This window comes from Cynocephalus volans, chromosome 9, assembly GCF_027409185.1.
Source record: "Cynocephalus volans isolate mCynVol1 chromosome 9, mCynVol1.pri, whole genome shotgun sequence".
Classification (NCBI taxonomy): Eukaryota; Metazoa; Chordata; class Mammalia; order Dermoptera; family Cynocephalidae; genus Cynocephalus; species Cynocephalus volans.
Window position 1 is genome coordinate 47,114,181 of NC_084468.1, and position 72,089 is coordinate 47,186,269.

The 72,089-nt window shown below is 35.8% G+C and overlaps 1 protein-coding gene across 1 annotated transcript; it reads left to right on the forward strand.

Moving 5' to 3' along the window:
- The first annotated feature begins 1,341 nt into the window (after positions 1–1,341).
- Positions 1,342–58,526, forward strand: CEP135 (centrosomal protein 135). The gene is made up of 24 exons (XM_063108738.1): positions 1,342–1,454; positions 2,905–3,095; positions 3,862–4,029; positions 6,435–6,576; positions 6,843–6,927; positions 9,218–9,346; positions 11,480–11,695; positions 14,451–14,516; positions 17,708–17,846; positions 21,474–21,697; positions 26,359–26,511; positions 27,382–27,534; positions 31,302–31,379; positions 35,415–35,566; positions 41,650–41,765; positions 41,839–41,993; positions 42,421–42,476; positions 44,479–44,647; positions 45,595–45,705; positions 45,983–46,168; positions 51,291–51,500; positions 52,539–52,741; positions 53,568–53,672; positions 58,424–58,526. Exons 1-24 carry the CDS (start codon positions 1,342–1,344, stop codon positions 58,524–58,526), a joined length of 3,423 nt encoding a protein of 1,140 aa, XP_062964808.1.
- Positions 58,527–72,089: the final 13,563 nt, after the last annotated feature.

Consider the following 72,089-nt stretch of genomic DNA (forward strand, 5'->3'; position numbering starts at 1 on the left):
GGTGTTTGGAAAGCTTCCATAAATGTATATACCTGTGTAACCACTACCCCAACCTACATAATATTTTTGTCACCTTAGAAAGTTCTCTCTTAATCCTTCCAGGCATTCTCCAACCCCCTTTACCTCCCTAGGTGACTGCTGCTCTAATTTCTGTCCCAGTAGTTTATAAGATTTTGCCTGTTCTTGAACTTCATGTAAATAAAATGATACAGTGGATGTGTCTGGCTGCTTTTGCTCAAATAATGTTTTTCACATTCATCTATGTTGTTCATGTGTATCACTAATTCTTTCTCTTTTATACCTGGGTAGTATTACATTGTATAAATGTATCAGTTTATTTATTCCTTCTGCTGTGATGGGCGTTTGGATTGTTTTGGATTTGGGTTTGTTATGACTAAAGCTGCTATGAACATTCTTGTAGAGTATTTTTGTGGATTTTGTTTTCATTTCCCATCATAAATACCTAGGAATAGAATTACAGGGTTGTAGGATAGAAGTATGTTTAACTTTATAAGGAACTGCCATACTTTTTCCAAAGTGATTTTACTCCTGTCAGCAATATGTGAAGATTTCAGTTGCCTCAGATATTTGCTGACATTTGTTATCATAGGTCCTTTTAATTTTAGCTGTTCTAGTGTAGGCCAAATTGCACCTCACTGTAGTTTTAATTTGTATTTCCCTGATGATTAATGTTGAGCACCTTTTCATGTGATTATTCCCATTCAGATATCATTACAAGGTGGCTATTAAAGTCTTTAGCACAACTAAATTTTAATTTTTAGCCCAAATTAATTTTCATATTGGGTTGTTTGCCTTATTGTTGAGTTGTAAGAGTTCCTTTTATATTCCATATACAAATCTTTTCTCAGATATTGTGAATATTTTCTCACACTATTTGGTCTGCCTTTTCATTTTCTTAATGGAATATTTTGATTAGCTGACATTTTTAATTTTGATGAAGTCCAGTTTATCAAGTTTATCTTTTATGATTAGTGCTTATAAAAAGAGGCCTCTTGCACAGCCTTATGACAGAGGTAACGGGTTTGGATCCCCATACCAGCCACCCACCAAAAAAACAAAAAGAAGCCTTTCTGAGAATTCTCTGCCTATCTCGGGCTCAGGAAAATCATCTTTGTTTTCTTTTAGAAGCTTTATTGTTTTAACTTACATTTAGGTTTATGAAGGGATACTCTAGCTGAAGAGAAACAAAAAAAATAATTGCTTCATTTAAAAATTTTATTGTGAAACAACAATAATGTTACAATAATATAATGATTTTTAATTTTTTTCTTTTAGGATTTTAATTTTTGGAAGTGAATGAAACTGGTTTTAGAAGACAAGATGACTACGGCTGCAGAAAGGAAATATATTAATATTAGAAAAAGATTGGATCAGTTGGGCTACCGCCAGACTCTGACAGTAGAGTGTTTACCTTTGGTAGAAAAACTTTTCAGGTAAAGATAAAAATACAGTTCTAAAACTATATGATCCATAATCTACTTACCTAGTTCATGATTGAACTTCATGCTTCATTAAAGAAATGGGTAGATTTTTGAAAGGTCCTTAAATTATCTGAAGCTCATCTATTCTTCCTTAGATCCTACTCCACTGTCGTCAGTTCAAGGCCTCCACACTGCAGAACTCTAGGGATCACCACTCCCACTGTACTGTTCAGAGTAAATGTTTCCGAGGGTTTTCTCTGTGAATAGAATTATAATTTTGGTGGGTTTCTGATATAGTTGGGAAACACTTTTCCCTTTCTTAAGTTCTATGTTTGCTTCACAGGTCTTTGATTACTACTGTATTAATAATGGTTTTTTAATATGTTGGTCATTACTTTAGCTGTTACCTGTTACCTAAACTGAAAGGTTCTTTGTGATTTTTTTTTTCTTCCTTTTCCGTAAGAGCTATATTGGAGTGGATTGAGCTTGGAGCAGGGAATTTGTTTAGGAGGATTTGTAGAAGTCCTACAAGAGATGCTGATGGAGAGAATGGATAAAGATATTTTGTGATCTTTTATATGGCCTTCAGAACCCTCATGATCTAGTCTCTGCTCCTCCTGCAGCTTCATCTCCAATGTGTTGAACCACTTTAAGCTCCCTAAATATTTATTTACACAGAGAGACTTACGGTCTCTGTATGCTTTTGTGTCTGCCTGCCTGTGGAGTCTCTTTTTCTTTTCCCTCTTCCCTTGCCCTTGAGCTTGGTTAGCTTGTAAGTTTATGTGTCCTGCAGGACTCTTTCACATTTGTTACATGTTACCTTAACTATGTATATGTATCATCATTGGAAACTTGTTTTTATCTTCCTTTAGAATGCAAACTCAATAGGACCAGAGACTCTGACTTTATCACTGCTATACCTAGAACAAGTTTAACATATTATAGACACTGATATATTTGTTGAGTTTATCACATAGTGCTATAACTTTTTGACACACTGTCAGTAGAATATAAGCTCCACAATGGTGAAGACTTTACTGTGTTCCCTGCTCAACAAATATTTATTAAGTGAATGTTCCACTGGTCTATGTTCTTAGAGGTAAGGGACTGGTTCTTATTTGTTACATCCTTGGTGCTTAGCATATAGCAGACACTCAAATATTTGTTCAATGAACAAATGAATTTCACAGATTCCACAGGATCAGGTGACTAATCAGACATGGGAGATGAGCAAGAGGGAGATTCAAAGATGATTCTAATGTGTATATATTTCATAACTTAAAATTAATCTTGTTTTGAGGACCTCCTGATACCTTGAAAGAACCCTGGTGTTTATTCTTTTTTTTTACTAATTTGATCTCTTTTACCAGTTTGATTAAACCTTCTTAGAAATGTATTTTTAGTTATTAGAAAGTTAATGAAATAATTCCTTGTATTTACATTTTCTGTTCTTTAATTGTAGTGACCTAGTTCATACAACAGAAAGCCTTCGGCAATCGAAATTATCTGCTGTGAAAGCTGAAAAAGAAAGTGCCAATTTTGATTTTGTTTTGGAACCCTATAAACTTGAAAATGCAAGGTTGAGTAAGGAAAATAATGAGTTATACCTGGAGTTAATGAAACTGAGAGAACACTCAGACCAACACATGAAAGGTAAATGAAAATTTGGTAATTTTTCAAATGCAGTATCTTTGCCTTTTTTGTTTATATGAAGGAAAGGCTAAAGTCTAATTTAAAAACTTGATTAGAAAATACGGTAATCCTTCTACTAACAGCTGCCGAAATACTGTAGGGTGTGTTGAAGAGTTCCTGAGAAGGAAAATAAATATGTATTTTATAACTATATCAGTCCTCACTCTAAGTACATTAAATTTTTAGAATTAAAATTGCTATCAAGAGTATTAAATGCTGGAACTGAAGAAATATTCTTGAAACAACTTTTGTTTTTCCCTTGTTGAAAATAAAAGTAGTAAAGTAAGTTGAAAGCCATGTATCACTCTGATTATGTCATAGTTGGTCTTTGAGCTAGAAGGTAGAGTAGGATGATTTCAAAGGTACTAGGCAAAAAGTAATTGTATGGTTATCTTATCATAAATTCTTATGTTCGGTAGAGAGCCCTATCTAATACGTGCATTAATTCATAATTCTTTAGCTTCATCCCCGGTTTACCATATGAAAAGCCATGATGTACATTAGGCTTACACAGCAGCAGAAAAATATAATTCCCTTTTGTTCTTGGTAAGTTATTTGCAGTTTTGTTAATAATGGTAGAAAGGGTAAAGGCTTCAAACAAATAAAGCATGAATAAGAATCAGGTGGAGCTTTTCAAATTGATATGACTTTTGTATTTTATGAAATGGAAGAACTTTATAGATTTCTTGATCTTTAAACTAGTCTTTGAATCTTTTTTTATTTTAAGAGTTGAAAACTACATTGAAGAAATGTACACGTGAAACAGCTGACCTGAAATTTCTAAATAACCAATATGTTCATAAACTCAAACTTTTGGAGAAAGAGAGCAAAGCTAAGAATGAAAAAATTCAGCAACTTCAAGAAAAGAATTTGCATGCTATAGTACAAACTCCAGGTAAGTCTATTCCTTCTCAAAACAAATTATACACATTTAGTCTTTTAAAGATACTAAAACTATTGACTGAAATAGGACTTTAGAAGTTCATGCTTAGACTTTTGTGTTTGAAAAGATATACTGGATAGTCACATAAATATCTTCATTTATTTCTAAAGATTTAGATAGTATTTTCTACATGTGCTTAGAAACTTATATAATAATAACTTCTTAGATACAAATAGCTTACATCAATGCCTAGAGTTTTATTTTCTTAATCATTACTTTTAAATCTTTTTTGTGTTATCATTATCATTATTATTTTAGTTATGAGGGCTGGCCAGTTAGCTCAGTTGGTTAGAGCACAGCCTTATCATACCAAGATCATGGGTTTGGATCTCCATACCAGCCAGCCACCAAAAGAAACCATGCTGCATTATTATTTTAGTTATGAAAGTAATCCATACTCATTAAAAAAACTTGGAAATTACGTACTTTCTTAGTTTATTTTGCTATTTTTAGTATTATGCTTAGTAGTTCAAGCAAGAAAAAAGAAATGATGGGGCATGGAAAAATCTTCAGTACCAGTGACAGGATCATTGAGATGTCTGAACCATATCATAGGGTGAAGATTATGGAAGTAAGGAGGCTGCTAGATTATGAGACTAGGTAGAAGCTGAAGGAGTAAAGGCCACAATAAGGACCAAAAGTAATTTGGTTGGAATGAAGATTGCAGTTAGAAGGGAATTTCGGAGTTGAAGGTCTGGAAGCTGGTACAGTTCTGAGTGATGACAAAGTCTAAAGCATAGTCATGTTATTATATGCCTGAAGCTGAATGGAGAGGAGACTCATGAGAGTGGAGGGCTTAGAACAGTGAGGCTGGGTGACGGCGGAATCAGTGGAGCCTGAGATGGAGAAGGGGACTGTGAGCCAAAGGGAGAAAAGATGGAGGAAAGAAAGGGGGAGTAGATCTCAGAAGTAACGAGAAGATTAAAGCAAAAAAGAGGATAATCAGTTTTCCTGAAGAAAGAATGGAAGAGATTCAAGATGTGTAATCATTAGAATTTAGTGACTGAATGTGGTAGATTTGGGAAGTAGAGGAATTCCCAGGTTTCCGTTTCAAGTGAATGAGTGAGTGGATGATGGTACATTTCTTAAGATAGAAAATGTGGGAAGTGGAGCAGGAATCCACTTTTGGATGTGGACTCCATACCCACAGGACATTCACGTTGAAATTTTTAGTAAGCAGTGGGATATGCAGATCTGTTCTTTGGAGTATGGGCTCAGATGGAGATTCAAGTTTGGGAGTCATGGAGTATTGTGGTAATTGAAACTATGAATGTGGTAGGAATTATCTAGTGAGATTATGTAGACTGAGAAAAGAGAACCAAAGATAGACCCTAGAGAAACTGGCATTTAAGGGACTGGTGGAAGAAGAGGGTTTTTAAAAGTAACTGAGAAGGAGCAAACATGGAGGAAAAACAGGAGGTAAAAGAAGAAAGGAAATGGGTAGCCTTGTTTAGAGTGTGACTACAAGCAGGTCATTTAAATACTTTTGGCTCAGTTCTTTCATCCTTTAAACTAGAGATAGAAGTATACAACATTTGTTAGAATTCTAATGAAGACAAGATGGTGGGTTATATTTGTTATTCATAAGAATCTATTAGTTTCTCAAGTACACTTCTAGTCTTGGCCATATGCTGAAAAAGGTAAGTTATTCATGTGTTTTAGAACAAGATAAGATGTATCTTTCCATAAAGAAATTTACTCCTGTTACTTGTAAAGATAATTAAGAAAACATTCCCTATTAATTCAGATTATAGCATGATTTTATATTACAGATGACATTCCATTATATTATAATTTGGCTACTTAAAATTTTAGTTATCTGCTCTTTTGACATTGCTTAACAAGCATGTGTATTTTAGTTTTCACTGCTTTAAGCTCGTTGTTTGACAGTTTTCTGCTGGTGGTGATTTCTTGCGCTCATAATGGCAAACACCACAAGGCACACTCAGCTTTTAATCTTGCCAAAGTCTGATCCCCATCTAGTGGAGGAACAGATTAAATCTGGGCGTGTATGCCAGACATGCTGGCTTATAAAACTTGTTTTGTAACCATGTCTTGTTGAGGTTTTCAGGAATATATTGTTTTGTTAAAGATCAGGGTGGGTATTTAACATATGAGAGAGAAAATATTTTATCTGTATGTAATATGAACTAGAGACATAATTTTAAAAAGCTAATATGTAATTTTTTTTTTTTTTTTTTCTTCGTGACCGGCACTCAGCCAGTGAGTGCACCGGTCAGTCCTATATAGGATCCGAACCCGCGGCGGGAGTGTCGCCGCACGCTAATATGTAATTTTAAAACAGTGCTTTACTTTGTTTCTTCTTAATTTTTGAAGACACTCACTTGTTTTTTTAGGTGGCAAGAAAAGAAGTATTGCTTTCAGGCGCCAGCGTATGCAGATTGATGAGCCAGTTCCTCCTTCTGAAGTCAGTTCTTATCCAGTTCCACAACCAGATGACCCTTACATTGCAGATCTACTGCAAGTAGCTGATAACAGGTGCATTCAATGAAGTAGTTAGGTGTTTTACTGCATAATGTATCTGAGTTTCAAATTATTTACCACTCAATTTTTTATCTAATCTTAACAAAATTAATTCTCCTAGATGATGTATTATATTTATGTTGAGGACCCTTTTGCATAGCCCCTCATAACTAATTGAGAAATAGAAAGTATAGAATTTATTAAAAAATCTATCTAGTTTCGTTTTCTGTTATTTTGAATTTGTTAACAGAAGTATATTGGCATGGTTATAAATGTTTCAGGATTCAAGAACTTCAGCAGGAAGTCCACCAGTTACAAGAAAAGTTAGCAATGATGGAAAGTGGAGTGAGAGATTATAGCAGACAGGTAGGATTTTTATTTACTTACATAGTAGGGATTGAGATAGGTATGCTGTGATCATAAATAGAATGGGGTTATATTTGATATTACTGATACTGAGTTTTACAGCTTTTATCTTTTTCATCAGTTTGTTAATAGACTTAGTGTCTGGAATGACTTAGATGGCTTTAGAGCACTTAGTCCATTCCCTTCATCATTCATTGAGGTGTAATTAGTAGTTTTTCATTTTGTTTTGTTTTTGTGTTTTTCTTTTAGGTGAATCATCTATCTCTCCAAATATAATTTTATAACTATATTACTTTCTACCTCAGGAGGTATTTTATTGAAGTGTGCTTTGTTTTATAATTTTATTTTTTATGATTTTTTAATTCTTATTATATATTTTGTCATTTTGAAGATAAATCTCTTTGAAAGTTACCTTCTGTGTTGCCATATTTTTTGTGTTTTCTCTATAAGCACTAGTACCCCATAAAACAGTTTGCTGAAGAAGTAGGAGAATTAATAGGTGCAGAATTAGATCATAACCATAGCAAGCTTTGTCCTTTCATACTTTCTGTTGGTGTCTTCATTAAATTCTGATTTGGTTAATTACAGGCTTTCTTTTTAATATGCTTAGTGAAGTTTATATTGGGTAACACATTTTTCATTTTCTGCACAAGACTGCATTTTTCTGGAGTGAAGTGTTCTGCACATACAAATATAGATATAATTTATGTGTTGGTATAACTGTTAAGTTTTAAAGTTCTTTGAAAATTATATGGATAAAAATGGAGTTAAAAGAAAGGAAATTACAATAATGTCAACCAGAGATGTTGAAGAGATGTTGAAAATATCAAATATGCTTGAGTTGAATATTATTGGTATTTTTCATTTTATAATCACACTTTCATTACATTTTTTTCCCCAATACTTTATAAACATAAATTGGCCAGTCTTACCATCTCTGTGAGATGGCTGAGGTGTTTGGAGAAAATAGCTTGACCATTCTGATTGAAACCACCAATTTATTGTGGTTATCAATCTTAGTTGACCCTACTCTGTTGTCTGTCACTCTGCTATATTGTTCAAGGAATAATGACAAGAAAAAAAGTCTGTATATGTTTAGTGCAGATGCAAGCATCCATTTTTTTCCCCCAAATATTTTCTGTCTGTGGTTTATTGAATCCATGGATACAGAACCCATGGATATGGAGGGTTTTATTCCTATCAAATTCATCCTTTAGTCCAAAGTAATCATAATTAGTTGCTACTTAATTCTTCAGACTCATCTCCAATCACAAGTTCCCTTGCACATTCATAATCCAGCCATACTGAACCATTTCTAGTCCCTCAAATATACCGTGTTGTTTTATACTTTTGTGTCACTGCCTGGAACACCTCTTTGTAACTTTTTTTTTATCGCATCATTTTAAAACTCTTTGGACATGTTTATATAAGGCCTTCACTAATTTCCACAGGCACAAACATAACATGCAGAGGAAATCACTTGATTCCCTTAACTACTTTGGTACCATATACCTATTTCCTTTATTGTATTATTGAATACCATATTATACAGCGATTATTGGTTTACTTGCTAGTTTTTCCTGTAAAGCTGTATGTTTCTGAAAGTCAGGTACCATGTTTCATTCATCTTTGTATACCTAGTTCTATGTTCAATAATTGTTGAATTGAGTGTTTTGTTTTTGTTTTTATTTTATTTTATTTTTTTTTTGGATAAGAAAAGCAAAGCTCAAGAGTGTATTGAGTTTTTCCAAATTCTTACATGTGAATTAGAGTCCATTCATGATTGGTAGTGATCTTTTTGATTATACATCTATTTTTTCTAAATAATAGATAATTAATTATACTTACTCCAGTTTTCTATTCTTTTTAATATTGAGGTTCAGTAGCAATTCATTTTTCTTAGTGTGTTAACATTCATTCATTTATTCTACTTTACCAGGCACTGAAGTAGTAGACTCAGTTCCAGTACTTGGGCATGTATGTAATCTGCTAGCAAGTTTCTTTTTATTTAAACATTCCCTAATCTTAGAGGAGGGAGGAAACCCAAAATTTAAATTAGGAAGAATCTGTTCAATAAGAATACTTATGAAAGCTGTGTTGACATTATGTTGACATTTTCTGTATTTGTTGTTGCCCTGCGTATATGTGTGGGCATAGATATGAATGTTAATCTCTTATATACGTTGTGAGACGTAAGAAAAAAGGATATCTACATAAATATTTGTTCACTGTTAATCACTTGGTTCAAAACCAAATTTTTAAAAATGATAGCACAACCTTATATCTTCAGATTGAGCTAAGAGAACGAGAGATAGAACGACTGTCACTTGCTTTGGATGGTGGTCGCTCCCCTGATGTCCTGTCTCTGGAGACTAGAAATAAAACCAATGAAAAGCTTATTGCTCAATTAAACGTTCAGGTAATGGCTTTTATAATTATTTCTGAGTGTATAACTTTTATGGCTTTTATAATTATAACTGAGTGTATAAGATCCTAAGTGTTTATAACGGTCTGTGGGTTTGTGAAAGTATTATTTACGGTGGGAAAGATTTGATAGAGCCAAAGTATTCAGAAATAGGGTGCAGCTATTGAAAAATCATGTTTTTAAAGAATATTTAATGAGGCAGGATTGAAGACACACCATAATTTTAAAAATTTAAAAGAAGAAAATAAACTGTGGGCACAGTATGACCTTCAATTTGCTTTTTAAAAAATGTAAATGTGCAGTTGGAAAGAGAAAACACTGAAAGAGAATATACCAAAATATACTAACAAAGTTTATCTTTGTGTGAGGGGATATTCTTCTTTGCGGTTTCCTTTATTTTCAAAAATTTTATGATTATGTATTTCTTTTACAATGTAAAAAAGGTAGCTTAATATATATAGTCATGTGCCATATAATGATGTTTTGGTCAGCGATGGAGACTGCATGTACTACAATGGTTCCATAAGATTACAATGGAGCCGAAAAATTCCTGTTGACTAGTGACCTCATAGCCTATGTTATATTAACACATTACTCACGTGTTTGTGGTAATGCTGCTGTAAACAAACATACCACCGAATATGTTGAGGAGGAGTGCCTAGCTTACTCACTGGGCGACCATCCCAAAGGTAGCTCATACTTTTAAGATAGAAAGCCAAGCATTTGACACATTAGGTCTGACCCCAAGTGAAAGGATTGTTGTGTATTTCGAATTCTTGCATTTTAAAATGATTCCCACCCATCACTATAGCAAAATCATAGTTAATGATAACAGTTAGCTAACTTTGTGGGTTTGGTATTATTCTAATCCCCATTTAACAGATGAGGAAAATGAGGCACAGAGAGACTTGGTAACATAATTGGAGGGCCCACAGTCATGCAACTAGTGGCCAGTGTAGATAATAGGAAAACTTATTGTTGTTCCCTTTCATAATACACTTCTGCAGAATGATGAAATCACCAAACAATGCGTTTCTCAGAATATATCCCCATAGTTAAGGGACACATATAAAAGTTAAACATGTAACTTTTGTCTACTTATGTAATGGATTCCCTTGCCATGCATTTGACCTTATTATAGGTGAAAGAACAGGAGAGTTCCATTAAAGCCTGACATATGAACTTTAGAAACGTAGATATGTCAGAGCTGCCTGAGCTGCACCTAGAATAGAGTAAATAAAAAATATAGCAGTAGCTCTGGGACAGTGCTGTTCAGTAGAAATATATGAGCCAAGTGAAACAAGTCAGGCACAGAAAGAGAAATACCACATGTTCTCACTTATTGGTGGGAGCTAAAAATTAATATATAAATTCACACACACACAGACACCCCCCCCCCACCCCCCCACCCCCCCCGGGGGGGAGGGAAGAAGATATAACAACTGCAATTATTTGAAGTTGATACGACAAGCAAACAGAAAGGACATTGTTGGGGGGGAGGGGGGAGGAGGGAGGGAGGTTTTGGTGATGGGGAGCAATAATCAGCCACAATGTATATCGACAAAATAAAATTAAAAAAATATATATATATATATATGAGCCAAATAAGTAATTTAAACTTTCTGGTAGCCAAATTTTAAAAAATAAAGAGGAAACAGGTAAAATTAATTATAATAGTGATTTAATTTACCCCATATACCCAAAATATTATCATTTAAATTAAAATTTTTTTACCTTGTTTTTTTTCCTTGTACTAGGTCTTTGAAATCTTGTGTATTTTACACTGATAGCACATCTCAATTTAGACTAGCCACATTTCAGATGCTCAGCAGCCACATGTAGGTGCTAGTGGCTACTGTATTGGGCAGCACTGTCTACAGTAATAATCTCATCATTATGATAAAAAAACAAACAAAAAAAGAAAACCAGAGCAAATGGGTATATATTTTCATTAAACCATGCATTGTCAGTTTTGAAAATAAAAGCAATGTGTTTGCAAATGTAGAATAGCTGTGGTTTTAATCTTCAGTATCTTTTAAAATGTATTTTTTTGAAATATTATTTTGAAAGTTCAGTGCTTAGGATAATTTTCCAATTCATATATAATGAATTACAAATTCAATGTAGGTTGACTTTCTTCAACAAGCTAATAAAGACCTGGAAAAGCATATCCAAGAGCTTATGGAAACCAAGGAAACAGTGACGACTGAAGTTGTTAATTTAAGTAACAAAAATGAAAAACTCTGCCAAGAATTAACTGAAATAGACCAGTTAGCACAGCAGTTGGAAAGGCATAAAGAAGAAGTGCTTGAGACTGCTGATAAGGAACTTGAGGAAGCGAAGGTACTGATATGTCTAGGTTGTGGGAGTGTTCATTAATTCTCCTAGAACAAAGCGAGTTTAAGCCTTTTTCATACCTATATTCAAGTTTTTGGTTTGGTTTTTATGTGGTTTTTTTGTTTTGGTAATTCAAGGTTTTCTAGAGTTTTGTTTACACCCTGTAAATGATTGCATTTGTTCTAGTTGTTTGTGTGTCTTTCTAAAGCACATCTTTTGTTAAGGTCTCCAGACTCTCTTGTTTTTCTTGAAAATTTTTGTCTCTATCCTTTTATCTCTGCATTGTGAAAGAGCTTCTGAAGTTTGTCCTCTATGTCATTTTTTGCTTCAGTATCCTTTAAAGGTGTTTTAAAAACTACACATGTCCCACACATTCTTAAGTTAGTAGCTAACATTTTTCATTTTTAAGTTTAAATAGATGCAAAGGATGAAATTTCTAGTCTGTTGTAGATATTGATCTCTTAAAACTGTCTCATCATTCTTTTAAAATAGCCGATGAAATCTAAATGGCCCTTTCTCCTTGATATTCCCACAAAATTTTATTCTAACATGTTTTATGCTTGAATTTTTTTATTATGATTACTCTATCATATGTCTCTGTGATTAAAAGAAGTATACGAGTTGAAATTTTTTATTTTTAAAAATTTCCTATGACTGTAAGATTCAAAGTGTAAACATTTTCCTCCGAATTGTGTTATCATTACAGTTATTAATCAGTGAGTCAAAGTGACAAATATACCACAAATGTTGATAAATACTTATTAAGTAAAAAAGTAAAATTTTACTGGAAATACATTGCTTAATGAAATATAATGGGAGAAAATAACATCTTATGTTAAATAATAATGTCTTATTTAACATCTTGGTAGGCCCTAACATTTTACATTATCTTTTTATGTGATGCTCCAAAAGTTTTCTATATCTTGACAGTGTGTGCCATCATGACACGAATGAGATGTATGCCTTTCTTCTGAACAGTGAGAGAAAGGCAGTTGTGAAAGAGAGGTTGGGAATGGAGAACTCACATGATATTTAGACCACAAGATATTTCTCAGGAAGATCATTTTTAAGAAGCACTGTGTATGCAAATTAAGGATCCAGATATTGATTCCTTAAACTATACGAATATACCATAGTTTTACATAATATTTGGAAAACCTTCGTATTATCTCAGGAGTAGGTATAATAACATAGTTTGAAGACTACTGCTCTACATCACTGAAAGGATTTTACATAGTGTAAAATTCCACTGATTAGTGGAATAGAAGGAAACTACCTCAATATAGTAAAAACCATATTTGAAAAGCCCACAGTATGGGCTGAGCCCGTGGCGCACTCGGGAGAGTGCGGCGCTGGGAGCGTGGCAACGCCCCCGCCGCGGGTTCGGATCCTATATAGGAATAGCCGGTGCACTCACTGGCTGAGTACCGGTCACGAAAAAGACAAAAAAAAAAAAAAAAAAAAAAAAAAGCCCACAGTAAACATCATACTCAATGGTGAAAGACTGAAAGCTTTTTCTCTAAGATCAGGAACAAGTTAAGGATGCCCACTCTTATCACTTCTATTCAACATAACGTTAGAAGTCCTAGTCAGAGCAGTTAGGCCAGAAAAAGAAATAAAAGTCATGCAAATTACAAAGAAAGTAAAATTATCTTGGATCTTATTGTAAAAAACCCTAAAAATTCTACAAAAACTAGAACTAATAAAAGAATTCAGCAAAGTTGCAGAATACAAAATCAACCCACAAGAATCAGGTACATTTCTCTATACTAACAATGAACAATCTGAAAAGCAAATTAAGAAAATAATCCCATTTACTCTAATAACACCAAGAAGAATAAAATACTTAGGAATAAACTTAACCAATGAGGTGAAAAACTCACACACTTGAAAACTACAAAACATTGCTCAAAGAAGTTAAAGACGACACAAGTAAACGAGAAGTCATCTTGTATTCATGGATTTGAAGACTTAATAATATTAAAATGTCCATACCACCTAAAGGAGTCTACAGATTCAGTGTCATCCTTATCAAAATCCCAATGGCATTTTTTTGCAGAAATAGAAAAAAAAATTCTACAATTCATATGAAAACTCAAGGGACCCTGGATAGCCAAAACAATCTTGAAGGACATAATTAGTGCAGTTTTAATTCCACTTTTGTGGTTTTTGTCTCATTGCACCACTTCTGTATCTTATCCTTCTACTTTCCATCTCCTTTTACATCTTTTACGCTTGTGTACAGAACATATTGAACACAACTTCCTATGTCCCATTGGTAGTGCTCAGAAATGACAGCTTAGCTCAATGAAAGATTCCTGTTGGGTCATAATATTTTAATGTTGACATTGTGCTCTCTCAATTGCAGTACAAGGATTCAAGTTGGGAAAAGCAGGTGGGGCAGAAGTAAATAGGATAGGAAAATCAGGGAACAGTGCCATAAGATGTATCCTAAAAATAAGACTAAGGAAAGTCCTATAAGTGTATAGGTTAAAAATAAAAAAAGATTTTCAGGTGGCTCTCTTCTTTCAGATGTTACAAGTAAGGTCCCTATAAGCATTCAGGATACCAAAAGATTAAAGAGAAACCTTAATTTTACCTCCATTGAAATAGAGTATTAGGGCTAAAGCTGCATATCTCACTGGTGAGAGGGAACATGGAGTACTCAAAATTTTACTTGGTCTTATTTGTATTGTGACTTAGAGATAAGTATTCTTAAACTTTTAATTAGGTGTTTACCTAATAGGCTTTTTATTCCTAGAAAGAGATTAAAAGAAAGCTCTCTGAAATGCGGAATCTTGAAGATACAATGGCAAAACTTCAACTGGTAAGTTAATGTCTTTTTGAATTGCCAGCATTTTCAGTAAGAAAATTTTTATGCTTTACTTTACATATATATTTTGTATTGTGATACAATTTGCATATCATAATGTGTTGCTTTGCCTCCCATGGATTTGTCACCCCTTTTCCCCTGGGTGATGGAGCCGCCAAAGATTACTCAAAGCCCATCTCTTCTGAGCAGTGAGAAGCCTCAAAAAGGAGTTAATCTCCCAGAACCCTCAAGATAGAGGCATTCCTTCCATTTGGGAAATTAACCACAAATTGGGGTTCTTTTCCCACATTTATTCTCCAGACCAGGAAGTTACAGCAGGAAGAGAGCATAGGTGGGGTTTTTGCTAAGTATAGTTCAACAAGTTTAACAATAGAAGCTGGTAACATTCAGTAAGTCAAGCAAGGTGACCTTCTATAATGCAATTTTCAAGAAGTTAAGTTGATCCACCAACAAAAGCTTGATCTTAGCAAGCATTCTCTTCTTACAGCAGTTTCCCAGTATCTTTACATATTAATCAGTAACCTGTCTGTCCTTTGAGCCAGCAGCCTTGCTGTGTTACAGTTCTTTATCTTACAACAGAGACTATATCCTGGGGAAAATTTCCTGTCCTTTGCAAGGTCAATATTTGAAACTGCAAGGCTTTGGAAAACCAGGCCCTGTGAAGTACATTTGCTTTATGCATACTCCACAATAATATTCACTCTTTTAAATGTACAATTCAGTAGTATTAGTATAGTCACAGAGTTGTCCAACTATCACTACTATCTAATTGCAGAAGATTTTCATCACTCCAGAAAGAAACCTTGTACCCATTAGCTGTCACTTCCCATTCCTCTCTGTTCATCTCCTGACAACCACTAATTTTTCTGTTTCTATAGATTTGTCTGTTCTGGTCATTCCATATAAATATAATATGTTGCCTTTTGTGTCTGGCTTCTTTCACTTGGCATAATGTTTTCAAGGTTCATGTATGTTGTAGCACATATTCTTACTTTGTTCTTTTTCATGGCTGAATAACATTCCACTGAATGGATATACTATTTTATATTTTTATAATTATTTAATGTCATATGTAGTAGGTGGCAAGTGAAATTTGCTTTTTTTGTTTGTTTATTTTTTTAAAGATGACCTGTAAGGGGGTCTTAACCCTTGACTTGGTGTTGTCAGTACCATACTCTCCCAAGAGAGCCACGGGCCAGCCCTTGGCAAGTGAAATTTGAATTTGGAAATCCAGTTAGGAATTTAAATACCTTATGATTTACCACTTTTCTAATATTAAAACCAGAAATTGATAATTACTTGATATATTTGTTGACTTGTTAAAAGCACATCAGTCCTCATTTAATAGCTTTGGTAATAAAAAAAAAAAAAAAGCTACATCTCTTGGGTAGCCACCCAGTTTCTAACTGTAAGAAAGACATTCTTTCTGCTGTTTCCAGACTGTAGGAGTATATGCTATATCTAGACTTCTGCTGAGATGATTACTATTTTTCTCATTTGCAAACTACCAGAACAAGCAATATGACTAGAAAAATGCATTAGCCTGTTAAATTGGAAGAGTTTTCTCTAAGATTGGAAACCACTAATAATACTAATTTCCAAGTTTTTTCAATATGTGTACTCTTTATCCAGTCTAGCTGCAATGTTCTGGTGGCATAAGTCAATTAAAAGGAAGCCATTATGATACACTGGTTGAAAGAAAGTGAGCATAGATGCTCGGTACCGTTCAAGCTTTATTAAAGGAAGAAAATCTGCTGGGCTGTGCTCAAAGTAGCAGGCAGCCCAGGGCTGCCCTGAAAAGGGGACAGCACCAGGTGTGGGGGTGGCAGAGCTAATATAGTGCACCAAGGGCTGGCTGGTATCATCAAGGAGGGTCATTATGCTAATGTGGATTGGGGTGGAGAACCGGGTCCTTGCAGAAGCAAAAGGATTTCTGTTTAAGTCAAGAGGATTCCTGTAAAGGTGGGGGAGGGCGGGGAGGGGAGGAGGTGAACAGCGCCATTTTGTACTTGGGCTTGTCTAAAGTGACGCTGGTTATTTTGCAGATCTCTTACTGGTACATAGCAGGTGCTCAAATATTTGTTGAGTTTTGTATTCACACTATGAACAGCTTCTCACCATGGCTTCCTTTTTTATACATTTTAGCAGGTATTCAGTTCAACATTGAATAATTGAATTAGCTAAATTAGCTAAACCTGCTAAATGTCCACTCTTGAGTCTTACAGATATTTTAAAATTCTCCCATGGGGTCAACATATATAAAATAGTTGTTTTGATGTTTTCATTAGAATGTAAGCTCCACAAGGGCAAGGGATTTTTGCTGTTTGTGCACTGCTGTTTTTATGCATACTATAAATATTGAATGTGATTCCTAATGCCTGTCTCAGAACTGTGACCAAGTTTGAGTAGTTTTGGCTGACAATAAGGTGTTTCTGTTGTTCCTTCCTGATCTTTCTTATTTTTTCCATTAGTGCTGTATTTTATGTATTTTTTTACACGATAATTATGATATTGATAGCTAACATTTATTAAGCCCTTACCATGGTAGACATGTTGGACACTGTGTGTGTGCTTCACATCCATAGATTCATCCTTACCAGCAAATCCTTAGTGTTCTGGTATTATTATCCCTATAGTGCAGATGAGGCTGAGAGAATGATCAATGTAGTTGCGGATATATGCAGCAGTATTAGAACACTATCTCTTACTACTGCCCTCTTTTAAAAAAAAATTTTTTTTTTCTTTTTTCTTGATGGCTGGCCAGTATGGGGATCCATACCCTTGACCTTGGTATTATAACACCATGCTCTAACCAGTTGAGCTAACCAGCCAGACCCCTAAATATAAAAATGCTTTAACATTTTTTATTACAGAAGTACATATTTATTTAGAAAAAAAAAATAGGACAATATGCTAAACAAATCAGGAGAAAAAATTTAATAATTCTACCCTGACAAAGGAGTATTGTTAATATTTTGGTTTTATTATGCTTTTAGCCACAATTAATGATTAACTTTAGTTGAAACCATATATTGACTAGTTAAAAATTTGTATACACATACACACATATATATATGAATTGCTGTTATATAAATGTGTTTACAAAAATAATTTCTATTACTTTTAAGTGCTATAATATTTTATTAAGTTGTTAGGAATTTTAGTTATAGTATTAATATTTGCAGGAATTAAGCTTATGTCATAAAGAAAAGGAGCGACTGAGTGATGAACTCCTTATAAAATCAGACCTGGAAACTGTTGTTTATCAGCTTGAACAAGAAAAGCAAAGACTTAACAAAAAAATTGAAAGTTTTGCAGTTACAGGTAAGATATAAAATGTTGATAACTGAAAAAGTGATTGTGATTTCCTCTTGACATATTTATCTTAGTAGATGATCTTTCATTCATTCATTCAATAAATATTTACTGAGTGTCTACTATAAACCAGAAATCATACTAGCCACTATAGAAACAATAGAAATCTCTCTCCCTCAAAGGCTTTAAGAATTTTTTTGTTTTGACTAGTTGATATAGGGAACCCTGCTTGAATATTTTGCAATAGAAATATATCCTTCTTTGAGACAGACTGTTAGTAGAATTAAGACTAAAAAGAAGACCATTCTGAAATAGTAGAAAATTAAAATACAGATGCTCCTTGACTTACATCATAAAGTTGAAAAATCATTAAGTGAAACCATTGTAAGTCAGGGACCATCTGTATAGAATCTTTGAATGGAAATGCAGTTGTGTCACTTTAAAATACACAGACACACAATTGAAACAGGCTAACTTTCTGCCAAGTACTAGTCCTAAATGACTTGGTTTAAGGAACATGTAAGAATGTATTTATCAATTCATTCATTCATTTGACCAGTGTTTATGAATTACCTGTTCTGTGGGTTTGTGCCAGGCTCTGTGTTATATAATGGTAAATAAGGTGCACAAGGTCCCTGCTCTTGCAGAGTCTTTTTTCTAGTTAGTTAGGGAGACAAACTAGTGGCACATAAGTAAAGATTTTTATTTTAGGTGATAAGCAGTATTAAAATAGAATGAGAGGATGTGCTAGAGATTGTATGATTTAAGAGCTCAGTGACAAGACACCAGCTATATGAAGATCTAGGGGTAGTGTTTTCCAGGAAGAGGGAATGGCAAGTGTAGAAGCTTGGTGCCATCAAACTCTGTGTGTCTTGGGAAGTGAAAGAAAGCCAGTGTGCTGTGTTAAGAAAAGACTTCATCCTAAGGCCTTCAGCATCCTTATTGATAATCTATTTGACCCCGTTCTCAACTTATTAGGTGTATAACTTGAGCTTGTTACTTCACCTGTCTGTGGGGGTAATGATGGCACCTACCCGAAAAGGTTGCTGTCAGGATTAAATGGGTTAATATATCAAAATGCTTAGAACCGTGTGTAAGAGTTTGCAATTAAGAAATCCTCAAGGGAGTCCTACATCTGGAAGCAGAGGTGATAACTACCATTATGAAAACATGGGAAGAAGGAAAACTCATTGGCAGAGCAGACACACAAATAAGAAAGAGAAATTTTATCTTATCAGTACAGAAAATCACCAAACTGCAAAGACAAACAATAGAAGAGGAAGAAAGAAGCAAAGGATGTACAAAAGAACCATAAAATAATTAACAAAATGTCAGGAGTAAGGCCATACCTTTCAGTAATAAACGTGAATGTAAATAGATTAAATTCCCCATTGAAAGATATACACTGCCTGAATGGATTAAAAAACAAGACCCAAACTGTGTGCTGCCTACAGGAAACTTACTTCACCTGTAAAGACACACAGACTAAAAGCAAAAGAATGGAAAAACATATTCCATGCAGATGGAAACCAAAAATGAGCAGGAATATATTTATATTAGATAAAGTAGACTTTAAATCAGAAACTATAAAAGAGACAAAGAAGGCCGTTATATAATGATAAAGGGATCAATTCAGCAAGAGGATATAATAATTATACATGCACCCAACATTGGAGCACCCAAATATATAAAGCAAATATTGAGTCTATAGGGAGAGATAAACCCCAATACAAAATAGTTAGGGACTTCACACCTGTTGTCAGCATTGAACAGATCATCTAGACAGAAAATTGACAAAGAAACATTGGAATTAAACTGCACTGTAGAACAAATGGACCCAGTAGACATTTATAGAACATTTCGTCCAACAACTGCAGAATACACATTTTTCTCATCAGCACATGGAATGTTCTCCAGGATAGACTACATGTTAGGCCACAAATCATGTCTCAACAAATTTAAAAATATTTAAATTATGTCAAGTATCTTTTCAGACCACAATGGAATAAAATTAGAAATCAATAACAGGAGAAACTTTGGAATCTGTACTATACATTGAAATTGAACAATATGCTCCTGAACAACCAGTGGGTCAAAGAAGAAATTGAGGGTCCTCAGCAGGACCCTCAGTGTTGCTTGGAAATCTTATACTATTTCTCTCAGCATTTGATTTTCCACTCTCTACACAGAACATTTCAGGTGTTTTTTGTTCTCAATAAACAAGTGACTCCTATTCCACCCCTCATTTTTAGTGGATGATCTTACTTCCAGTTTTCCTAAGAGAATGGAAGCCATTCCCTCAGGAAGGCATTCCCTCAGTTTTATGGCCCAGATTTTAAACTTGTGCATCTTTTCCATCCTTCTGTTCAAAGCAGGAGTGTCCCTCTTGTGAAAGATTGGTGTCTCCATCTGTTCTCTGGGTCCTGTCCTCTTTCATTTTAAAAACCTTGCATGTTAATGATCTCTTCCCCATAATTTTAGTCTATGTACTGTTTTTTCCCATTGGCATTCAAATGTGCTTACTCTTCTCCCATTCTAAAATAGAAACTTTAACCCATTCCTATCCAGCCACTTTTTTCCTCTTCATCAACATCTTGAAAGGTCATCTACACTTGATGTTTTTGCTTGATCACCCACGATTAGCTTCCCCTCAGTCCACTCCAATTGGTTTCTGTCCCCACCTTGCCAGCAAAACTGCTTTTCTTAAGGTCATTATTCACCTCCATTATGCTAAATGCAATGGACACTTCATTCATTCGCTTATTTGGCTACTTAGCATTTAACACCACTGCCTCTTAGCATTTAACACCACTGCCTATTCCTTCCTACTCTCTCTTCTTACCTCGCCGACCACTTCTCAGAATGAATTTGCCAGTTCATCCTCCAGTTTGCATTGCACACTGTCCTTTTATAGCTTTTACCCTACTATAATTAGAATAATTGTTTAAACTAGGCTGCATTTTTCATACTTGAATCTTTAGCCAGTGCTGGGCATGTAGTGATGCTTAATACATATCTGATGAATGAATGAAAGAAGAGATGGGAATGAATCAGAATATATCATGAAAATTATTCCATGCTTCAGAGTTGTAATTAATTAATTAATTTAATTAGGCTTTAATTAAATTAGGTTGAACCATATAAAACTGCCAGTATTTGGTTACTTTTGACTTATGAGAAGGCAATTTATATGGTAAAAGCTAGTAATTGTGCTAATTTGGAGAAAGACTTGAGTTGTTTTGATCTCTTTGTATATGTGTATACCATATTCAATTGAAGCGTAATGTTAAATTTGTGTATATTATGATGATTTGTAGGTATATTTTCTTTTAGTGTATTTTCAGGTCCCTGGAAAGTACCATATGGTAATTTATTGCTTCATTTTGTAGTACTAAATAGTACCCATCCTGTGATAAGACAAAAGCAAGATAACTTTGACTTTGTGGACTTTAAAGTTTTCATTTTTGCTTTTGTTTTTTTTCCTCTTTCCCTCTCAATATTCACCTCTTTAATATATCTAGTACTTAAAGACAATATACAAAGCAGTTCATGATTTCTAGTAGCTTTCATTCTAAAAGTTATTGATTTATTTGGCCAATCTACATTGTTTTGAGATTTAACCACTTTAATCTACAGAAAGAGAACTTACTCTGGAAGTTGAGAGGATGAGGCTAGAACATGGAATAAAACGTCGAGACAAGTCACCTTCTCGTTTAGATACATTTCTGAAAGGCATAGAAGAAGAACGAGATTATTACAAGAAAGAGCTAGAAAGACTGCAACATATAATACAGCGAAGATCTTGCTCTACAAATTATTGTGCACGTGAAAAAAGTTCAATGTTTAAAGCATCAGAAAAGGTAATATCCCTTTATAAAAGTAATTAATAAGGCAAGAGAATTTCTTTATGAATAACTTTTTTGTTTTATTATTGTATTAAATGTAACTTTATTCATACTTGCTTTTAAAAAGTCCTAATTTTGATTTTTGTTTTCTTCCATGACCTGTACTGTAGGAACACTCCATTAATTAGGAAAACTAACTAAGAACAAAGTGTAACTTACTGATTACTGGTAATTAAGGAAAGGTTGAATAGCTGAGTTGTGGGAGAAGTGCACAGGCATCTTGGCTTCCAGAAACTGGAACCCAGAGACTTATGCTGCTGGATATTTCCTCTTTTTCTTAAGTTTATTTTCTGTCTCAGCTGCCTTTTCTCTCGTAGCGGAGTGTCCATATGGCAGGCAACATGGCTTCATGTCATTCCCAGCCTTGGACCGGTCAGGACATTCTCCTGATCAGGCATTGTCCGTATTAGCCATGCTGAGGGAGATGATAGAAATTGCAAATGGGTGCTGAGCAGAATATTCTGTTTGTCCACTTCAACCACATTTGCAATTTGATAGTCTAAAGATATTCACTTTGTATATTATTTTCTAATTGCATCTCCCATTGTGTGTATTATTTAAGAGAGATTAAAATCATGTGTCTCTATTTTAGGTCTTAATTGTTTTTAATGTTTTATGATTATCATTTGAGTTATTTAGATTTTCTTTATTTAAAGCTTTGAAGTTGTAAGAGTCTTAAAGGCTTATATGGCTATCTAACATTATCTACACCCTAGATAAAATTCGGGGAAGGTGGAGGGGAAGTCATTAAAACTCAAAATGTTTGATTTCAGACTTAGCTGAATTCACCAGTTTTGTCATCTTTTCCCTGAAGATCTTTTGTCTGTTGTCAAGCAATTTTGCATCTTCTGATTAGACTTTGTTTTTTAACCTCGTTGGCTAATGGCTGGATTTTGACTTACAGTTGTCATTGTAAACACTATACTGTATTATCTCTTATAAGCAGAATGAATTGGTAGGAAAATGCAATGCAAGTTAGTTTACATTTTACTTAATTGTTTAAGTTCCATAAATACTTGGGACTCAGGTTAAAAATAAGTCACCAAATTGATCATTTTCATTGTATAGAAGAATCTCCCATAAAATGGTAGATCAATTTAATCAAGTATTTATTAAATAGCACTAAGTAGATAAATATCTCAAAGTTTTTAATATAAATATTTGATTCAGTTGCTTGGTGTAGATTCACATTTAAAAGATGAGTGAGAGATATTGGTAAGGTATTGGTAAAATTAGGAGAGACCTTTTCCCCTGTTCAACTTATTTGCTTTCTTAAAATGTTGTAATGTTATTTGGAATAAAGAACTCATTTTCTAGAGTGCAAAAAGTGAGAGTGTTCAGAGCATTTTAAAGTCCCAATAATAAATTGCAGGCATGGTAGGAAGTGGTAGGTAAGTACATGAGTGAAAAGGGGGGGTATAAGGCAATTGTGAGAGCTGGGAACTAGGGAGTACATTTCCCAACTAAAATTGGGTATTTTAAACATGTTCAGAAACACTTTGTTGGCAAACAACAAAGACTTCACTAAAGCTGGATTTGATACCAGCTGTGAGTTTTCAACTGCTGCTATTCTTAGGCACAATTTCTTGGGATTATAATAACTAAAAAAAACCTGACATTTTAAACATCAATTCTGTGTTGCTTGTGTAGGAAGGGTACTGTCCTCTTTCATCTTGTACTTAACCATGGTTCCCACTGTGAGTTTTTACAATAGTGTAATGGAGAGTGCTTTGGGGTTGGAGGCCTGATACAAGTTGCAACTTCACAAACCGGCTTTATGACATTGGAGAAGTTACCTAATTTCTGTAACCCTGGTTTTCTCATTTGCAAAGTGGGGAAAGTAACTACAACCTCTTGTGAAGATTAAAAGAGAATTTTTTTTTAAATTGGCAAATAATTGTGTATACTTATGGAGTACAATGTTATATTTTGATCTATGTATGCATTATAGAAAGATTCAATGAAGCTAATTAATATAGTATATTCAGGAGCTCACCAACTAATTTTTTTGTGGTGAAAACATTAAAAATTTGTTTTTTTAAATCCTATAGTTTATCTGAAACTTTATAGTCTTTGATCAGTGAGATAATTTGTATAAGGTCCAGCATATTACCTAGTTGCCAGTAAATGGTTTATTTCCTTATTATTTGCTGGCTCAGAGCAAATCAGGTCTAGGTAGAAAGTTAGGTTCAGTTCAGTAGATATATACTGAATGCCTGCTGTGAATAAGGGCACAGAATACAAAGATAAGACCGTTCCTGCCTATTTAGCTGTCAGCGTTGTGCATGTATGCACATGTGCTCCTTTGTGTGTTGGGAACAATGGAGTGGTGAAAGGGAGTTATTAACAATTATTACACATTAACACTAATGTAAATATCTACCTACACGTATACTTAAAGAAGAGTTAGAGTTTCTACTTAAGAAGATCAGTTAATAAATGTTGAAGGAATTCATGTGTTTTTACCAGGTACCACGCTAGGCATTGAAGATGTAGTGAACAAGACCAGTGTATTAGTCAATTTTGTGTTGCTATAGCAGAATACCTGAAACTGGGTGATTTATAAAGAAAAACAAAATTTATTGCTTACAGTTTCTCAGGCTGGGGAGTCCAAAATCCATCTGGTTGTGGCTACAGTGACCCAGGGGTCTCACACTGCAATATGGGAGGAGGGAGAGAGAGAAAGACAGACCCTCCTCTTCTTTCAAAGCCCTCGGAACCACGCCCCTGACCACCATTTTTAATCCATTCACTACTGCATGGTCCTACAATCCAATCACCTCTTCAAGGCCCCACCTTTCAATTACCATAATAGGATTTCCCACCCTCTTTGCAGTCACAATGGGGGCTAAGTTCCTAATAAATTAAACTTGGGGGACACAACTCAAGCTTCAGTGAGTTTGGGGGGGACATAATTCAATCCACTACAACCAGATGCCTACCGTGTCCTTCATAGAGCTGTAACTTTAGTGGTACAGGCATACATTAAACACAGAATCATGTGAACAACTTTATAATCTCATTTATAATAAGTGTTAGTGAAGAAAGTATAGAAGGATTCAGAATGCTATGAGAGTATATAGGAGACCTAAATTAGATTGGAGAATCTGGAAGGATTCCTTGGAGAAAATGATATTTAGGTTGAGACAATAATGAAAATAGACTGTCAAATCTTTATTTATTGAGCTCTCATTTTCTAGAATCTGTACAGACCACTTCTTTTCTGTAAGATTTTTTTATTTAGCTATGGTTAGGTTAAAGATCTTATTTTATAGTTACTTAAGCCTTGAGTAAGTCTCAAAATCCTAAGCTGCTTTTGTTCTGTAAGACATCTTGTCCTTTAAGGTATTCAGACAGTTAATCTCTTCCATTATGCCTTGATTTTGCTTAACTAAGAGGATAACTTGAGGGAACTTCAAAAAGTTCATGGAAAAATAGAATTAAAAGATAATATGAACCCTTCCATGAACTTTTTGAAGTACTGTTATATTTCTGAGTGGCAGATAAGGGGTACCTCACAGACATCTACCATTTACGCAGTCTACATTGGACATGGTACGTGCAGATAGATATTGAATAATATAGACCAGGACTCTTTCCAGTGTACCAGACTATCAGATTATTCTACTTGGGGCTTCTGCATTTAAAACTTTAACATTAAGATACTGTAGATCCCACATGGATGTTTGCCATCTTTATGTTCCACAATAGTGATGAAGATAGTGGATTTTTTTTTTTTTTTTTTTTTGCAGCAGGCCATTATGGGGATCAGTACCCATGACCTTGGTATTATAACATTGCTCTTAATCAACTGAGCTAACATGCCAGCCCCTGGATCTTTTGAATTGTACTGCAATAATAGGCATATTCTTGTTTTAGAAATGTTGGAAATAGTTGCTTATTCAGTGAATATCCTTAATTTACACTGCCGGTAGAAATATTTAAACTTATCTGATTGCAAAAATAGACCTCATGTAGTTCTGAAGCTGGGACAGTTGGAGGTTGATATGCCTGGGAAGTTGATGTTAGATTCAGTCACAAAAAATACTGAGGAATGTGCTAGGCTATTATGGTTACTTGGACTGAGTGAGCATTCACACACATACCTTCCTGGTCCCTTCCCTGGAGAGGGTTATAAACTAGTGGATCCAGAATCACTTGGAGGGCTTGATAAAACAAGCTACTGGCCTACCTCCAAAGTTCCTGATTGAGTAGATCTGGGGTGAGCCCCAAAATTGGCATGTCTAAAAAGTTCCTAGATGCTGCTGATGCTTCTGGTGTGGTGGTTACACATTAAGTGTCACTAGTATGAATAACTCCAGAAGAATGACAGTTGAAGCATTTGATGGGATTTGATCAAGTAGTATCATTGGTAGCTAGGTCCTTCCTGGGAACTTGAAGGCCAGGAAATTTGCCACAGTACTGCCAGTACTCTCATCTGCTCCCATAGACTACAAAAAAAAAAAAAAAATTGTGTTCCTTAATTACATTAAAAGAACTTGTGTTCTTTTTGTCTGTTAGCATCTTTCAGTCATTGTCTTTACCAGCATCCTTGTGACAACCATGTGGTGATAATTGTAACAAATGATAACTTCTGTTTTTTAATTATGTTTCAGGGTGATTACAATTCAGAGATTTACCTGATCACAAGAGAAAGAGATGAACTTCAGTGTATGCTTGAAAAATTTGAAAAATATATGGAGGATATACAGTCCAATGTTAAATTATTGACAGCAGAAAGAGATAAACTAAGTGTCTTATATAATGAAGTAAGAAATTTATTATAATTAAGCCAGTTAACTATAACGGAACCAGTATATATCCTTTAAATTACTGTACTATATGGACCTTGTGATGTTCCTTTATAATTAAAATTGTAAGTAGTAGTTTCTACTATCATCCTGTTCCCAGAACAGAGATTTATCTTATTTTTTTGTATTTATTCTTCCTCTTTTCTAGCCTATCTGTCAGGTCACTTAGAGATAGTCTCCTAAAACTACCTGGAACAGGTCTCAGGCTGACTCTGAGCCAAGTTTATCCTTGGGATTCAGACGTGATGGGTAGCGCCCACAGTTTAAATACATTGGCTATTAAGGACTTAGCTTCTAGTGAAAAAAACTCTAGGGAAGAGGGAATTGAATTGGTACAGCTTGGCCCCATTACAAAGCCTCAGTTATCAGAGGGCAAGGTGAGTTTGAGAAAAGCATGGCGTCTGTCAACGTAAATTTGTTCCCATATTTATCTCCCACGAAATCCTATTGCTACATTGAGAGAGGGAGAAGACATGAAAGTTAAAAGGGTTGAAAGAGTCATTGTCACTTTTTGAGCTTTTTTGGGTTTCAGTGAAAATTGATCCACTTCTGGGCTTTCCCCACTGTTGGTTTAGATTTCAGCTTTCTTGGGTCTGCTTGGTTAATTCCTGCTTCTCTGTCTGCTGTCTACTTTCCAACATTTTGTGGCTGACACTTTCATTGATCACCTTGTCTTTTTGGTTTCATTATTATTACTATTTTAATCCTTTCACTCTCATTTCATTGGGATTTGGGAAGACATCGAAGGTAGCATGTCTTCAGTATGCCTTTTTTTAAGTATAAGCATATCCTAAGTGTTTTTTACTTTTATTTTTTAATTCCTTTAAGGCTCAGGAAGAATTATCTGCACTAAGACAGGAATCCACCCAAACCACAGTCCCCCATAATATTATTAGTCTTATGGAAAAGGAAAAGGAACTTGCATTATCTGACTTAAGAAGGATTATGGCAGAAAAGGAAGCTTTAAGGGAAAAGTTAAAAGTAAGTAATAAGACTGACATATTTTTCAAAGGTAATTTATTGGCAAAAAGAGAGGTCTTTATATATACATTTTCCTGTGAAGTTACTATTTAGAATGTACAACTAGATTAAGGGTTGGCAAACAATGGCACAGAGGTCAAATCCAGACACTTTATGTATAGCATGAAAGCTAAGAATGGTTTTTACATTTTTGTTTCTTTTTTGAACATTTTTAAAAATTATTATTATTATTATTTTTTTGGTGGCTGGCCAACATGGGGATCTGAACCCTTGATCTTGGTGTTACAACATCATGTTCTAACCAATTGAGCTAACCAGCCAGTCCCTTTACATTTTTACATCATTGAAAAATATTAAAAGAAGAACATTTTATTGTCAACAAATAAAGTGTTATTGGAATACCTTGCTCATTTGTTTACATATTGTCTGTAGTTTCTTTTGTGCTGCAGTGGCAGAGTTAAGTAGTTGCAACACATATATATGGCCCACAAAGCCTAAAATAGAGTCATGCATTGCTTAACAACAGGAATAGCATATGTTCTGAGAAATGCATCAGTAGGTGATTTCCTCATTGTGCAAACACTATAGAGTGTACTTACACACACCTAGATGGTATAGCCACTACATGCGTACGCTATACGGTATTGCCACTATCATATATGCAGTCCATCAGTGACTAAAATGTCGTTATGTGGCGCATGACTGCATGTACTATCTGGTTCTTTACAGAACAAGTTTCCCAACCCCTGAACTTACCAGGAAGTTTCTCATGTGAAGAGGGATCTTTTTTTTTTTTTTTTTGTAACAGCTTTATGGAGATACATACCATACAGTTCACCCAAAGTGTACAGTTCAGTGGTTTTTAGTATAAGCACAGACTTGTGCAACCATCACCACAATCAATTTTAGAGCATTTTCATTACTACCAAAAGAAACCCCTTTACCCATTAATGTCACTCCCTGTTTCACTCCGGTCTCCTCAGCTGTGGTCTACCACTAATTAATTCATTTTTCAGTCTCTGTAAATTTGCCTACTCTGGACATTTCATATAAATTGAGTCATTCAACATGTGACTTTTTTATGTCTGGCTTCTCTCATTAGCATAATGTTTTCAAGGTTCATCCATGAATAATGCTGCTATGATCATTTGTGTACAATTTTTTGTGTGGATATGTGTTTTTATTTTTCTTGAATATATACCTGGTCATACGGCGAGTCTGTCTTTAACCACTGAGGCTAGGCTATTTCCCAAAGTTGGCTGTACCACTTTATATTCCCACCATCAGAGAATAAGGTTTTGATTTCTCTACATTCTCACCAATACTTATTATTTGTCTTTTTTATTGTAGTCATTTTGGTGAGTGTGAAGTAATATCTATTGTGGTTTTGATTTGTGTTTCTCTGATCGCTAATGATGTTGAGAATCTTTTCATGTGGCCATTTTGATATCTCTTTTTGAGAAATGTCTATTCACATCCTTTGCCCATTTTTAAATTCAGTTTTTTGTCTCATTATTATTGAGTTTGTAGGAGTTCTTCATATATTCTTGATATAAGCTCCTTATCAGATATATGACTTGTAAATACTTCCTCCATTTTATGGATTGTCTTTTCACTTTCTTAAAAGCTCAAAAGTTTTTAACTTTTTTTGGCTGCTGGCTGGTACAGGGATCTGAACTCTCAACCTTTCTTTTCTAAAATATAATTGTATGTATCTGTGGGCTCTAGCATTGAATATCAATACCTGTATGCAATATGTAATGCTCAAATCAGGATCATTAGTATATTCAACATTACACAATGTAATCATTTTTTATAGCCCTTTACCAATTTCTGACTAACCATCCCCTCCCCGTTCCACCTGGTAGCCTCAGTTCTGTTCTCTCCTTTTGAAAGTTTAGCAAATTATAGTGATTGTTGTCTCTTTCTTCCTTCCTTTTTTTTATTAGCTTTTTTCTTTTAGCTCCCACTTATGCAGTTTTTCTCTTTCTGTTCCTGGCTTATTTCACTTAGCATAATTTTCTCTACGTTCATCCATGTTGCTGCAAATGGCAGAATTTCATTCTTTTTTATGGTAGAGTAATATTCCATTGTGTATATGAACCATGTTTTCTTTATCCAGTTGTCTGTCGATGGACACTTAGGTCATGAACCCTTATCCTTGGTGTTGTCAACACCATTCTCTAACCAACTAAGCAAACTGGCCAAGCCCAAAAGTTTTTACTTTGGATGAAGTCCAACTTACCTATTTTTCTTTTGTTTCTTGTGCTTTTGGTGTCTTAGTAGGGGCAGTATTTTATAGTTTCTTTTATAATCTCAAAAAAAATATTAATATATGTAAAGCACTTAACAGTGCTCAACACATAAGTACTAAATATTGTTATTATGGAATCCACTTGCAATTAATATTATTAAATTAATGCTTTGGAAGTAGCAGCTAAAATTAGGAAAAAAACATCTAAGCATTAAGGATAGTCTTTATGTCACAAATTTTCAGTTAAAGTTTTACCCCAAAAATACCATTTAAAAATGCTTTTAGTTGGATTCTTTTGGAGTACTGTCTTCCAGAAAATGTTTTCTTATAAAAATAAGTGTTAAAATTACCAAACAGAGAACTTCTGTGCAATATGTGCAATATAGCAGCTTTTAGCACAAGCTACTGACTTATCCTTTTCTATATCTGTTGAAATGACCAAGGAATTTAAAAATAGGATTTAAAAAATGCAGTAGTACTGAAAAGTCAGAAAAAGTGACATTCATATTACTAGAGTCCTCCTGGGTTGTAGAAGGCAGGATTCTGTGAGATAACAAGTTCTTCACTTAAAAACTGAGCTAATCATCTCAATCCTTAAGATTCCGCCATTATTTTCTGTTATTCCACTGTGAATAACACCCAGTTGTGAGATCCAGGCATCACTAACTAAGCTCTCCCTAAAAGCTCATCTCTCTCAATTAATCATCCAGTCCTGTCAGTCTACCTCTTGAATAATAATTAACATTTATTAAACCATGTGGGAGGGTCTGTTTTAAGTGCTTTTTACATGAACTAGCTCAGTAAATCTTCACAGTATCCTCTTCTGATAGGTACTGCTTACAGGTAAAGTCTCTCAGTTACAGTGAGTTTAAATAACTTGCTCAAGGTCACCCAGCTGTAAGTCGCAGGGAGTTTGGATGGAAGTATGAATTCTCACTAGAAAAACTCCTAATGAGCACCAAGTTATAGGTATATTGCCTATCCTAGACTTAGCAGCATCAGCAGTTGGATAAGGTAACCAGAAAAATAGCTCTTGTGTTTATACTGTTGACCTGCTCATCCTTTGGAACTCTGATCTCTTGCATGGCCCTGTGGTATTCTATTTTTTAAGTTTTTTCTTTCTTGGCACCCTGTTTCTCTTAATCTCCTCTTGTGAGGGTGTACTCCTGAGCTTATTACTTACCCTGTTGGTTTTCTTCTCCTTTTGTAGTTGTGTACCAATATAGATTGATCTGTATAAATCTTTATAAATGAATTCATACCAGTCTGTGTCTTATGCTACAGTCACACATGGAGATAGTGTGAAAGATAAGGACCTATTCTGTGCTTTTTTTTTTTTAACCAAAGGCATCATTTCTGTAAGATGTCTAATGATTTTCTTTCTAAAATGTTTGTAGGTTTTATGAAAAGAAAAGTAGAATATAATAGTTATGTAGAATTGCATTGCTTACTTTGGTAATTTTGTTTTGTTATCTTACATCAATGAACATTTTCTGTAAAAATTCTCTTTCAGAATATTGAGGAAATGAGTCATTTTGGAAAATCAGAATTAGAGAAAACTATTGAACATTTGACATGTGTTAATCATCAGGTAAGTTATCAAACTTGATTTGGGATATATTGTGTTGTACAAATGACTATGTCAGTTGTAGTTTTATAGATTGTATATTTTTTAAATTAAAAAACAGTATGCTAGGAAGGCTGTATAATAGCAATTAAGAGTATGTATACTCTGAAGGTTGATTACTAGGATTTAAATCCATCTCTGCCTCTGTTACTTACCATTCTTTTTTTTTTTTTTCTGACCTGTAAGGGGATCGCAACCCTTGGCACGGTGTTGTCTGCACCACGCTCAGCCAGTGAGCGCACCGGCCATCCCTATATAGGATCCGATCCTGCGGCCTCAGTGCTAACAGCACCGCACTCTCCCGAGTGAGCCACGGGACCGGCCCTGTTACTTACCATTCTGTCCCCAGTTTCTTTATTTGTAGAATAGGAATAGTGCTAATAACTTATTTCTTAGAGTTTTTGTGAAGATTAAATGAGTTAATACATGTAAAGAACTTAGAAGAGTGCCTGGCATCTTACAAGCACTCAATAGGTATTAGCCTTGATTATTGTTTTGCTCTTGTAAAAGAAAAAAAAATCGTATAATACACAGACATAGAGTAAAAGGTGAATTTCACTTTTATTCTTTATTACTCTCTCTAGAGATAGGATTTTTAACAATTTGGTATGTTTTCTAACAGTCTTTTTTCTGTGTTTTATTTTGGCTTTCTACTACTATGTCTTCACTGTTTTAATTTGTTTGCCTTCTAATTCTGTCATGTGGATCAGTTGATTTTTCTCCTTATCATGGGTTGCGTTATCTGCTTTGCATGCCTGGTAATTTTAGATTAAATGCCAGACTTTGTGAACGTTACCTTCTTGGTTGCTAGATAGTTTGTATTGCTATAAATACTCTTAAGGTTTGTTCTGGGATGCAGGTAAATCATATGAAAGTAGCCTGATTCTTTTTAGTTTTGCTTTTAAGCTTTTTTATGTGGGGCCAAAGCAGCATTTAGTCTTGGAGTAATTTTGTTTCACTACTGAGATAAAACTCTTTTGAGTACGCTACCTGTTGCCCTGTGAATTATGAGATTTTCAAATACCTGGTGGTAATAGGCACTATTACTGGCTCTGCATGAAACCTGAGTATTGTTCCCTCTAATTCTTTGATGGCTCTTCCTCTGGTCTTGAGTAGCTTTCTCCGTGCTGACCTCTGCTCAGCGGAAGACTCAAGGGTTATCCTCTCCAGATCTCTGAAGCTCTCACTCTGTGCAGCTCCCCTCCAGTATCTGCCCTGCAAACTCTAACTGCCTTGGCCTTCCTTGACTCTCAGTCCTGTTTTCTAAACTTAGGGGAGAACACTGGACTCTGCCTGGGTTCCTTTCTCTGTGCCACAGTCTGGAAATTCTCCAGGCAATCATAAAGCTCATCTCATTTGTTTCCTGTCCTTCAGGCATCCATTATCGCCTGATGCTCAGGGTCTTAAAAACCATTGTTTCAGTGCTCGCTTCGGCAGCACATATACTAAAAACCATTGTTTCATATATTTCATCCAGTTTTTAGTTATTTCAGATAGGAGGGTAAATCTTATCCCTATCACTCCAGCTTGACCAGAAACTAAAAGTGAGAATTAATACACTGGAAAATATATTTGAAGGAAGTACTAGAAGTCATTGGAGAGAGACTAGGATATAGAAAATATAAAAGATGTTAAAATGTTAAAGAATAGAGTAAGAAGGTCTAACATTTCGAGGAGGTTATAATAGAATGTGGGAGAGGCAGTATTTGAAGAGATGATGACTGATAAATTTCTTTGAAAACACAGAAATCCTCTAATTCAGAATGCACAATGAATTCCAGAAGCATGCCAAGTCCCAAGCATGATAAATAAAAAGAATACACGTACTATTTTAATAGTGATAAATAATACAAAGTACCTACGGATAAATATGCAGGATCTTTATAGAAAACATTATGTAACCTTATTGAAAGGCATTAAAGAAGACCTAAATAAGTGAAGCAATATATCAAGTTTATTAAAGGTTGACAGATGTGGTGTTTATAAAAATCATATAAATTCTCCCCAAATTGATCTAGAGGGGTGATGTAGTTCTAGTTGTGTGTGTGTATGAAAATTGATGATAGATTCTAAAATTTACATGGATGTAAAGAGCCAAGATTCACATAAGAAATTTTAAAGAAGAACTGGTGCTGGACTTGCCCTACCAGATATGAAGATATGAAGGCTTTAGAATCATAGTGATTAAGACAGGATTAAGAGGAGAGACTAATAAAACCTGGTAGAGAGCAAACCCACAAATATAAGGAAACTTGATCTGTAAAAGAACTCAGATCAAGGGGAAAGGAACCATTATTCAGTAATTGTTTCTGAGACAGTTGGGACAATTGGCTATTCATATTTTAAAAATAAGAAACTGGATACTACCTCAAAGAAACCATGCCCCCACATCAGTTTAAGGTTGCTTGCAGTGTTGAATGTTCAAGACATGACTACATTTTTTAAAGAAATGGGGGAGAAATAATAATAATAGCACTCATTTATATGGCATTTACTATGTGTCAGGCACTTTTCTCAACATTTTATAACAAGACAAGCCACTAACTGAGAGAGCAGGTTGCTACACATTTAAGTCTCCTGCCAAAAACTCAACAGAATATGTGAATTGACACTTCACGGAGGAAGAAATTATAAATGGCTAGTAAACAAAAAGATGTTCTAACTCAATAATAGGGGAAATACAAATTAAAACCACAGTAAAATCATTTTATATCAATCAGGTCATCAGAAATTAATAGGTTGTACCAAGTATTAGCTGTACATCTGTACATGATGTTTCTTACTCTATTCACTTTCCTGTGTTTGCTTGTCTATTTCTATGTGAAACCCACACTATTTTAATTACAGTAGCTTTCTAGTTTGTTTTGATAACTCATGAGGCAAGTCAACCTGCCTTCTTTTCCCCCCAGATTTTTCCTGTTTTTTCTTAACTTCCTTTTTTTCTAAATGAATTTCGGAATCAAATCTAAGCTACTTCCTCCCTTTTAAAAAAAAGATTCTGTTACGATTTTTATATTATTTCATTGAATTTATGATTATCTGAGGAAATTTTAATACATTTACAGTATTGCATTCCCATCCAGAAACATGGTATGTGTTTACATTGTCAGGTTATGTTTTATGCCCCTGATGAAATTTTTATAGTTTCCTCACATAAATCTTGCTTATTTTGTGCTTGGTTTTAACATTTTATGCTCTGGTTTTTTACTCAATTGAGTCCTATCTACTTACTGTTTTTTAGAAATTCCTCAAAATTTTTTGTATTAGTCTGTTTCCGTTGCTTATAACAAAATACTTGGAATTGGGTCATTTATAAAGAAAATGAAATTTATTGCTTATAATTTCTGAGGCTGGGAAGTCCAAAGTCCAGGGAACACCTCTGGTGAGGGTCTTGGTGGTGGTGACAGTGACAGCAGGGTATCACCTTGCAAAATGGCAGAGCAGTGAAAGCAGAGAGAGAGAAAGACAGACTCTCCTCTTTTAAAGCCCTCAGAACCACACCCCTGACCACCATTTTTAATTCATTCACTACTGCATGGTCCTACAATCCAATGTCCTCTTCAAGGCTCTACCTTTCAATTACCATAAAAAGATTTCCTACCCTCTTAACAGTCACAGTGGGGGCTAAGTTTCTAATACATAAAACTTGGGGGACACAATTCAAGTTTCAGTGAGTTTTAGGGGGACATCCACTACAGTTTCCCTTCCTGTTTCATTGCTGTTATCCATATATATATGGATATATATTTTTTCTTTCTCCTTTCTTCTTTTTATTTTTTTTTCTTTGTATCTCTTCTTTCATTTTGGTGATAGTGAGGAGGAGAGATAAATGTGTATCCCTATTCTGACATCTAGAACCTAAAGTGTACACGTTACTTTAAAAGTGTTTTTTAAATAAACCTAATTTATTTCCTTAGTTTTCTTCTAAAAATATTAGTGCCTAGGAAAAATAAAATTAAGATAATAAGATATATACCTATTAATTTTTTTAACTTATAGCTTGAAAGTGAAAAATATGAATTAAAGTCCAAAGTGTTAATAATGAAAGAAACAATAGAGTCATTAGAGAACAGATCAAAACTGCAAGCTCAAAAACTTAGCCATGTGGCTGGTGACTCATCTCATCAGAAAACAGAGATGAACTCACTTAGGTAAGTTTATTGAAAGTATGTTATTTCACTTCTGGGGACATGTATATGGTTATGTAAAGTTCATAATCATGGTATTTTGGACTGGGCCTTGAGCATTACTTTCCAAAGTTGGCCTTGGAGCAGAATCTCTTGGGAGCTTTTGAAAACTGTGCATTTAGGGGCTAATCTCTGGAGGTCCTAATTCACTGAGTAAATTTGAATAGATTTTGAATACTTGTATTTTTAAAAACTTTCACAGATTTATATGATCACAGGCAAGTTTTTGAACCTAACTCCTTTTAAAATCCCCCTTAATAGATACTTCAGATCATTCATACTTCATAGTGCAGAACTGCCGAAAATTATAGAATTTTTTGCTATCTGTGTCATTTTTCGTCTTTTTCTTGCCTCTTTGAAAGAAATGTAAAGTCAGAATATTTATCTCCTCTTTTTAACCCTTTCTGGCTTAGAAACAAATTTTTAACCAAGGGGCAGTGGGTAAATGACTACCATGCCTTTTAGGAAGCTGACTGGTAGAAATATAGAACATGGATTTGAGTCTTAGAGACTGAGGGTGAGCAATGGAGACCAAGGGTCTGGACTGAAACAGTGAAAATGAACTTGGATAATAGAGGTCAGATATAAAAAACATTTCTTCCATAGAATTAAAAGGCTTGGATGCCTTATATTGGGATGAAAGAGAGATACAATAATGAAGAATGTTTATCTTAGAATATTGCATTGTTGATTAGCCATTAATCAATTTATAATACAGAAGACTCAAGGAAACAAAAAGCCACCAAAGTTAATTTTTTTTCTGGACTAGGTAGCTGCAACAAGTAAAATACTGAAAGTCAGAAAAAGGGGACCGCTCTGAAGAGTCAGAAGCTCTCTCTAGTTTGCATTAAGAATCAGGAAAAGATTTTCAGATGTCAGTAAGTCATTCTGTGAAACTAAATCAGTCATGAAGCAATAACAACTTGAGATCAGAAAGGATTGTAATAATGATGATTTTTTTAAAATGATGGATAAATTATAACTGAAGGGTTAGTGAACAGTAGATTAGCTATTGCAGAAAACTGAGTTGGTGAAATAGAAAACAAACTCAAGAAATTCACCAGAACTCAGAATGACAAAAAGACAAAGATCCAATATATAAAAATAAAAACTAAGAATCACAAAAGTGTATAGTGAAATAAACAGCAAAAGTGAGAATCAAAGGATTGATTAGGAGAAGAAAGGCCTGAAATTATAGTTCATAAGGGCTCCCTGATTACCAAATAACTTAATGAAATAAGAACTGGGTGTGTCTGGTTAATTAAAGAATACTGTATTAGTGATTCATGTAGGCCATCTGCAGTTTTGTTCTTTTGCTGTTCTGACTACTGTCTTGATAAGTTAGACTTTAGAAAAAACTAAGGTAGATGCTGCTTTTTTCCCTTTTTTTTTTTTTGAAATGTAGGCACTACATATACCTCAGGAAGGAGAGCTGAATGGATCAGCCCCTCTTCTTCTGTTTTTTTTTTTATATATTCAGCTCTAAAAGTACAGATACCGTGATATATTTCTTCCACCCAGAATTATTAGTCTAGCTAGTATCTAGCTGACTTTTCACTTTTGTATCTAGCTGACTGGATCTGGCATTTTAATCCATTTTGCTTTTCCTTCAGATTATAGCTATAGCACCTCTTACCTTTCCTCATAGGAGGCCCTTTCTAGTCTTGGAAGGCAGAACTTTCAGTATCCTGTCTTGGATAGCCTAGCCTACAAGTCCTTTGGAGTTTTTTTTTTCTTATCCTGATATCCTTTTCTATTATGAGCTCAGTCTGCCTCTTCCCTCACCTCGGAGTAATTCATTCACTGTGCTATAGGAGGAGATTGTGAGATTTTTTTCTCTCTACTTTGCATAACCTGGGGATATTGCATTATTTCATAATTTTATTTTGCTCTGACAGAAAAACATGACTTATCTTGTCTCTCAGGAAAGTGTATTAGTCACGTTCTGCATATCAGTAAATGTTGGTAGAACCATGAGTTCAAGCTGTTGGGTCCAAATCCAGAACTAAACCCAAACAAACTGTAATATCCAGCATTCTTCATATGAAAGCAAAGTCACGTTATCCAAACCTCGTGCCACTTTCAATATGGTTAATAGAGCTCTTGCTACTTGTTTAATAATCACATCAAGTTCTCTGACTTGACAGGAAGTCATTTAAGAAGCTGATACTTAGGTAGATGAGGGATATGTTCCTTTCCATCCACCTGATGGACCTATCTTCTCTTTCCCTTCCTGCATCAAGCATTTTTTATACCAAATTTCAGTACTACCAAACAAGCTTTTCTTTATCAAGGACAGTCACTAACTGCCCTAATAGAGGGTATTTGGTCTAGTCTCTTGGTATAGCATCAAGGACATAATATAAAATCCCACTTTTTAACTGCTTTTTAAAATCAAATGAATGACTGTCATCTTCCTTAAATTGCAGCATTTAATGAGAGCTGGCATTTTATACCCAAAATCCAAACTCCATATCCTATAAGGGAACAACTTTCTGCCCAGGAAAGATGGTCTTTTAGCCCCTCGGAACATGCTAGCCAGTCTCCAGAGCTGGGGACCACAAACTTTTTCTGTAAATAAAGTGTCAATATTTTAGACTGTGCAGACCATGCGGTTTCTGTCACACGTACTTAACACTGCCTATGTAGTGCAGAAGTAGTTGTGGACAATATATAAATGAATATATAAATGAAGAGGTGTAGTTGTTTTCCAGTAAGACTTTACTTATGACACTGAAATTTGGATTTCATATGATTTTCATAAGTCACAAAATAATAGTTTTCTGTTGAAAAATTTTTTCAGTCATTTAAACATGTAAAAACCACTTGTAGCTCTCAGACCTTACAAAAATAGGCAGCAGGTTGTAGTTCGTCAACAACCCCTGACTGCTCAAGGATAAGTTGTTTCCAACCCAGTTAGATAATTAACTTTTCCCAATTAACCCCATTGTAAACATCCTTAATCCTCACAACTGATAGCTATGAGGCTCTAAAACATTGGGATTCCTGCAGCTGAAAATACTGTTAGACTGTTTTCAATTCACCTTAGTCTTTATCTGTATATGTTGGTCAGAAGAAGAAGGTTTATATACCAATCCAGGATCAAATAAATGCTTTAGCAGATTTTCCTTGAAATGACTCATAAACTCTATTATGAGTTTATGCCAATAGATTATGCCAATAGATATCATTTGTTTTACAAGGATTTGCTTAAATGTTTTCAGCAAACCAAATGTAACTAGTTTCTCTTGAAATACTTATTTGTTAAGGGAATTGAGAATCATCTTAGACAAGGGAAAGAAGGCTCATAGATTACTTGGGATGCCTAAAAATTCTCTTCTGATCATTTCTAATATTTTTTTCTGTCAAGACAGGAGAGGAGCCAGGGCCCTGAGTAAGAATAGCTGAACTCATGGAGGGCCAAGGGAACTAGGGCCACGAGTTACAAGTCATCATTCCCTTGCAAACACCTAAAAAAAAAATGCAATTCTAATTTCTTTCCCTATTTGGCTCACCAAGAAGTGATACTTATTAGTGGCCTTTCTCAATTAATGGTGGGCCATAACCATAGACTCTTGGGAGAAATCTGAAATAAGACAGGGATACTACATCAGTCTGTTTTTCTTCTAATAGGCTATTAAAATTCCAAACCTACCTTTCTTAGATGGAGCTTCAGCTCCATTTTAGAACTTGAACACTTGTTATAAATAAAGGATTCTTTAAGACGCTGTCTTTGTTCAAAATATACTCCCTCATGAAGGGAAATAATTATTTTTGTTCACTAATATGAGAGCTTGCATAGCTCCATGTAATAAAATATAACTAAGGAATATGAGGCTCAGAGAGATGGTCCCACCCAGTCACATGTCTAAGTGGAGAGCCAGAACTTGCCCTGTGTTCAGTTATATTGCTTTACTCTGGTTGGATGTCATCACTTTCCTTTGCTATGTTTATAGCACTTTCTAAGCTAAGAAACTGGTTCATTTTTCCAAAAACTTAGTTCTCAAAATTTATTTTCCAAATGCTGTTGTGAACAAATAATAGGGTAGTCACGCAACTGTTCTTCCCTATGAGCTTTACACCCCAATTCTTTCATTAAGACCTTCATCTTAGTAGTAATACTTCCATCAAAAAAGTAAGATCTCATATAAGATCTCTGTTGTCCATTTTCCCTTTCCACACTAGAATATAAAAAGGCAAAGCTATTTTTAGGACTTGCCCAAGAGCCTCTTTTATAGGTACAGTCATACACCACTTAATGACATTTCGGTCAACGACTGATGGCATATATAAGATTATAATGGCTATGCCACATAGCCTAGGTGTGTAGTGGGCTGTACCATCTAGGTTTGTGTAAGTACACTCTATGATGTTCGCACAATGATGGAATCTCCTACACATGCATTTCTCAGAACATATCCCTGTTAAGTGATGCGTGATCATATATCAATCAAGTTGTTATCCTGCCTTCCTTTATCAACCCCACTTTCATTAGGAAATCATTCAGCTTATAAAGTAAGATGTAAAGAGCTACTTAGAATTTCAACAACTGCCAACCCCTTGGTGTCCTTCATTAGGGACTCTCGGCCATTCTGTTTTGAAAGGACTCCATATAATTTCCTGGCAGATATTTTCCTCTTCCACATAGAGAATGTTGGTCTCCCTGTATTCTATGTAGAAGGCAATATTATGTATAAAAGAACATTGATATTGGGTTAGACTAGCTTGGATTTGCATCATTTCCTTAACTTTTAATAGCTTTGTAACCTTGGACAAGTTATTAGTCATTTGTTTCTGTAAAATTGGGATAATAGTCTTAATTATGGGAATGTTCTAGGAATAAGTGAACTAATGTGTACAAAGTATCACTCTCTGGTGTTATATCCCACAGAATGATAGCTCTAGCTTTTAGGAACAGCTTGAATACAGTGCAGTCACCTGGACTTCACAAATAATTTTATGAAATAAAATTGCTTGAACCTGGTATCTTTCTGACTTGGTTTGTTTTGGTTATGCATTCCTAGAGAAGTGAGTTCCAGCTTGTCTCTCCTCCATACCACTTGGCCATCATTCACTTGCTGTTAGAACAGTCAAGGTAGTGTTTTTTTTTTTTCTCTTTTCCCAAATAACTTTAGTATTACCAGTAAAACTTCTTCATTTCTATATAGATGTCCCATCTTATCTAGTGGTTTCAGAACCCAAATCTCCTTCTCATTAGACATTTCTAAGCGAGCTATCATAGTATCTTTTTCTTTGTCTTATCCTCAAAGGAAATCTAAAAGGAACCTACAGCCGGAGGTGAGAGTCATGTCTTTCCAGCCAGGCAGGGTTAAGAACTCCCAGGTCAGGGCTAAAAGCATTCTGAAGACTCTAGATGACTTGAGAGCAAATTCTTGCTCTTAGAGCTTCCAGGAACATTACTTCTGAAAAGTAATCTGACCAGTCAGTAACAGATTTTTCTGAAATTGTCTTTGTTGTTGACCTCCTAAGCCTCTATGCATCCTTCCTTCTACTCCCTCAAGCCAGTCTTCAGTCTTAAATCCCCACTGCATTACAAGAGATGCCTACTTGCCCTGCTTACTATGACTTCCAGTTGACTACTCACCCAAAAAGTCAGAATAAGAAGCAAAATTAAAAGCTCACTGGTCAGGATGTTCAGGATTTACAGATAGTCCCTTGAAGTGCCAGGCCATACAGGCCTTTCCTTTTGCCTCCACTATTGGAAAAATAGATTTTAAGGGAAATGGGGCTGATAGTAGGAAATTGAGAAGAGCTTTAAAACTACCAAGAAGCCCCTAGAAAAGAATACACGATTAATGATTTTTATACTATATTATTTTTAGGAAGATGGAACCATTTTGGAGAAGAATGGTGGACAAAAAGAAATAATATATAATGCCATTGATTATACTGGAAGAGCTTTAAAATAAAAAATAAAAGAAACTTTAAAAATAAGAAATCAAAATTTTTTTTAAGACGTCTCATTTTAAAAAGTTATTTCTGTGAGAGATAAAGAATACCATTTGTTTCTGTCCATGATTTTTTAGGATAGTAAATGAGCAGCTACAGCGGTCACTTGATGACTGTCAGCACCGACTTTCCATAAAAAGAGGTGAACTTGAATCAGCCCTGGCACAGATTAAGATACTGGAAGAAACTATAGGTAAATGTTTTTAAATTTTGTTTTTGCTAATCCTAATTTACCGTGTCTAACAAATATTTCTTTTCATTTATAGATAAACTGAACCTAAAGATGACTTCACAGGATGAGGAGGCTCATGTAATGAAAAAAACTATTGGTGTTATTGATAAAGAAAAAGATGTTCTTCAGGAAACTGTTGATGAGAAGACAGAAAAGATTGCAAACTTACAAGAAAACATCGCTAATAAAGTATGTAGCTGTTAAATATCGTTTTCCAGGATCTGAACAGAAAAGATTATTTTATTATCTGTTTCAAATATGCTGTTCTAGTCACCCATGTGCAAGTTCCCAAGACCCAAGGCATGACTTCTGATATGTTTCATCTCAATAATATGAATCTTCAAAATGTGATTTTATCTATTTCTAAAATGTGATTTTATTAGACCTCATTAAAGCAAACTCAAGGAAACCATTCAAGTTCTTAGGGTAGAAAAGTGCCAATATGTGAATTATAATTGGTACTCAAAAATATGTTTACTTGAAGTTTTCTTTTATGGCATAATTTATATGATTGAACCATATATTTGAACTATATAAATGTAATAAATTATATAAATTTAGCTAAAGACGTTTCTTGAATGGTATAGAAACTTATGTATTTTTATAATTTTTGTAGGAAAAAGCTATTGCTCATATGAAGATAACAGTCTCAGAGTATGAATTATCCATGAAGTAAGTGATTAATGAAATGGCATCCAGCTTTTTTGAAATTTTCAGTGACTATGGCTATATCTATTTAGTAGTAATCCAGCAGTAGGAAAATTTCCTTTTTCAGTTTCCGCACTTTTGCCAATGGTAGTATCATTTTCTCAGTTTCCTGCTTGAAAATGTTATCCTCTTTTTCTCCCCTCGTCTGTCGTCCACATCTAAACATTTATGTCTTATTAACTATTCTTTAACATGCCTATTTGCTCTTTATTTTTACTGTAATTTCCTTTTTCTGGCCCTAATCATTAAAACTTAGATTAGTAGCTAATCTTGAATTTATTCTCCATCTAAACCTATCTTGAACAGTGTTACAAAATTTTACATTTTATGTCTGGTCTTTCCAGAAAGATTGTAAACCACTTAAAGACGAAAGTCACTAATTATATTTAAATTTTACATACCCTTAAATTTTATATAATAGCGGGGAATATAAACATTTAATAAATGTTTGCCAGTTGAATCTATTATGTTTTACTCTTAACACTTGAAAGTTTTATGTGTTTACTTCACTTTTGGAATAATACATTTATTTTATGACTTCATTTGCATGTAATGATTTGTAGCCATCTAAAATATCTGCTTTAGCTAACTAATCAGTATCTTAATGCAGCAGTTATAATTTCTTGTCTACTTATTTAGATTATAACAGTTTTCTTTTAATAAGTCAACTACTGTTTTCCAAAAAGATTTTGTTTTTGTTTTTTTCTCTAGGTTATACACTTTTTTTTGTTTTTTGTGTTTTTGGATTTTGTTTATTTATTTATTTTATTGTAACATAGTTGATTGTACATTTCTGTGGGGTACAGAGTTGAATATCATTACCTGTGTGCAATGTGTGATGCTGAAATCAGGATAATAAGTATATTCAACATTCTACAAAGTAATCGTTTTTCATGGCCCTTTACCAGTTCCTCCCTTATGCGCCCTCCCTTCTCCCTTTCTCACCTCTGGTAACCTTAGTTCTGTTCTCTCTTTTTGAAAACTCAACATATTATTGTGCTTGTTGTATCTTTCTCTTTTTTTTTAATTTGTTTATTTTTTAGCTTCCACTTTTGAGTGAGAGTATGTGGTATTTCTCTTTCTGTGACTGGCTTATTTCACTTAACATGATTTTCTCTTAAGTTCATCCATGTTGCTGTGAATGGCCATATTTCATTCTTTTTTTTTGGCAGAGTAGTATTCCATTGTGTGTATATATACCACATTTTCCTTATCCAGTTGTCCAATGATGAACATTTAGGCTGGTTCCAGCTCTTGGCTATTGTAAACAGAGCTGCAGTAAACATGGGGGTGCAGGTATCCCTTCAACATGATGATTTCCATTCCTTTGGGTATATATCCTGCTGTGGAATTGCCGGATCATATGTCAGTTCTATCTGTAGTTATTTGAGGAACCTCCACACTGTTTTTCATAAAGGTTGGACCAATTTACAGTCCCACCAACAGTGTAGGAGGGTTCTCCTTTCTCTGCATCCTTGTTAGCATTTGTTATTCTCTGTCTTTTTGATAATAGCCAGTCTAACTGGGGTGAGATGATATGTCAATGTGGGTTTGATTTGCATTCCCTTATGCTGAATGATGTTGAGCATTCTTTCATGTCTGTTAGCCATTTATATATCTTCCTTTGAGAAATGCCTATTAGCTCCTTTGCCCATTCTTTAACTGGGTTATTTGGTTTTTTACTGTTGTTTGAGTTCCTTGTGTATTCTGGATATTAATCACTTGTCAGATGCATAGTTTGCAAATATTTTTTCCCACTCTGTAGATTGTCTTTTTGCTCTATTAATTGTTTCTTTTGCTTTGCAGAAGCTTTTTAGTTTGATACAATCCCGTTTGTTTATTTTTCGTTCTGTTGCCTGTGCTTTGGAGGTCTTATTCATTAAATCTTTGTCCAGTTCTACTTCCTGAAGTGTTTCCCCTATGCCAAAAAGCTTTTAAAATTATTTTCATGTCCCTCATTTAACAGCCAGCTAAAAGAAACATTGACTAATCAAGACCGTGAGATAAGCAGCCTCCGGCGCCAGCTTGATGCAGCTCACAAAGAACTTGATGAAGTAGGAAGATCTAGAGAAATATCTTTTAAGGAAAACAGAAGATTACAAGATGATCTGGCTACAGTGGCAAGAGAAAACCAGGTATGAACACAATGCTTAAACTTTGATCATTTATGGTACCTCTTTATTGTTTACTAAATACTAAAATTCTAAGTATTTTTCTAAAATTTTATGATATGAATATAAACAATAAAAACACCATCCTCCTTAAAGAATTACTTATCAGGGTATTAAAAAATGTAATTTAGGGGCTAGCCAGTTAGCTCAGTTGGTTAGAGCACAGCTTTATAACACCAAGGTGGTGGATTCAGATCCTCATAATGGCCAGCTGCCAAAAAAAAAAAAAAGTAATTTAGAATGCTGCTATATATCACAGGGTATCTAATGGATACAACTGTGGTCTCCTTACCATTTTGGTCTTTGTTTCAAGGAAACCTAATGCTGGGAGCATGGAATTCTCTGTGGCAGAAATTCTCACCCAATAGGGTGATAGCATCATTCTCAGGTGAAAGTTTCTATGTTTTAAAGACCAATGGCAGATTTTAATTATTTGTGCTTACTGCCACTGGCTTAGAGATATACCTATGAGTAAATTAATGAATATTTTAGAGTGGCAAATACTGAAAGGTATTGGCTTTATTTGTGTTGATTTATTAAAGGATTATACCAGGAAGACCAATGATTTTCCTGTTTTAAATATTTTATATTTTAGAAAATTTCTTTAAGTATTAATCAGTGTAAAGCATATTGCTGATATATAAATTTTTTAAAAATGTTAACCCCTGACCATAGGTAGCCCTTGGTGTAAATGTCAGATATATGGTAAGGACTATTCTGGGAGATGTGTAGTATAGTTTAGTTAAAAAGTCAAGATCAGCCAGGAAGAATATGTGAAAATACCACTTAGGAACAGTTTTACTTCTTTTCCTCCTCTTTCTTCCCAAATTCCAAAGGAACTATTTGACTATAAACAGAACACATTTGGTGCTGTGTTTATTTTAGATTGTCTTCAATTTTTTGGTTCATAGGAAATCTCATTGGAATTGGAAGCAGCAGTCCAAGAAAAAGAAGAAATGAAGAATAGAGTTCATAATTACATAACAGAGGTGTCACGATGGGAAAGCTTAATGGCAGCTAAGGTAAAAAACATTGTTTAGAGTGGATTTAGGACTTTTTTTTTTTTTTTTCCATGTTTGCTCATTCTGTCTTCACTATTTGATATTAAATGTTTGACAGTGGGGATCTTCCCTACTGTCTTTTTATATTTCCCCACAGATCTTAGTACAGTCCCTGCACAGATATCTAATGCTTCGTAAATTAGAACAGAATTCCCAATATGTGTATGTGTTTATGACATGGTTGTTCCAGTGAGTTACAGTTACTAATTTAGAAACAATTTAATTATGCTTACACCAGGAAAAAGAAAATCAAGATTTGTTAGATAGATTTCAGATGCTTCATAACCGTGCTGAAGACTGGGAGGTGAAAGCCCATCAAGCTGAGGGAGAAAGCAGCTCAGTTCGACTGGAACTTCTTTCTATTGACACAGAGAGGAGACACCTTCGAGAAAGAGTGGAGCTATTAGAAAAAGAAATTCAGGAGGTAATACATTCATTTGTCTTATAAAGACATTTACTAAAATAGAAAACATTTTAAATATGTTTAAAGATAATTAGACATAATTATAATATGTTTACATTATAGATATAATATAAAGACATATAATATAAAGATATATTCAAAGATAATTTACTGAAGTAAGGTTGTAAACATCGATAAAATCAAGTTCAGTGGAAAGTTTTTGTCATTAATTCTGATAATTTGCTTAGGAACTCCATTATTTTTTTTTATTGTAGTAAAGATAAATAACATCAAATTTGCTAATTTAACTGTTTTTAAGCATACAGTTCTGTGGCATTACGTACATTCACAGTGTTCCGCATCTGTCACCACCATCCATCTCCTGTGCTCTTCACATTCTCCTGCTGAAACTGTACCCAGTAAACACTCACTCCCAGTTCTCCCCTACCCCATCCCTGTCAAGCACCGTTCTACTGTCTGTATGAATTTGTCTACTGTAGACAACTCATATATGTGGGATCATACAATGTTTGTATGTTTGTGACTGGCTTATTTCACTTAGCCTTAAGGTTCACTTTACCTCAAGGTTCACCCATCTTGTAGCACGTGTCAGAATTTCATCCCTTTTTAAGGCTGAATAATATTCCATTGTATATATATAACCACATGTTGTTTATCCATTCATCTGCTGATGGACATTTGGTTTGTTTCCACCTTTTGGCTACTGAGAATAATGCTGCCATGAACATGGACACAAATATCTGGCCAGGTTGTTGCTTTCAATTCCTTTGGGTTTATACCCAGAAGTGGAATTGCTGGATCATATAATTCTATGTTTAATTTTTTGAGTAACCGTCCTATGGTTTTCCATAGGGGCTGCCCCATTTTACATTCCCAACAGGAATGCACAAGGGTTCCAATTTCTCCACAGTCTTGTCAACACTTGTTTTCTGTTTTTGTTTTTTGTTTGGTTTTTGATAATAGCTACTTCTAATGGGAGTGAAATGGTATCTCATTGTGGTTTTGATTTGCATTTTCTTAATGATTAGTGATGTCGAGCATCTTTTTATGTGTTTATTGACCATTTTGTATGTTTTCTTTGAAGAAATGTCTATTCAAGTCCTTTGTCCATTTTTTAATCAGATTTTTTTTTCATTATTATTGAGTTGTAGGCATATATTCTAGAGAATAATACCTTATTAAATATGTGATTTGTAAATTTCTTTTTCCCATTTATGGGTTGCCTTTTTACTCTTTTGACAGTTTTTGATGCACAAAAGTTTTTAATTTTGATGAAGTCCAATTTATCAATTTTTTGCTGTTGCCTATACTTTTGGTGTTATATCCCAGAAATCATTGTTAAATCCAGTGTCATGAAGCTTTCCCCTATGTTTTCTTCTAAAACATTTATAGTTTTAGCTCTTATGTTCAGGTCTTTGATTCATTTGCATTAATTTTTGTATATGGTATAAAGTAAGGCTCCAACATCATTCTTTTGCATGTGGATTTAAGTAAGCTTTTGTTATAAAGACAGTCGAATAAAAATTTCATAATAAATTTTTTGAGTTCAGTTAAAATATAGGGACTCTGGGTTAGATTGGTCTAGAATAGTTGGCTATTACTTTTGTTTTTGTTTGGTTTTGTTGGTATAGTTTTGTAATCTTCATCTTTCAAGAAAAAGTACTATTTGTACTAGATAGAATTATGGCCTCCAGAAAGATACATTTAGGTCCTAATCCCCACTGCCTTATTTGGAAATAGTGTCTTTGCAGATGTAATAAAATTAAAATGAGGGTCATACTGGATTAAGGTAGACTCTAAACCAGTGACTGATGTCCTTACAAGATGAGGGAGATTTGGATACAGAAGACACAGGGGAGAACACCATATGAAGACACAGGTAGAATTTGGAATGAGAGGTCTACAAATCAAGGAACACCAAGGATTGTCAGTAACCACCAGAAACTGGGAAAGGCATGGAACAGATTCTGCTTCGGAATTTCCAGAAGGAACCAAACCTACCAACACCTGAATTTTGGACATCTAGCCTCCAGGACTGTGAGGGAATAAATGTCTGTTTTTTTAAGGCGTCCAATTAGTGGCAATTTGTTATAGCATCTCCAGGAAACTAATATAGCAGGAAATGGGTTCCTGCTGTAACAAACACCTAAAAAGATGAAAGTGACTTTGGAATTGAGTAATGGGTAGAGACTGGAAGAGTTTTGAGGTGGTTGATAGAAAACACCTGGATTGCCTTGAAGAGATGATGGAAATATAGATATCAAAGGCAATTGTGGTGAGGGCTCAGAAAGCAGAGAGGGCTGTAGAAAAAACCTCTACCATTTACAAAATATACACGAGGGTACTTGAAAAAGTTGATGGAAAGATTCATGTTATCTTTTAATTCTATTTTTCCACAAACTTTTTGAAGTACCCTTGTATATCATCATGAATGGAATTTTGCTGGAAATATGAATATTTCTTCTGGTGATGTCTCTAGTGGAGTTGAGGAACATGTTATTGAAAACTGAAGAAAAGATAATCCTTCTTATAAAGTCGCAGAGAACTGGCTAAATTATGGTCTCCTGTTGGGAGGAAAGTAGAACCTGTAAGTGATGAACTTGGACATTTAGCTGAAGTTTCTAAGCGAAGTGTGGAAGGGACAACTTTTTGCTTATAGCAGAATGTAAGAGGAAAGAAATTGAAGAAGGAACTGCTAAGCAAAAAAGGAACCAGAACTTGATAATTTTGGAAGATTCTTAGCCCATCCAGATAGTGTGCTTTGGAGACAGGGCCAAGAGTTTGGCTAGACAACTCTTGATGAAGAGATTAGGTATGTGACTTATGGTTCCAGTCAATCAACTCAGCAGAAACACCACCGGCTTTGATTGAAAGAGACAGAAATGAGATGAAATGAAGGAAAGCTGTTGCACTTCTGGGATCCTGCTGGCCGAAAATGGGCCAGTAGAGCTACCTGGCTACAAATATGTGTTCACCTTCAAGAAAAAGGAAAAATGACTTTTAAGGATTGCTCAGAGACCAGCAGGGCTGCGAAGGGCAGCTCAGAGGCTGGTAGGGCTGCTGCCACCCCAAGCCCAGAGGGCAGTGGCCTAGGGGATGAGGCCACTGCCTCCTGGTTCCAGAGGGCAGGGCTACCATCCTTCAGGAACAAGCTATAGCGGAAGATTGAGAGGATAGGACCACCCTGGCAGGCCCAGAGGACAGAGCATTGAGCCACTGATCATTATTGTTAGGCTTTGAAGTCTAATGGAACTTGCCCTGTTTGGTTGCAAACTTACTTTGGATTAGTAACCCCTTTATTCCTTCTATTTTCTCCCTTTTGGAACGGGACTGTCTATTCTGTGTCTGTTCCGCCACTGAATTTTGAAGGCAGATTAACTTTTTTTCTAGTGTATTCTGTACTGTAGTCTGTAAACAGAGAGGAATTTTACCCCAAGGTGGATCATATTCAGAGTCTCACCCATATCTGATTCAGATGAATCTTAGATGAGATTTTGGACTTAGAGTTGATGCTAGAGTGTTGGGATGGAGTGAATGGATTTTGTAGATGGAAAGGACATGAATTTGGGGGGCGCCAGAGAAGAGGTAAAATTGTGTTCACCAAAGGGACATGTTGAAATCCTAACCTGCAGTCCCTGTGAGTCGGACCTTATTTGGAAATAGGGTCTTTGCAGATGTGATTAATTTAAGGTGAGGTCATGCTGAATTAGGGTGGGCCTTAACCTAGTGAATGATGACTGGTGTCATAAGATGAGGGACACAGAAGACAGGAGAGAATGCCGTGTGAAGACCAAGAGAGATTGGAGTGATATGTCTACAAGGCAATGAACACCATACTTTGTCAGCAACCACCAGAAGCTAGGAGAGAGACATGGAGCAGCCTCACCCTCAGAATCTTTGGAAGGAATCAGCCCTGCCAACTACCTTAATTTTGGACTTCTAGCCTCTAGAACTGTGAGAGAATAAATTTCTGTTGTTTAAAGCCACCTAGTTTGCAGTAATTTGTTATGACAGTCCTAGGAAACTAATATACTATCTGTATATGTATTTTCTATTACGAAGAGTTAATTTTTTAAAAAAAGTTAATTAAAGGAATGCTTTTCAACCTTCAGAAGAGCTTTTCAGAAACTATAGTCGGCCTTTCGTATCAGTTGGTCTCGCATCCACAGATATGGAGGGCCAACTGTACTATGCCATTTTACATGACGGACTTGGATTTCTTCAGGGGTCCTGGAACCAATCTTCCACAGATACAGAAAGCTGACTGTATTCTTTAATTTTTTTGTTCTTTGACATTGTTCATGTTCTAATGGGATATATGAAATTGGCTTTTACGCGTTTATATTTAGTTCATTAGAACTTATATTAATTAATGCGTTAATATTTGGAAAACCCAAATATTTACTTTTCTGCCACTGTTGAAATTTATTAAATCTTCACAGCACAATATTAGGTTCTTAATGTTGAATCATTTCAGTAAAATCTGTAAAAATAATTTCATTTTCAAGTGTGGAATTGTTCCCAAAATCTAGAAGTAGAGTTGAAATCAGTTTGTATTTATTATTCACAAAATGTGGGTTATTCTAGGAAAACAAAATCTTTATCAGTATTTCAAATTTTGCTCATTAAAGTTATTAAAATCTTATAAAGTTGTGTATTATTATTAAGTTCAATTAAATTGAAATATGACTTCAGGTATTTAGTTTTAAAGTAAACCCCATTTTTGAAATGTTGAATTTAACTGAAGACAGTTGGGGAATGATAAGTATATATGTTACTTTTTCTTGAAACAGCATTTATTATCGGAAAATTTAAAAAGGAAAAATTTAATATAACTTCAAAAATTCCTCATATTCACAACCCCCTGACACAATCATTTTCATGTTTGCATCTTCCAGATATATACATGAGGTACTTGGTTACCATGATTAATAATTATATACAATTCCTTTTTTAAGCATTAAATAGGCCATCTTTAAATAGCAGGTACCTTCCTGACAGTATTTTAAAATACGCAAAAATTGGCTGTCATATTTTTCTAAAGCAAGGTCATGGCTGCACAGAGTCAAGCCCTTAAAATTATTGGGTTGCTTTAACTTTTTACCTGTTTTTCTTTTCTCAGCACATAAATGCACATCATGCTTATGAATCTCAAATCTCATCAATGGCAAAAGCCATGTCTAGAGTAGAAGAAGAGCTGAGACGTCAAGAAAATGAGAAAGCAGCAGTATTAAATGATTTATCATCTCTTAGAGAACTTTGCATTAAGCTTGATTCAGGCAAAGATGTTATGACTCAGCAATTGAATTCCAAAAACCTCGAGTATGAGAGGGTAAGAACTAAAGAGAAATTGTCTTGGCACGTTATTTATTGAGCCCCACTCTAACTGTTTTACTTAACCATTCACTACCCAGTATATTCTTTTCCCTTTAGAGTAGTTATTTTTGACTTCAGGATTTTTTTTTTTAATTAATTTATTAATATTATTATTCTTTTTTTGTCTTTTTTGTGACCGGCCGCACCACGAGCGCACCAGCCATCCCTATATAGGATCCGAACCTGTGGCGGGAGCGCTGCTGCGCTCCCAGCTCCGCACCCTCCCGAGTGCGCCACGGGCTCGGCCCTGACTTCAGGATTTTGACTAGATTTGACTAACTAGATTCTTTTTCAAGATTTCTGGAGCAAACATGGTGATGAAATGAGACATTCTCTGTTTTGGAATAGATGGGTATTTAGGAAATTATGAACGTTGTAATTATAAATTAGTAATACATATGAATACATTCTTTCTCTGTTTAAAAAAGTAAGACTTGAATGAAGGATCGAACAATTCAGTGTTTCCTAAGTGGAATATTTTTCCTGATAAAAATCTCAAGGCATTTAAATCTTAATTAAACAATTAGCTAGAACTTCCCACTCCCATACTGAGGCATTACTTTACACAGTCTGGTGTGTGTTTTCAAACATGGGTGTTTTCAATTTTCACTCATCTAGAGAGAAGCTACAATACTGTGTTGACTATGTAGTCAGAATAAGCATATTTAATAGACCAGGAGGCCCTCATTGCTGATAGGGTGGCCGTGTGTTAGGATTTTATGTTAATGAGCCTCTCTTGACAAGATAGCATGAGTGAAAACTATTTGAGGATTGGAGTAAGCCTTATAGCCAAATAAGCTCTTAATAAAAATAGCAAAGATTATTTTGAAAATAAGGTGTTTTTTATAGATAAAGAAATGATTTAAAATCTTTAACCAGTACCCAAAATGCAGCAACTGATGGTTGAATAGATCTGCAGAGCTATATTGTCAGATAAATAGTTTTTCAGAGTAAGTCTAAAATTGTACTGAACTAATCTTTGTTTTTCCTTTAGGTTGTAGTAGAATTAGAAAATGTAAAATCAGAATCAGAGCTGTTAAAAAATCAACTGTCAAGTGAGAGACATACAATTAAAAACCTTGAATCATTGTTGGCTACAAATAGAGATAAAGAATTTCATTCTCATTTAACCTCCCATGAGAAGGATACTGAAATTCAGCTACTTAAGGAGAAGTTAACCCTTTCAGAAAGCAAATTGTAAGTATTATAAATCAGCCTATGCAAGGAAAATAGCTTGTCAAAAATGCTTTAGTTTTTTTTTTTTTTTTTTTTTTTTTTTGAGGGGGAGGAGAGGTGTGAGAGTGAGAAGCGTGGTCCAAAACCAACATATTTGACTTAGTGTCTGCTGCTTTTGGAACTTCAGAGGAATAGCTCAGCAGAGACATAATGTTTGGAGATGTAGACTTGTAGATCTTCACCACAGAGGTGGTACTGTGGGAGTGACTGAGAAGAGTGAACTTTAGGAAAATGCCTAAAGTTGAGGAATGAACGGAAGAGTCAGTGAAGGAGAGAGCATTTCAGGATGGGAGGAGTCAGCTGTGTCTCATGCTGTAGATTTGGAAAAAGACGTGGAAAAGGCTATGAGGTTTGACTGTCATAAGTGTATTGATTACCTTTGGGGAGATGGGTGTTATCTTTTTTAGATGGGGAGGTTTAGGCATATCTCTTAGTTAAAAATATTTTTCTTTCTGAGGCAAAAGTTAAGAAAAAGCCAATGAAAATACCTCACACCTGATGTTACCATTCATGTCTTGTTCATATTTGTATCTTCAGCACTGCTGCAATGCCTAGCACATATTAGAAGCTCAGTAAATGTTAAATAAGCTAGGTGGATTAAAAAGAAAACTTTGTGATAAAGCTCCAGAAGTTTGGAGAATGATTGTTGAAAGGTCTTGATCTTCTCTTTTTCTGTCCTTAAGTATCATCTCTATTTGTATTTACTACTAAAAAAAAAAATCCATAGTGCTCAACTGTACAAAACAGAATGTTATTTATTTTTCTGATTTTTAAATTTCTTTTTAAGAACTAGTCAAAGCCGGGAAAATACCATGCTTCGAGCTAAAGTGGCGCAATTACAAACAGATTATGATGCTCTGAAAAGGCAGATTTCAACAGAAAGATATGAACGGTAAGAATAAATTGTTTAGCATCAGACAGTGTTTTTATGTATTCCTTGTACTATTCCAAAAAGGATTTAATATGGCTTACAAATAGCAAACTCTTTTTAAGCATTAATATATAAAATAAAGTTCTTTGGTAATTCTTCCTAAAAAGGCAACAAGTATTGTGAAAGATTACATCCCTACAGTAAATAAATAGCAAGTATTATGTAAATGATTCCTATAGCTTTCCTCAGGGCAAAATTAAGCCATTATTTCAAAGGGTATAAGTAGAGAATCAACAACAATCCCTACAAGAGCACAAAAAAATATGGTCCAAGTAGGAAGCTCCAAGTACAAATCATCATAAAGGCAATGATGATGATCATGATGATCTTTACTAACAAATATGTGCCAGACACTGTGTGTGCGTCTGACTAATCCTACCAACAGTCTTTATTATACCTATATCGTAGGAAACTGAGGCCATACAAACAGTAAATGGCAGAGCCAAGACTAAAATCCAGGCAGACCTGTCCACTTCTAAAGCCTGTGCTCTTAACCTCTGTAATATATTCCCTACAGCTTTAGTAATTTTCATACTCATATTTGGGCTCATTTGCTTTTTGTTGAAAATTTTAATTCCCAAGTGTTACATGCAGGAACGAGACCTGCTTCAAGAATTAAAGTTCAATTTACAAATCAGTTGCCAAGTTACTTTTCTTCTCTTACTCTTTCCTACTATATTAATACCACAGACATTAACCTTCCTGAGATTTCACTCTCAAATAGTGATCAAATTGCTTATTCTGTTTTTGAGTTCTTTTATTATCCATTTATATCAAAACTTTTGAGTGATTTGCTTTTTTAAATATAGAGGGAAGAAGATAAGGAGAAAAAAGCACCAAAAAAATGAAGTATAGAGGGAATTTAACATACAGTCATTATTTATGATTTCAAAGACAAATGGAGCCTTAGGTTGCAGCAATAACATGAAAGCAGTGTTGTTAATTTTGTATAATTTAGAAGATCTAGTTTCTGAATATGCTAAACTATACGTATATAATGATTTCCATTTTTTTTAATTGAATCATAATCGATTATACATATTTTAGGATTCAATGTTGACATATGTTGATCAAATCAATATTACTAGTATGTATATTGTTACAAACAGTACTTATTCTTTATGCCCCTTGTCCAATCTCTCCCTATCCCCCCCTGTCTCCTCCTCCCACCACTTATAACCCTAGATTTCTTCTCTCCCTCTGAAAGAGTAATGGTTACTCTGTTGATTTGTTGCCTAGATGATCTTTCCAATGATGAAAGGTGTGTTCAGGTTCCCAAATATTTTCATAGAGCAGATGCTGCTTCTGTCACACTGGAATGGGCTTTGTGGAGAGAGACATCCTATTCTTTCCTTTGGTCTCTGCTGGTGACTCTCCTTGTATCAGTGCACTCCAGTGACTGGTGGACCATCTGCATGGTGGTTGTGACGTCTAGCCACTTTCGTGGCAGCTGTGGTTACTGTGGTGGCTGTGGTGGGCTACCCACATGGAGGTGATGTTTTTGGCATGCTCCTTGGCGCTGGTGGTGTGCCTGGTTGTGGGTGGGTGGGGGTCCAGTCCCTGGCTCCATGCCCTGGGCTGGGCCCCAAAGGCGCTGGTGGTGTGCCTGGTTGTGGATGGGTGGGGGGGTCTGGTCCCTGGCTCCAAGCCTCAGGTCCCCAGTTGGACCCCAAGGCACTGGCGGTGTGTGTGGTTGTGGGCAGGTGTTCCGGTCCCTGACTTCATGCCTCAGGTCCCCAGGTGGGCCCCAAGGCGCTGGTGGTGTGTGTGGGCTGGAACTAATTTTTTGTCCTTTGCTTACTTCTAAAATGAGGAAACTTTCTGTGGGAACCAGTACTTGAGCTGTGTGGTTGAGCTAAATTGCTGCTTTGATGCTGTTTCCCTAGGGAAGAATTTTTGTGCAGCTCAGGGTTTAATGGTTGACCTTATAGGTACTTTGGCTCTCCAGAGACCGGGTGCACCTGGGTTATGTAGAAACTCTGATTTGGGCCTGAATCTTTTCGTCAAACTACACCCCATACAATTCTGCATTCCCGACCAGTCTCCTTAGAGTGGTCCTGCACTGATTGGGGGGGGCAGGTTGGCTGTGCTAGCTATGTCCCAGTGTTCTCCTAGTGAGCCCGTCTCCTCTACCACCCATGCTCCAAATACTTCTCCTGGGATGGGCCCTATGCTTGTCCCTTGCAATGACTCTCCGGGCTCTGAATGGTTCCCCTTTTTCAGCTGTTCTGGCTCCTCGCTCCTGCATGGGTCCAGAGGAACCCTATTAGTGGTCTTGCTGTCCAGGTCTTCTCCCCTGCCACCTCCAAGCAACTCCATCCAAAGGCCACAGCTGCGGTTTCTGCCAGCTCCTGCTCCATGCACTCAGCAGTTCCAGCCTTAAAGTAGCCATGGCCTGAAACCCTCTGAGCGGTTTTTTCTTTCTCTCATCGTGGTTTCTCCCCCTACATGAACTCCATAGGTCTCTCCTCCTCTTCCCCTGAACACTAGCAGCCCCAGCTTTGCTGTTGTTACATTTTTATAGTTGTAAATTAGTTGATTTGTGGGAGAGAGTAATGCTGGGGACCATCTGTTCCACCATCTTGACCGGAACTCCATGATTTCCATTTCTTAATGATAAATTCTCTGTAATTTAAGAGTCCTAAATCAATCTCTCTGTAGCCCAAGGTTACAGACTTCCCCCTTGAATTCCTCTTCTTTTTCCCTGACCCTGGCCCTCAAAGAAACCTTGAGCTGTATGGCCATGTCTTTCCTGCTCTTTACCATCCAACCAAGTTAAGCATTCTCATAGGAGCAATGTCATCCCCTTCCCCCAAGGGATAAAAATTGGCCCTTGGTGGTGGGGGAGGAGGTTGCAAAAAAATCTTAGGTATTACTAGGAATTACAATGTCTTATGGGCCTCCAATGCATCACAGTAGATAAAGTGTATCTATGTATTAAAATTTCATGGGGTTGGTGGATAATCTGGGGGAAAAATTGTCTAAAAAAGTTCCTTGGGGAGAGTAATAATGACAAAAGTTCGAGAAACACCAAACTAGGTAGAAATCCTGTATATTGAAGAACTCAAGGCAGAAAAAGGCTAGGCCAGAGGCTCTGATTAGCCCACAAAGAACATAGCAACGTAATCATCATGCTTGGTGGGGGCAGATTCATGCATGGAGAAAGAAAGCATGACAGAGGAAATGTGCTCCTTCATTTCTGACACTTGGGAGTTTTTAGGCAGGAAGAAGGAGCAGGGCTAGATGGATGTGCAAGAAGAGATGGGAAGGAAGGTACAGAGGAGGGAACCAAGCTCTGTACTCAGAGGGGCAAGTGTGGTCCTGGGGCTTAAGCGAGAAGTTAGTGAAGTGCAAACAATGCATGGTCACCCCTTACATTAAAGTTAAATGGCTGTCTTTGATTAATGGGAAGAAGGTGAGTGTTAATACCTAAATACAAGAGGAAGGTTGCCATGTAAGGGTGGTCTAACAGTCTAGAAAATCAAAGAGTAAACTGAATACATTTTAGTATTCCAATCTTTCTGTATTTAGCTCAGTATAAAAATAAAGAGCCTGTTATTATAGGATGTGTCTCTGCACAATAGCCCAAATATCATTTCATTATAGGCCAGGCACTGTGTCTTGTGTTAAGAATACCAGTTGAATAAATGAATAACTGACTTAAATGAATAACTGACTCTCAGGGGACACAATATAATAAAGAAGAGATGTAAATATGTAGACATTTAAAAACAGTATGTAACTGCAGGGGTAGAGATGGGTGTAGGATTTTATGGGCACACTGGATGGAGGATGGAACCTACCCTTGTCTGGAAACAGTAAGGGAAGGTCAAGTTAGAATAGGGTAAGGTCAAATTAGGGTATGTCAGGTACCTGTGGGATGTCTGGGAGCACAGGACAGAACTGAAGATGTAGACTTGGGAGAGTGGTTGGCATATAAAAGCATAGGAGAGAATATAAACCTAGCCCTGGGGAACACCAGTGTTGAAAGTAGAGGCGGAAGAAAAGGATCCAATAAAAGAACTAAGAAATGGTCATATAAGTAGAAAGAGAACAGGGAGATGGTAGTGTCATGGTAGCCAAGAGTGGTTAACAGCACAAGACCCCACAGAAGGGTCAAATAAGGTAGGGAATTTGCCTGCTAACATATAGGCATTAAGTTTTTAGACCACATTAAACTGATTTATTGTAATTTTTAAAAATTTTAAAGTATAAAGAGGAAAACTGTAAGTTCTACCTTCCATAGTCACTAGTAGCATTTTTGAGTTTAACATCTAGTCATGTGTGAGGGTTCTTCAAAAAGTTCATGGAAGGATTAGTATTATCTTTTAATTCCATTTTTCCATGAACCTTTTGAAGTACCCTTGTATTTGTTTGTACACTTAGTATCTTCCTTTTTTCATTAAATATTTTGTGAGCATTTTGTTTCTAAAATATTATTTTAATGGTTGCCTACTATTTATTCTAACATGGTTGTACCATAACTGCTTTGAACAATCTTTTATGATGCATATTCTTTTCATTGAAATCTTTTATCCACTATGTAGAAATCATATAAAGATATAAGATTTAAGTTTAGGAGAAATACTAATTAATTAACTTAGTAGAAATTACTTAACTAATAACAATAATAGCACCTTATATGTGTATACCACTATTTGGTTTTTCATGGTACTTACATATAGTCTCTCTTGTTTGGTCTTTATTGACAGAGAAAGAGCAATCCAAGAGATGCGTCGACATGGTCTTCCTACACCACCCCTTAGCTCTACTCTGAAGTCTCCTTCAAGTTCTCCTGAACATATAAATATATAATTATCAGAAAGGTATGTATGTAACACCAAGGATGGGAAAACTAATCTGTGCTTGTAAAAACTTGGGAAGTAGTTTTCTATGTAGGGGGAGGGGAGATTGCCTGGAAAGGTGTTCAGGGGAAATTCCAGGAGTAAAGAAAATATTTTTTATCTTGGTGGTGGTGGTTACATGGATATTTTTACAGTTGTAAAAACTCATTAAACTGAACATTTACAGGTCATATATTTTAGTGTATGTAGATTATACCTGAATTAGAAAAGAGGATATCTACAACAAAACATTAAATGACAATATGAGATATCACAGGTAGGTATTTGATGAAGAGCCAAATTCAAGGTACAAATAATTAGTGGTAAAAGTGTGGACATGCATGTAGAAGGCTGTGGGAGAATAAGGGAGAAAGGTTTGAAAGTTAGAGTGGATTATATGGAGTATATTGAATGTTAGTCTGAATTGAAGATTGTAGACTTTATACTGTAAATCAAGGGAAGCCATTGAACATTGGTCCTCCTGTGAATAGTATAGGTACAAGGGAGGGGTCAAGATGAAGAACTGTTTCTGGTCGATTAACTTTACAACTGTATTTGAGGCATACCAGAAGGGGTGGAAACTAGAGTAGAGAGACCAGTAAGAGGGTATGAAATAAATAGTATAATCAGTTCAGAATCAGTGTAATATTTAAAGGTAGGACAGATTTTTAAAAGTAAATTGTAGTATACTTACAGAAAAGTGCCACATTATAGGTACAGCTCAATGAATTTTCAAACTGAACACACCTGTATAACATGCACCCAGATCAAGAAACAAAACATTACCTCTCTTGGGCTCTCTTCTAGTCATAAGCCTTGTAACTGTCCTGGCTGTAAAAAGCGTAGATTCTTTCTGCCTGTTTGTTGACATTTTATAAATGAAATCATATGTTTCTGGCTTCTCTTCCTCAACAGTACTGTCCATACTGTCGTGTGTACTTGTAGATTGTTCAGTCTTTTGGCTGCATAATGAAATACCATTATGTAGATTTACCACAATCTATTTACTCATTCTACTGTTGATTGGCATTTGGTAGTTTCCAGTTTGGGCTATTACAAATAGTGCTATGGGTATACACTTAGGAGTGAAGTTGCTGGATCACTGGATATGCATATGTTCAAGCTTTAGTAGGTACATCAAACCTGTTTTCCAAAATAGCTGTAAAGAGTTAGGACACATTTGGGCCGTCCCGTGACTCACTTGGGAGAATGCAGTGCTGATAACACCAAGGCCGTGGGTTCCTATATAGGGATGGCCGGTTCGCTCACTGGCTGAGCGTGGTGCTGACAGCACTAAGCTAAGGGTTAAGATCTCCTTACCGGTCATCTTTAAAAAAAAAAAAAAAAAAAAAAGTTAGGACACATTTGACTGAGGAAGGGTCAAAGGGATATGCTGACTCATTGGAGATGGGAGTGAATAGGAGAGAAGCATGAGTCAGACCCAGGGTTTGACAGCTCATGACTGTGAAAAATGCATACTCATTGACAGAAATAAAGTCAGTCTTGTTTAAACTGATGCATCTTTTTGCCTCTTTTAATAGACGTACATACAAGATAGTTAATTGTTTCCTCCATGACTCAGAATCCTCATTATAAACATTAGCTATATACTGTGCTTTAAGGCACCGATGCCCTGTGTCTGTAGGGCCTAGATTTAAATGATTTCTGATTGTTGTGCTTTTGCTTTTGTGATGTTTAAAACATTTATTTTCCTCTTTCACTTTGAGGATCACCTCTCAGTGCTTACTGCAGTCACTTTGTCCTCACAGCTTCTAAGTTGCTGCATTATTTTGAACGTGATTAGGTGGTGGTTCACTGACTTGTTATAAAGCTGTATAACAATGTAACATAAACATTTTCTCGTGTTTGATTCACAGCTGCAGTTTAGTTCAGGGGTTGGCAAATTAGTGTCTGCAGGCTAATCTCTCTGCCTGTTTTTATAAATTAAGCTTTATTGGAGCATAGCCACACTCATTTTTTACATATTGTCTAAGACTGATTTTCTACAGAGGCAGAGTTGAGTGTTGTGACAGACCCTGTGGCCTGAAAATCTAAGATTTACTCACTGGCCCTTCACATTATGTAGCCTCTGGAAAACTCAAGTGTGTACACCCATGAGAAAAAAAGTGAAAAGGCAAATAATTCCCTGGTTTTATGAAAATCAGCTTGATTTGTAGACTCCCCAAAAGGGTTTTGAGGACTCCCACGGATCCCTACACCACACGTTAAGAACCACTGAGAAAGAACACAGTGGATTCCAGCAATCCCTAAAGCCGTGATGAATTAGAAATCTTTTTCTAATTGCAATAAAGTATATAATACGAACTTTTCCATATTAACTATTTTTTAAGTGTACAACCCAGTGGCATTAATTATATTCACAGTATTGTGCAACCAGCACCGCTGTCTATTCTAAAACCTTTTTTATAACCCCAAACAGAAACTCTGTGCCTGTTAAACTGTAACTCTCCACTCCTCTGACTTCACCTTCCCATTTTCTGGTAACTTCTAATCTACTTTTCTGTCTCTGTGAGTTTGTCTATTTTAGATTTTCATATAAGTGAAATTAGACAATATTTGTCCTTTTGCTTCTGGCTTATTTTGCTTAGAATACAATTTTCAAGGTTCATCCATGTTGTAGGATAAACCACTTTTTATAAATCTTTTCATCAGTTGAGAACACCTGGGTTGTTTCCTCCATCTTGTGGCTGTTGTGAATAATGCTACTATGAATGTTGGTGTAAACATATCTGGTTTAGTCCCTGCTTTCAAATCTTTTGGTATATATCTAGGAGTAGAATTGTTGAGTCATATGGTAATTCTATGTAACTTTCTGAGGAACTGCCAGACTGTTCTACACATGGCTTCACCGTTTTACATTCCCACCAGCAATGTATGAGGGTTCTAGTTCTCCACATCCTTTCCAACACTTGTAATTTTCCATTTTTAAAATTATAACAATCATAGTATATGTGGATTAGAAAACACTTCCAACCATTATCAAATTCACAATTGTAATTTTGTAATAATTTACAATTAATTTTAAAGGTATCCTAATGAGATTGTTAATTAGTAATCCATTTCCATTCACATTTTCTAAATATTGTCACTGAAAAAAGTTTTAAGGGATTTCCCCATGAGCACTCAGAAATTAATTGCTCAGCTATGAAATAGTTTCTCAGATTAGTGTCTCTCTAATAGTTAAAATATATAATCCAATTTTGGTTATTTTGTTTGACTATTGTATCTAAAGCATGCTGTTTGAGATAGAAGAAAACAAGTGTTTCTCCTACTCTCACATATTACTCAACACACTTCTGACACCAGATTCTCCAGCAGACACCAGCTGGGTGTCCTGTAATTTAATTCAGTTCTGACACTGTCTACCGAGAGAGATAGTGTCAGATGCCGTAGGTTAAGGACTCAGTCCCACAAGACCCCTCCCCCACCCCCAACCCTGCTCCGCCTTCAGATGCCAATTGCAAGTCCCAGGTTGTGTGTGACCTGTGCTTCTGACCTGCTATAAATTGAGGTTCCCACAACCCCCTCCTCAGTTTCGATTAATTTGCTAGAGCAGATCACAGAACTCAGGGAAATATTTTACTTGCGTTTACCCATTTATTACAAAGGATGTTACAAAGGATACAGATGAACATCCAGATGGAAGAGATGCATAGGGAAAGGGGAGCGGAGCTTCCATGCCCTCTCTGGGTGTACCACTCTCTGGGCACCTCCAAGTGTTCAGCTATCTGGAACCTCCCTGAACCCAGTCCTTTTGGGTTTTGATGGAGGCTTCATAATGTAGGCGTCATTGATTAAATCATTCATCATTAGTGATCAACTCAACTTGTAGCCCCTTCCTCTCCCTGGTTGAGGGACAAGGCTGAAAGTCCTAACCCTCTAATCATGCCTAGGTCTTCTGGTGACCAGCACTCATCCTGAAGCTATTTAGGGGTGGCCAGCCATCAGTCATTTCATTAGCATAGACACTTATCACTCCAGAAATTCCAAGGAGCTGTGTGCTAGGAACCAGGGGCAGAAACTAAACACATATTTCTTATTATATCACAATATCACACATGCTTATTGAGAAAACAAAGTACAAAAAAGTATAAATACGACAACCGAAAACATTTTTTAAAGCACAGAACAGCACTTTTTAACCTGAGGAAGTAAAACAGTACTTCTTAAATTTAACTGAAGACAAGGTTTTATTAGAGACTATAATTTCATTTAAAACATTATTGAATTTCAGTTTTTTATGAATATATTGAGTAACTTTGTTTATCTTGTTTATCTTAATCCACCTTTCCCTTCCCCTGCTTTTCAGAATAATGGCTTTCAATGAGTTCCTATATGGATTTTTAAAAGAACGGAACAGTAGTGAAATATTTGAAGTACTTGTTCCTGAAAATCATGAACATTGATACAAATTCTACCTCTGTCAATTTTTATTTAAATCAGTGAATATTTATGTGAAAAAGTTTGGTTTAAAAGAACTTTATGTGTATATGTTTATATATATGACAGAACAAAATATGTATTAATAGTGCTTAACTGATGTTATATTCATATATCTTTATTATTCCTGACTTAAGTCCTCAAAGTGTGTTTATACTGTGAATTAATATAATGTATTGTTCACATTATGTTGTAATAATCTGTTTCTTAATGAGCCATGATATATGTGTGTAAATATTCTTACAGTACTTGTTTTTAAAGGTTTTTTAGTTTTCATGCCTGTATTTATAACCTATATCTTTTTGTAATCACGAAGACTTATCAACTTTGATATTTTGCTGTCATGCTTAACTTTTTTCTTCAGAACGTAAAATTAATTATTCACAGATTTGATCTCTGTCATCGAAGGGAATATATTCAGGACTAGTCTTATAATATCAGAAGTCTTGATAAAATAATGATTACCATGTATAATTTGTTATTGCCAACTAGAAGAACTATGATGGGAAAGACATTTATATACAATATTATATTATTTTGGCTGTCACATGAACTCTTCACATAATACAGATTCTTTCAAAATCAAACTAAAATCTATATTTAGAGTTTTGTAAAACAATAGAACAGAAATTTGGGACTTTTCAGTAAATAAAATCAGTATATGAATCTAAAATTTCAGAGTGTAGAAGTATATGGGGTTAATATAGTAAAACATTGTTAAAATTCCAGTATACATTAAATAATATCAGTTTTTTGCTTCTAAACCTGTATGCTGTAATTTACCACTCTTACAGAATAATATGTAAACACTGAACTATGGCATATAAATTGAAAACCACTTTTTACAATTAATTTTCAAAGTTGTAATTTTAGGAATTTAGGTGTATACGTATATTAATAAAAGAACAGAAGTGCAAAGTAGAATGTTAGATACAAAAATCATATTTGAATTGTACAAATTTGAAGAAAATCCTGTTCCTAATAGATTTCATTATGACTGAAAAAGAACTCAAAAAACTAACATAGGAAAGTGAAAGACCAATTACTTATGATATATTTTGTTTTCTCTTGTGGTTTAATAAAGTGGGGGGGGAGAGAGAGAGAGAGAGTGTGTGTGTGTGTGTGTGTGTGTGTGTGTGTGTGTGTGTGTGTGTGGTGTGTGTGTGTGTGTACGTACCTGGGGGAGGGCAGTGCTCTTTTTCTAAAACTAATTTGCCATATATGTTCAGGTTATATCCTTTGCAATAATTCAGTGTGTATTTGGGTGTGGGGTGGCTTACTTTTCCACCATCTTTGTAATTTTATGTTTCCCATCTCCTTTGTGTGAATTTGTGTTACATAGCAAAACACAAGAGAAGTGGGACTACTTGCTATGTTATGTGGAAACTTTTAATAAATATATGTAAATAAAAAATATTTGTCCCCACCTTTTCCCTCAAAGTAACAGCAAGACCTATTTTCTTAGATACTTTGTATTTAATGTTTTCTATAGTTAAAAAATGTATAATTGCCATAATTGTTATTTTCAGAACCATGATACTAAAATTTTTTTAACTATTAGTTTTATCTTAAAATAATGTTCTTACCTTACATAGATGTTTTTAACTTTGTTTTAAATAAATTTAAATTACGAAGCTTGACATAGATTTGGCAATAAACTTTCCAGTCAATTTTTTTCCTCAAAAATAGTGTTTATAATTTTATATTAGCAGTATTCTCAATTTTAAAATTCAGTAGAATTTATTCAAATCAAACTTTATCATGGTGGGATATGGGGAAATCCCTGAACTTAGGTGCCAGGCACCTTTTTTTTTTTACTGACTTTCATTTATTTCCACTTAGTTCAAAATATAAGAAATGAAGTCAAAATTTGTTTGTAATCCATCCACAAAATGGTTAAACATGTATGTGTGTATGTATAAACATTTTTCTCACTTGTAAATGCTCTTTGTTGAGAACATCAATTACCATTAGGCTATGCCACCTGGTATCCTACCTTATTGAAATTTATTGCACATCTGACCTCATCCCTCCCTCCCCAATTCTCATGTGGCTTTCTGTCTGTCTACCATTAGTTCTATCATCAGTCTTTTTATGTTAGTATCTTCTTGGACCAATGGTTATTGACCATACCTGCACATTGTACTTACCTGGAGAATTTTTAAGGAAAAACTGATGTCTGAACTCCTACATCAGACCAAATAAATCAGAATCTCTTTGAATGAGGTGTGGTCTTTTTTTTTTTTTTTTAGGTTCTCTAGATGATTCTAACATGCAGGCATGGCTAACAATAGTAATTTAGGAAACTAACCCACCAAATTGACTTTATGACCCACTAATGGGACTCAACCTATAGTTACACTGCTCTAGATCTTGTCATTACCTTCGAAATCTCAATTTCTAGCATTCTAATCAGCCTTCTTTCTAGGTTATTTTATTTATTATACCTTTCCCATAATTCTTTGACTCTACTGGGGTCTCTAGACAATTGATTCCATCACTTATCCTTTATCTATAATTTCATCACTCTCTCTTCTTTATCTAGCATAGACATCATTGTCCTTGCACATGCCCTAAATTCTCTTGTCCCGTTAACTGAAAACTTGAATCTTGTTTATATCCAACTACTCCAGCTACTGTGCATCTGTTCCTAAGCAGCTGAACATGGCTGGAGAAAAATACAACCATGCTGACTCCTCTTCTCACTTTAAATTTATGGCCCTGAAAATCAAGGGCCTACAGCATTGTGTGGCAATCCTTAAACATTTTCCTGGTCAATTCACAATCTCTCCCCAACAAGTATTTCATACCTTCTCTTGTTTACCCAGACTTGTGTCCTCCCTCTCTGTCAGCAATGTTTCATTTTTCACTGAGAAAAGGAAACAGGAAAAGAACTTTCTCACTCTCCAAATCTATTAACACATATCTGTGTCCATATATTTTCCTTCCCTGCTATTATAACATGAACCATCTCTACCCTCTAGCCATTCCATCTAGTGACCAGTATCCATCCCTTCTATTACTCAAAAGACTCCTGCAATTAACCCCAGATTCCTGAGTCATTTTTGCTCTGTTGCCTTGTTCCCACTTACACACATAACTTCCATTTTTAATCTTGGATTTTAAGACTCCCAGACCCTACCATTCCATTTTTTGCATGCTTTTTAGCAAAAATTCCTTGAAAAGAGTTATCTATACTAACTTCATCTCCCCCAACACCCACCTTTCTTTCTTGAACTACCCCAATTATGCTTTAATTCACATTTCTCCGATGAAACCACTCTTGTCAAGACACCAACAACTCCCATGTTGTCAAATCCAGTGGATCATTATCAATTTTCCATTCACTCTATCTCTCAGCAGCATTTACACACCGATTTTTTCATCATTTAAAAACATTTTATTCATTTTACTTTCCCAATACCAAACCATCCTGGTTTTCTTACCCTGTTTTTTAGTTTCTTTTACTGTATTCTCCAACACTTCCTTTTTTTCTTTTCCACATGATAGTTTTTTATTTGTTTTTAATTTTGGTAAAAAACATAAAAATTTGCCATGTTAACCATTTCTTAGTGTACAGTTCAGTAGTGTTAAGTATATTTACATTGTTGTGAAATATCTTTAAAATAATGTAAATATGAGAGTATCCTATGGCCTCAGTTCATATATATTTACTCCCTTGCTAAATTCAAATTTTATCTTCAGCTCCTGCCTTTTTTCTGATCTCTAGACATATATATCTAAGTATCTCCTCAATATCTCTACTTAAATATGTCAAAGACGTCCTAAGCCTCTAAATAAATTGTACCACCATTTTGGCTTTTGCTCAGGCCCAAAACCTTGGAGTTATCCTGGTCTCTTTCTTGTCTCATACCCCACGTCGAACTCATTACCAAATCCAATCAGTTGTACCCTTAACATATATCTATAGTCTGACTACATCTCACTTGCTGTTCCACTACTGCCTAAGTCTAAGCCATCTTCCTCCAGGACTACTGGAATGCCTCCTAAATGGTTTCCCTGCCTCCCTCCTTCCCCCGTTTTAAGAAGACTTCTTAAATATAGATTAGATCAAATTGCTACACTGCTCCAAATACTATAATGGTTTTCTAATACAGAATAAAATTCAAAGATTTATTGCCTACAAGGCCCTTTGTAATCTGGCCCCTGATTACCTTTCTGACTTTGTTTTTCACTGTCCTTTCCTCTAATTACTTTAAGTACCTTGGCCTGTTTGTTATTCCTGGAACCCACGGGACTCAATTCCTCCTCAAAGGAAGGTAGAAGCAGTACCAAATAAGGATAAAACATAACAAAAAAGCACCAAATGGAAATGTTAGGTGTGAAAAGGGTAGTAGTGAAAAGAAAAAACTAGAAAAAACAGGATAGTAGTAGTAGTATATAATAAATTAGTACATTTGAAGATAAGATTGATGAGTTCTTCCAGAAGGCAACACAAAGTGAGATTGAAAGTGTAGAAGAAAAGTTAAGCGTTATGGAGGATATGAGTAGGAGTGCCAGAATCTGGGTAATAATGAGCCAAGAAAGAGAAATATGAGAAAGGAGAACAGAAAATACTTCAAGAAATAATGGAGATAAATACTCCAAAATCAAAGAAGGGTAAAGTATGAGGTCTTTAAAGGGCTTAGATAAAGCCAAGTAGAAAAGAAGAAAAAACCACATATAGACAATAAAATTTTGAATAGCAAAGACAAGGGAAGAAATTATAAAAGCTTCCAGAAAGAAGGCAGATCACCTAAAAAGGAACAAGAACATTTTGATTTGCATCAAACTTTTCAATAGCTGCACTGGAGACAAGAGGAACATGTTTTTAGAATACTGAAAGAAAAGAATTTTGAGCCTATTATTACTAGGCATACCATCATTCAAATCTGAAGGTGTAATACATATTCTCAGGCATTCAAAGCCAGAATATTTGTCAAGTGAAGATCCACATCAAAAAAACTTGCAGGAAGTAACCAACTAGAGAAATAAGAAATATAGGAGATGCTGAAAGAGGTGTGGAAATTGAAGATAATCAAATAGTTTGGTAAAGTCTAATGTACAATTAAAAAGGGGGTGGGGGGAGTAAAAGAGAAGAGAAAGTATAATAACTTGGACCAAAAACCTAGAATCTAAGGGCGGATCCTAAGATGGCGGTGGCTGCGGCAGTTGGCGCGGAGTAGCTGAGGTGGAAAAGGTGGCCACTGGGCCTTAGGCAGCTGGGAAACTTGTGGACCTTCCTCTTGCCGTCTCTTAAGGGAGGACCACTGCTGGTGGCGGGTCGTGGGGGCTGACCACCACTTTGCCCTTGGCAGGAGAGGCTGCCTCGTTTACAGGCAATAGCTTTGAAGTGTGGAGAAGGAAAAGAACTGTTTCTTAGCTGCAAAAGCGAGTCTCTAAACAGGGAACACGGCGCCAGGGCTGCTGTTGACGCTGCCAGGATCCCGGAGGCCGGGGCTGCGCTAAAGGCGGCCAGCTGCCCTATTCAGGATTCGAGGTTTCCCTATTCAGGAATCTTCTTTTGGCATAAAAGAAAATTCCTCGGAGCGCCCGAAACACGCCGCGGGACTGAGTGAGCAGCCCAAGGCAGCGGTGGCCCAGGACGGGGAGAGCGACGACACAGAGGCAGAGAGGCAGCCGCCTGGCCCAGCACAGCCCTGTGAGTGATCCCCGGCCTGGCCCTGCTCGGGGGGGGATGACCGCCCAGCTTCTGCCTGCCCCACCGGGCCACTCACCGGCCCCGGGGCTGCCTCCATTTTCTCAGGTGGTGGCCTCTCCGGCCCGGCTCGGCCAAGCCTGTCCTCCTCGCCCGGCTCGGCCCCTCACTGAGCCTTCCCACTTGCTTGCCCCAGTGCGGGGCTTCCTGGGGCCTGTGGGCCGGCCTCCCCTCCCACTCCCTCTGCGGTTCTCTGGCAGGGCTGGTGGCGTGGGGCGTCCCCGACCCGCGTCGGGAGGGCAAGAAAGTATAGGCTGGGCCAACTGTCACTCCAACGCACCCTGGGCTGCGGCCTCCTGTAAACTTCCTGTTACCTGGAGGCAGATACCATCTCTGCGGCCACCAGTTTGGAAAAACGCCTAACCGATTTCTGGTTAGGAATAGTGTGGTCGGAGAGTTCCCGAGTTCTCTTGAACCTGCCGGAGAGCTGACTGCGGGCGGGCACCAGAGTTGGTCTGCGCAGGGGGAATTCAAAGGTGAACCATGTGCTGCGGGCTCCTCCCCCGAAGAGCTCACGCTCTGGTGTGGGAGATAAGAAAAGTACACAAATAACTGCAATACCAGGAGGAAGGTGATAAGTCCCGAGAGAGATCTACACAGTGCTGCAAAGGCACCCAGAGTGACCGGTCGTCTGCGCCTAGCAGAAACCAGGTAGACTTCCTGGGCAAGGTGGTGCCAAGCAGGGTCTTCAAGGCCCGGCTGATAGACAATGGTTGCAGAAGACAAGTCCCAGCCCAGCCCAGTGCGCACAGAGTGGGGAGACGTCCGGCTAGGAAGGCAGACACTCGACAGAAACCACATACCCTGTGGGGCTGCCACTGCGTGATCCAGCAGCCCGGACCAGAGCGCAGGGAACAGGGAGAAGTCCTGCACGGGAAGTGGAAGCTCAGCAGAGACCACACACCCTGCGTTACCGCGCCATGATCCAGCAGCCCAGCAGAGTCCAAGCTGACCAGAGAGGTGGCTCCCCGGAGAGGCCCAAGACCTGAGGCAACCACACACACCAGGCACTAGAGGCCAACTGAGCAGTCATGGAGGTAGCCATACCAAATTGACAACCACAGCAACATCTGAGTTAGTCAATATAGTCTCAAACCGGTGGACTATGAAACTCCCTGCCACAATGAATAAACATCAAGAAAAAGATACCAGAAATACAAAAAATCAAGAAAGTACGCCACCAAAAGTTAATAAATCTCAAACTCTAGATCCTATAGAACAAGAAGCCCTTCAAATGACTAACAAGGAATTTCCAGTGATAATTCTAAGGAAACTGAATGAGATACAAGAAAACTCAGCTAGACATCATGGTGAAACAAGGAAAAGTATACATGGTGAAAGAGGAAATGTACAAGGAAATCAATGTCCTGAAAAAAAATGTAGCAGAACTTGCCGAACTGAAGAAGTTATTTAGCGAAATAAAAAACACAATGGAGAGTTGAACCAGCAGGCTTGTTGAAGTTGAAGAGAGAACCTCTGAACTTGAAAATGGGCTGTTTGAAATAACACAAGCAGACAAAAAAAAAAAAAAAAGGAAAAAGAATCAAAGACATTGAAGAAAATCTGAGAGAGATCTCAGACAACCTTAAGCACTCAAATATCCGAGTCATGAGTATTCCAGAAGGGGAGGAAAACGGAGATTGCATTGAAAACAAAATAGTGGCAGAAGACTTCCCAGGTATAGGAAAAATCACAGATCTTCAGATCCAGGAAGCTCAACGATCTCCAAACGTATTCAACCCAAAAAAGCCTTCTCCAAGACGTTATAGTCAAATTGGCAAAACTCAAAGACAAAGAGAGAATCTTAAAAGCTGCAAGAGAGAAGCGTCAAATCACCTATAAGGGAGCCCCAATCAGGCTAACATCAGACTGTTCATCACAAACCCTATAAGCTAGAAAGAAATGGGATGATATATTCAAAATACTAAAAGACAAAGATTGCCAGCCAAGAATACTCTACCCTGCAAGGCTATCCTTCCTAAATGAAGGGCAAATAGTATATTTCTCAGACAAACAAAAACTGCGGGAGTTCACTACCACACGACCACCCTTACAAGAAATCCTCAAGGGAGTACTGGGTTTGGTTCCTGAAAAATAACTACCACTGCCATAAAAACCCAAGAAAAATCAAAACCCACTAGTATAATAAAAATGGCATTCATGAAGAGAAAACAAGCAAACAAAAACACTATCTACAACCTAAGGAACCAACAAACACAGAAACCAAACAGTAAATCAGAAAGCAAGGAACAAAAGACACCTAAGACAACCAAACAACCAAGAAAATGCTAGGAATAAATCAACACCTTTCAATAACAACTCTTAATGTAAAAGGCTTAAATTCCCCAATCAAAAGACACAGACTGGCTGACTGGATCAAAAAGGAGGACCCAACTATATGCTGCCTACAAGAGACCCACCTCACCCATAAAGATTCACATAGACTAAGAGTGAAAGGATGGAAAAGATTTACCATGCAAACAGAAAAGAAAAACGAGCTGGAGTAGCTATTCTTATATCTGACAAAATAGACTTTAAACTAAAAACCATAAAAAGAGACAATGAGGGACACTACTTAATGATAAAAGGACTGATCCATCAAGAAGACATAACAATCATAAATATGTATGCACCCAATGTTGGAGCAGCCAGATTTATAAAACAAACTCTATTAGACCTAAAGAAGGAAATAGACACTAATACCATAATAGCAGGGGACCTGAACACCCCACTGTCAATATTAGGCAGATCATCTAGGCAAAGAATCAGTAGAGAAACACAAGATCTAAACAATACTCTAGACCAATTGGAATTGGCAGATATCTACAGAACATTCCATCCAACAACCTCAGAATATTCATTCTTCTCATCAGCACATGGATCATTCTCTAGGATAGATCACATCTTAGGTCACAAATGAAGTCTCAATAAATTCAAAAAAATTGGAATTATCCCATTTATCTTCTCAGACCATATGGATTAAAACTAGTAATTAATAACAAACAAAACTCTGGAAACTATACAAACACATGGAAATTAAACAGCATTCTACTTAATGACATATGGGTCCAAGAAGAAATCAAGCAGGAAATCAAAAAATTTATTGAAACTAATGAAAACAATGATACATCATACCAAAACCTGTGGGACACTGCAAAAGCAGTATTAAGGGGGAAATTTATTGCATTAAATGCTCACCTCAGAAGATGGAAAGATGGCAAGTGAACAACCTAACACTTCACCTTAAAGAACTAGAAAAACAAGAACAATCCAAACCTAAAGTTAGCAGATGGAAAGAAAACATTAAGATCAGAGCAGAACTGAATGAAATTGAAACCCAAAAAACAATACAAA

What these genes read in the sequence shown, in the direction of transcription:
- CEP135 (XM_063108738.1), top strand. Translation starts at nt 1,342, where the DNA reads ATGACTACGGCTGCAGAAAGGAAATATATTAATATTAGAAAAAGATTG. An exon ending in CTGCAAGTAGCTGATAACAG is followed by an intron (nt 6,577 to 6,842) that starts GTGCATTCAATG and finishes TAAATGTTTCAG; the next exon opens with GATTCAAGAACTTCAGCAGG. An exon ending in TGACATGTGTTAATCATCAG is followed by an intron (nt 31,380 to 35,414) that starts GTAAGTTATCAA and finishes TTTAACTTATAG; the next exon opens with CTTGAAAGTGAAAAATATGA.